The sequence below is a fragment of the Ranitomeya variabilis genome, chromosome 4 (genome assembly GCF_051348905.1).
Source record: "Ranitomeya variabilis isolate aRanVar5 chromosome 4, aRanVar5.hap1, whole genome shotgun sequence".
NCBI lineage: Eukaryota > Metazoa > Chordata > Amphibia > Anura > Dendrobatidae > Ranitomeya > Ranitomeya variabilis.
Genome location: NC_135235.1, coordinates 415,796,075 through 415,868,163, shown reverse-complemented (window position 1 = coordinate 415,868,163; position 72,089 = coordinate 415,796,075). Strand labels below are relative to the sequence as shown.

At 46.1% G+C, this 72,089-nt stretch overlaps 1 protein-coding gene across 4 annotated transcripts; it reads right to left on the bottom strand.

Moving 5' to 3' along the window:
* Positions 1-34,961: 34,961 nt before the first annotated feature.
* Positions 34,962-68,117, bottom strand: LOC143765048 (ethanolamine-phosphate cytidylyltransferase-like). Of its 4 annotated transcripts, XM_077251312.1 has the most exons (21): positions 67,960-68,117; positions 67,746-67,883; positions 65,411-65,515; positions 60,987-61,057; positions 60,832-60,904; positions 60,532-60,630; positions 57,931-58,167; positions 54,034-54,114; positions 52,863-52,969; positions 46,959-47,047; positions 45,503-45,664; positions 44,075-44,141; positions 43,917-44,007; positions 43,780-43,824; positions 42,490-42,628; positions 39,955-40,037; positions 39,802-39,879; positions 39,638-39,703; positions 36,524-36,589; positions 36,140-36,228; positions 34,962-35,736 (listed from the first exon to the last, which is right to left on the bottom strand). In XM_077251312.1, the coding sequence occupies exons 1-21, from the start codon at positions 68,035-68,037 to the stop codon at positions 35,634-35,636; spliced, it is 2,067 nt and encodes a 688-aa protein (XP_077107427.1). In that variant the 5' UTR covers positions 68,038-68,117; the 3' UTR covers positions 34,962-35,633. The 4 variants fall into 4 exon arrangements, with proteins under 4 accessions (XP_077107427.1, XP_077107428.1, XP_077107429.1 ...); XM_077251313.1 differs by lacking the exons at positions 52,863-52,969; positions 54,034-54,114; positions 57,931-58,167; ... (4 more) ...; positions 67,746-67,883; positions 67,960-68,117 and adding an exon at positions 48,981-49,137; XM_077251314.1 differs by lacking the exons at positions 52,863-52,969; positions 54,034-54,114; positions 57,931-58,167; ... (4 more) ...; positions 67,746-67,883; positions 67,960-68,117 and adding an exon at positions 48,528-48,854.
* Positions 68,118-72,089: the final 3,972 nt, after the last annotated feature.

Below are 72,089 nucleotides of genomic sequence, written 5' to 3'. Positions count from 1 at the left end.
TCTTCAGAATCTGCCTATGGTGTGCTCTCTTATACTACGGGGTCTACCTATGGGGTGCTGTCTTATACTACAGAGTCTGCCTATGGGGGTGCTGTCTTGTGCTATAGTCTGCCTATGGGTGCTGCCTTGTGCTATAGAGTAGGCCTATGGGGAGTGGATTATACTATATGGAGTCCTATGGTGAGTGCATTATACTATATGGAGGCTTATGGGGAGTGCATTATGCAATATGGAGACCTATGGGGAGTGCATTATACTATATTTAGGATGATCTGGTGCATTATACTATATGGAGGTCATCTACTGGGCCATCATACAGTGTTGAGATTACAGTGAAGGGGCCATCATACAATGTTGGAGCCATCAAAAAGTTTGGGGGCTACTAAGGGGTCAGTATACTGTGTGGATGGTACTATACAGTGAGGTGGCATTATACTGTGTATAGTGTAGCTGTACAGGGGGTAGACTCGGGACATTATTAAATGTAAAGTGGGCACTTCTTGCTATAGGGGATCTCAGGTTACTGTGACTATCATAGGGGCACACATGGCAATATTACTTTCTAGGGAGCAAAATGTGGGCACTGTTTTCTAGGGCACTTGCACCCGGCATCACTATATTATAGAGGGGTGCTTTAGAATTTAGAAGGCACAGAGAACCGCACAGCAGGGGCAGTAATAGGGACACATACGGCAGCATTGGCTCAGTATTGGGGTATCAGGAGCAGTAATAGGGGCACATACGGCAGCAGCGGCTCAGTATTGGGGTATCAGGGGCAGTAATATACACATACGGCAGCAGTGGCTCAGTATTGGGGTATCAGGGGCAGTAATAGGGACACATATGGCAGCAGCGGCTCAGTATTGGGGTATCAGCAGGGTGAGGAGTTTGTGCAGGTTGGGAATAGATGGTGATGGGGCTGGAATATGAGAAGTGAAATATGTCATGTCGGTCTGTGCCAGATGGAAAAGACGGGAAAAGTGAACGATTCCATCAGAAAGAACGTCAGCAGTAAGACATTATCTGTAACTGTGCTGTGATCTCTTATATGTTCTGTAAGACTGGTATCTACCACTGACCATATGGCGGTAATATCCATGTTGGTCGTTATATAGAGATTATCTTCAGTAATAGCGCGGTCATCTGCTGAGGTTCTCCTCCACTATTAGGGCGCGTCACCGAATTGTAATGAATAGTGATGAGCGAACGTGCTCGCCACTACTCGCCCGAGTATCGCTATGCTCGGTGTACTCGGCGAGCAGCGAGCATTTCCGGGATTATTCAGCGGTAACTGCAGTCTCCACCCTGCGTTTTTGGTGGACTTTAGAGACAGGGATTGTCTGCCAGGTCATGAAACGCCGCAGCCATCTTTGTTGTGGTCGTGCAGTGATTGGCTGGGCCGTACAGCATCATCCCGAGTATAAGAGACCAGGCGCCGCCCTGCTCGCCGCATTCTGTTCCTGTTTCAGTGAGAGTAAGGAGAGCTGCTGCCGAGATAGGGTCAGAATCGTGGTTTTAGAGGTAGTGCAGGTTTGCAACTCTTACATCCACAACTCCTCAGAAACCAAAAGCTTTTAGGGCTAATTCGTGGGTCCTGATATTGCAGCGCTAAGTAGGCAGGGCACAGCATATCCACATCCGTGCAAGGCACATCAGTGCAAGGCCTCCAGGTACTGTATGTGCGTCCATTGGTCCCTTCCCAAAGCTCCATAACTGCCTGCTGCTGCAGCTTATTTACTGTCTATATAACTTTTTTTCCCAAAAATACCCCCCCCCCAAAAAAAAAAAAAAAATACAGTCTGTTCTGTCAGACTGAGGCCTGTTGGAAAATTATAGTTTGTCAGGCATACGTAGCATAGTTGTGTGTGCTACCCTTGTGCCCCTTTATTTTATTTTTTTTTGGTGTTTTAAATTCACCACAAAAGGCCTCATATATCTGCGTGCTCCAAGTTTGGCAGACGCGGTACTGTATAAGGTGCGCGTCTCTGACTGGGGAGCACCTAGATAGAGCAGCACGGAAAGGTTGTCAGTGCCATTTCCCCCCTAGCATCACTCCCCCTTAGTGATGCACTAATTAGGAGACCCCCAGCCGGCCAGTGGTCACTGGAGGGGAGGGGTCCTACGGCCACTCCTACAGGGGTTAAATCCAGGTGTCCGGCAGGGAACTTTCTCTTTTCCTCCTGGCAGACACCTGGAAGCTTTTGTCCCCCTGCATCTCCGTAGTTATGTCGGACCCCCTGGTCGAGGCCCTGCTGAAAGGAGTGGAACAGAGAGGTGAGCACTGGCTTCAGGCCATTCTTACCGGCGTCAGGGCTCACCTCCCTGGGCCCTCTCCCGACCTGTCCTTCCTCACCCCTTCACCCCCGGGTCCCCCTGATCTGTTCTCACTCACCCCCCCGCCCACGGGTCCCCTTGGTCCGGCCTCCCTCGCCCCTTCGCCCCCGGGTCCCCTAGGTCCGGACTCCCTCTCCCCTTCGCCCCTGGGTCCCCTCAGGTCTAGCTCACCTTCGCTGCCTTCCGTAACGCCAGCACCCGGGGGACCGGAGGTTGGAGCGGCCCAGAGCTGTGTGCAGAGGCCCCTCTCTGCGCAGCTGCAGGCACCGGGGCTCTCAGCTGCGGAGGGCCCGGGGACCTCACGAAGGAGGCGGGGCAGGGCCGGGCGTCGCACCCGTCGGAGGGTGGGCTGCATCTTATCGATGGCGGCGTCCGTGCAGGCTCCTGCAGGGGCGGGGGTGGCGGTGTGCGGCCGGCGCTGGGGGCTCCGTCCCGGGCTGGTGGGGCTAAGCCTGGCAGCGCCAGGCGTTGCGTGACATCCCCCCTTTCCCCGGCCGTTCCGGAGACGCTGACGGCGGCGCCTGTTATGACCCCAATGGCGAGGGTCTCAGAGGAACAAGTAAGTCTGCGAAGTACAAAAATCCAGCTCATAGGGCAGTGGTAACTGGGTTGACCATATATCTACTCCTAACGCCAACACTAGAAGTAGCCGGGGAACATGCCTACGTTGGTCGCTAGATGTCTCGCGCCAGCCGGAGGACTAACTACCCCTAGAAGAGGAAAACAAAGACCTCTCTTGCCTCCAGAGAATAGACCCCAAAAGTTGGATACAAGCCCCCCACAAATAATAACGGTGAGGTAAGAGGAAATGACAAACACAGAGATGAACTAGGTTTAGCAAAGAGAGGCCCACTTACTAATAGCAGAATGTAATAAGATAACTTATATGGTCAACAAAAACCCTATCAAAAATCCACACTGGAAATTCAAGAACCCCCGAACCGTCTAACGGCCCGGGGGGAGAACTCCAGCCTCCCTAGAGCTTCCAGCAAGGTAAGGATACAGATTATGTACAAGCTGGACAAAAATGCAAACAAAAACAAATAGCAAAAAGCAAGAAAGCAGACTTAGCTTAATCTAGCAGGAACCAGGATCAGTAGACAAGAGCACAACAGATTAGCTCTGATTACAACGTTGCCAGGCATTGAACTGAAGGTCCAGGGAGCTTATATAGCAACACCCCTGACCTAACGACCCAGGTGAGCATACAAGGGATGGCAGACATTCCCAGAGTCAAATCACTAGTAACCACTAGAGGGAGCCAAAAAGGTAAATTCACAACAGTACCCCCCCCTTAGTGAGGGGTCACCGAACCCTCACCAAGACCACCAGGGCGATCAGGATGAGCGGTGTGAAAGGCACGAACCAAATCGGCCGCATGCACATCAGAGGCGACCACCCAGGAATTATCCTCCTGACCATAGCCCTTCCACTTGACCAGGTACTGAAGCCTCCGCCTGGAGAGACGAGAATCTAAGATCTTCTCCACCACGTACTCCAACTCGCCCTCAACCAACACCGGAGCAGGAGGCTCAGCAGAAGGGACCACAGGCACAACGTACCGCCGCAACAAGGACCTATGAAATACGTTGTGAATGGCCAACGACACCGGAAGATCCAGGCGAAAGGATACAGGATTAAGGATTTCCAATATCTTGTAAGGACCAATGAAGCGAGGCTTAAATTTGGGAGAGGAGACCTTCATAGGAACAAATCGAGAAGACAGCCATACCAAATCCCCAACGCGAAGTCGGGGACCCACACCGCGGCGGCGGTTGGCAAAACGCTGAGCCTTCTCCTGTGACAACTTCAAGTTGTCCACCACATGACTCCAGATCCACTGCAACCTATCCACCACAGAATCCACCCCAGGACAGTCAGAAGGCTCCACATGTCCCGAGGAAAAACGAGGATGGAAACCAGAGTTGCAGAAAAATGGCGAAACCAAGGTGGCGGAACTAGCCCGATTATTAAGGGCAAATTCAGCCAACGGCAAGAAGGTCACCCAATCATCCTGATCAGAAGAGACAAAACACCTCAAATAAGCCTCCAGAGTCTGATTAGTTCGCTCCGTTTGTCCGTTAGTCTGGGGATGAAAAGCGGACGAAAACGACAAATCAATGCCCATCCTACCACAAAAGGATCGCCAGAACCTGGAAACAAACTGGGATCCTCTGTCCGACACAATATTCTCAGGAATGCCGTGCAAACGAACCACGTTCTGGAAGAACACAGGAACCAGATCAGAAGAGGAGGGCAGCTTAGGCAAAGGAACCAAATGGACCATCTTGGAGAAACGATCACATATCACCCAGATGACAGACATGCCCTGAGACACCGGAAGATCAGAAATGAAATCCATAGAGATGTGTGTCCAAGGTCTCTTCGGGACAGGCAAGGGCAAGAGCAACCCGCTGGCACGAGAACAGCAAGGCTTAGCTCGAGCACAAGTTCCACAGGACTGCACAAATGACCGCACATCCCTTGACAAGGAAGGCCACCAAAAGGACCTGGCCACCAGATCTCTGGTGCCAAAAATTCCCGGGTGCCCTGCCAACACTGAGGAATGAACCTCGGAAATGACTCTGCTGGTCCATTTAGCAGGCACAAACAATCTGTCAGATGGACAAGAGTCAGGCCTACCAGCCTGAAATCTCTGCAACACACGCCGCAGATCAGGAGAAATAGCTGACAAGATAACTCCTTCCTTAAGAATACCCACAGGTTCAGCGACTCCAGGAGCATCAGGCACAAAGCTCCTAGACAGAGCATCGGCCTTCACATTCTTAGAACCTGGTAAATACGAGACCACAAAGTCAAAACGGGAGAAAAACAATGACCAGCGGGCCTGTCTAGGATTCAGGCGTTTAGCAGACTCGAGATACATCAGATTTTTGTGATCAGTCAAGACCACCACACGATGCTTAGCACCCTCGAGCCAATGACGCCACTCCTCAAATGCCCACTTCATGGCCAACAACTCCCGATTGCCCACATCATAATTTCGCTCTGCCGGCGAAAACTTCCTGGAGAAAAAGGCACAAGGTCTCATAGTAGAGCAACCAGGGCCTCTCTGCGACAAAACGGCCCCTGCCCCAATCTCCGAAGCATCCACCTCCACCTGAAAGGGAAGTGAGGTGTCAGGTTGGCACAAAACAGGCGCCGAAGTAAACCGGCGTTTCAACTCCTGGAAAGCCTCCACGGCAGCAGGAGCCCAGTTAGCTACATCAGAGCCTTTCTTGGTCATATCCGTCAATGGTTTAACAACGCTAGAAAAATTTGCGATAAAACGACGGTAGAAGTTAGCAAAACCCAAGAACTTCTGAAGACTCTTAACTGACGAGGGTTGAGTCCAATCATGAATAGCTCGGACCTTGACTGGGTCCATCTCCACAGCAGAAGGGGAAAAAATGAACCCCAAAAAGGGAACCCTCTGTACACCAAAGAGACACTTTGAGCCTTTAACAAACAAAGAATTTGCACGCAAAATCTTAAAAACCATCCTGACCTGCTCCACATGCGAGTCCCAATCATCAGAAAAAACCAGAATATCATCCAGATAAACAATCAAAAATTTATCCAGATACTTCCGGAAAATGTCATGCATGAAGGACTGAAAAACTGAAGGTGCATTAGAGAGCCCAAATGGCATCACCAAGTACTCAAAATGACCTTCGGGCGTATTGAATGCGGTTTTCCATTCATCGCCTTGCTTAATGCGCACAAGGTTGTACGCACCACGAAGGTCTATCTTGGTGAACCACTTGGCACCTTTAATCCGGGCAAACAAGTCTGACAACAGCGGCAAAGGATACTGAAATTTGACAGTGATCTTGTTTAAAAGCCGATAGTCAATACAAGGCCTCAAAGATCCGTCCTTTTTGGCCACAAAAAAGAATCCCGCACCAAGAGGGGAAGAAGAAGGACGGATATGCCCCTTCTCAAGAGACTCCTTGATATATGAACGCATCGCGGTATGTTCAGGTACCGACAAATTAAACAGTCTCACCTTAGGAAACTTACTGCCAGGAATCAAATCTATTGCACAGTCACATTCCCTATGAGGAGGCAGTGCACTGGACTTAGACTCGCTGAAGACATCCTGATAATCAGACAAATACGCCGGAACTTCCGAGGGCGTAGAAGAAGCAATAGACAAGGGCAGGGAATCTCCATGAATTCCATGGCAGCCCCAACTTGACACCGACATTGCCTTCCAGTCCAAGACTGGATTATGGGTCTGTAACCATGGCAAACCCAAAACAACCAAATCATGCATCTTATGCAGAACAAGAAAACGTATCACCTCCCGATGTTCGGGAGTCATGCACATGGTAACCTGTGTCCAAAACTGCGGTTTATTTTTTGCCAAAGGCGTAGCATCAATACCCCTAAGAGGGATAGGATTTTCTAATGGCTCCAGAACAAAACCGCAGCGCTTGGCAAATGACAGATCCATCAGACTCAGGGCAGCACCTGAGTCTACAAACGCCATGACAGGATACGATGACAGTGAGCAAATCAAAGTTACAGATAGAATAAATTTAGGTTGCAAATTACCAATGGCGACAGGACTAACAACCCTAGTAAGACGTTTAGAGCATGCTGAGATAACATGTGTAGAATCACCACAGTAGTAACACAAGCCATTCTGGCGTCTATGAATTTTCCGCTCATTTCTAGTCAGGATTCTATCACATTGCATTAAATCAGGTGCCTGTTCAGACAACACCATGAGGGAATTTGCGGTTTTGCGCTCCCGCAACCGCCGGTCGATTTGAATTGCCAGGGCCATGGAATCATTCAGACCTGTGGGAATGGGAAAACCCACCATCACATTCTTAATGGCTTCAGAAAGGCCATTTCTGAAATTTGCAGCCAATGCACACTCGTTCCACTGGGTCAGCACGGACCATTTCCGAAATTTTTGGCAATACACTTCAGCCTCGTCCTGGCCCTGAGACATAGCCAGCAAGGCTTTTTCTGCCTGAATCTCAAGATTGGGTTCCTCATAAAGCAAACCGAGCGCCAGAAAAAACGCATCAATATCAGCCAATGCCGGATCTCCTGGCGCCAGTGAGAAGGCCCAATCCTGAGGGTCGCCCCGTAAAAAAGAAATAACAATTTTCACTTGCTGAGCGGAGTCTCCAGATGAACAGGGTCTCAGGGACAAAAACAATTTACAATTATTCCTGAAATTTCTAAATTTAAATCGGTCTCCGGAAAACAGTTGAGGAATCGGTATCTTAGGTTCTGACATAGGATTTCTGATAACATAATCTTGTATGCCCTGCACACGAGCAGTAAGCTGGTCCACACCTGTAATCAAGGTCTGGACATTCATGTCTGCAGCAAACACAAGCCACTCAGAGGTAAAGGGGAAAAGAAAAAAAAATGAGAAAGAGAAAAAAAAAACTCAGAATTTTCTTTCTTATAATCCCGCTTCTGCAATGCATTTAACATTTAATACTGGCCTGGCAAACTGTTATGACCCCAATGGCGAGGGTCTCAGAGGAACAAGTAAGTCTGCGAAGTACAAAAATCCAGCTCATAGGGCAGTGGTAACTGGGTTGACCATATATCTACTCCTAACGCCAACACTAGAAGTAGCCGGGGAACATGCCTACGTTGGTCGCTAGATGTCTCGCGCCAGCCGGAGGACTAACTACCCCTAGAAGAGGAAAACAAAGACCTCTCTTGCCTCCAGAGAATAGACCCCAAAAGTTGGATACAAGCCCCCCACAAATAATAACGGTGAGGTAAGAGGAAATGACAAACACAGAGATGAACTAGGTTTAGCAAAGAGAGGCCCACTTACTAATAGCAGAATGTAGTAAGATAACTTATATGGTCAACAAAAACCCTATCAAAAATCCACACTGGAAATTCAAGAACCCCCGAACCGTCTAACGGCCCGGGGGGAGAACTCCAGCCTCCCTAGAGCTTCCAGCAAGGTAAGGATACAGATTATGTACAAGCTGGACAAAAATGCAAACAAAAACAAATAGCAAAAAGCAAGAAAGCAGACTTAGCTTAATCTAGCAGGAACCAGGATCAGTAGACAAGAGCACAACAGATTAGCTCTGATTACAACGTTGCCAGGCATTGAACTGAAGGTCCAGGGAGCTTATATAGCAACACCCCTGACCTAACGACCCAGGTGAGCATACAAGGGATGGCAGACATTCCCAGAGTCAAATCACTAGTAACCACTAGAGGGAGCCAAAAAGGTAAATTCACAACAGGCGCCGGGGGGAAGGCGATCCGCCCGCTTACCCCGCGCCCCGGAGCGTCTCCAGGTAGGGGAGGGGGCGTCCTCGCCGCCTCGCTGCAGCCGGCGGCTTCCTGCTCCCTCGGTGTCGGCCCGGGGCTCTGCAAAGGCTCCGGCCGGGCACTTCCGGTCCCCGCCCCCGACTTCCGGTCACCGCAATTCCCCAGCGCTGGCAGCGCTGGCCGGTCCTCCATTTCCTTCCCTGCGGGCACATATACGCCGCCCACGGGGGGTATTCGGGAGGCTGGCATTAATGCCACGCAGCCCCCTGATTGCTCTGATCGAATCTGACCGATCAGCGCGCAGATCTCCCACCAGGTCCGACTTCCAGCGTACCCCCGGCAGACGCAGCACTGTTGCCTGCACGGGGGTATCAGGGGTCGGGCAGTACAGGTTACAGGGCAGCTGAGGAGCGCATTGTTCGGTCCGCAAGTACCGATCAAGGCGCTCAACAGCTGCGCAACAAAAATTACTGTGAAGTTTCATTAACGGCACCAATCACGGACACATTTGCACCGCCCCACTCCGCCCATATGCCCAATAAAAATTATCCGATAGCCGCTGCCCTGTTAAATCCCAGTAATGGGGCCGAATACGGTGGCCTCCTAACGCCCCCCCTCCTAAGTAGCACTACAGGACCGTCTACGGCCAATTATCCCCTTTGGGCTACTGATAGAATCCCTCCCATAACACCGCATAGTAATGGCGGACGAAGGCGTAGACGCCGCACGTCCTCCCAATCTTCCTCCGATAACTCCCGTCGCGATTCGCGCTACCCCTGTAAACGCCCCTCCCGTCACCGACGCAGACGCAGCTCCCATAGGAGCCGCCGCAGATCGCGGACCTCAGGATGGCTGTCATCAGCATCATCCGAGGGGTCCGATGTATCGCAGAGCCCGGATAGGAGTCATCGGGCACGCGACAAAACTTCAAAATCACGCGCACCCTCTAGGGCTTTCAGCCGGGGAGAACAATCCCCCGCGGCTTCCAGCCACAACAACTACCGTGCAGTCGCCGAAGACAGAGCCAGTAATCCGCCACTATGTGGTTGTAATCGGGCTCCAACGCACGATACTCAGCACATCGACCAGTCACACGCTGTAGCGGGAGCCAGAGTTTCCCCGTCCTGCGACATCACCTCGTCAACATCTGCGGGGGTTCCTCCAGGATCGGTGTACACTCGTCCAGAGTCACACAGCGGTGAGTGTTCCAAGAGTAGCGAGGAAATGTTACGCTACGGGATTAACTTAAAAGAAATGGAGCTAACCTCAGTGGTAAAGGAATTAATCCTACAGCTATCACATTCGAGCGGAAAAGTGGTGAACAATACTACACCACAATCCGCTAATCTACACAAAGACGCCTTCTTCTGCGGGATCAGCCCGCTGGGCACTCATATAGATCAGGAAACTAGACTGAAAATCTGGAGCAACGATTATATTGACATATGGTCGCTGTTATCAGCGGACCAACAAACGGTGGACAAACCTAACGAGAGGGGTTTCGATAGGGGGAGATCGAGAATTGCATTAACCATGAATAATTGGCTCCAGGCCTTCGCAGTATTGGGCTGTATTATGGGCCAGAAACATCCGGAACGCTGCTCCGAATTATTTATATATCAGGACACGATATAGAGCTAGCGGGATAGATTCCAATGAAAATTATTAGATATGTATAGCAATTGGACTAAAATTTAACTTTTAATATACAGAATTAAAAAAGACTAACTGTGATATCTTCACCACGTGATATGACACATACAAGGGACATAAAAAAGAGGGGTTGGCGTACCCTCTTGGGACACAAAAGGTACGTAGGAAAAAAAAACCCAAATATATATGTGCTGATCCGTTCACACAAAAGATCCAGCAACATACATTGGTTCCTATTCAACAGGAATAGCAATGCTAGAGAGTCGGACAGGCACGGGTACACACGTAGGATAGTGATATGTGCAATGTCTACACAAAGTCACCACAGGGCATTGTACCCCCAATTATCCTCGTACATGCACAGTACCCCCAACTTGAGTGCTCATTCAGTCCTTAAACTAATCAACCTAGCTATATGCCAAAGCCAAATGTAAACATACACTCACCGGCCACTTTATTAGGTACACCATGCTAGTAACGGGTTGGACCCCCTTTTGCCTTCAGAACTGCCTCAATTCTTCGTGGCATAGATTCAACAAGGTGCTGGAAGCATTCCTCAGAGATTTTGGTCCATATTGACATGATGGCATCACACAGTTGCCGCAGATTTGTCGGCTGCACATCCCAAAGATGCTCCATACAAGGCAGGATGGATCCATGCTTTCATGTTGTTTACGCCAAATTCTGACCCTACCATCCGAATGTCGCAGCAGAAATCGAGACTCATCAGACCAAGCAACGTTTTTCCAATCTTCTACTGTTCAATTTCGATGAGCTTGTACAAATTGTAGCCTCAGTTTCCTGTTCTTAGCTGAAAGGAGTGGTACCCGGTGTGGTCTTCTGCTGCTGTAGCCCATCTGCCTCAAAGTTCGACGCACTGTGCGTTCAGAGATGCTCTTAGGCCTACCTTGGTTGTAACGGGTGGCGATTTGAGTCACTGTTGCCTTTCTATCAGCTCGAACCAGTCTGCCCATTCTCCTCTGACCTCTGGCATCAACAAGGCATTTCCGCCCACAGAACTGCCGCTCACTGGATTTTTTTTCTTTTTCAGACCATTCTCTGTAAACCCTAGAGATGGTTGTGCGTGAAAATCCCAGTAGATCAGCAGTTTCTGAAATACTCAGACCAGCCCTTCTGGCACCAACAACCATGCCACGTTCAAAGGCACTCAAATCACCTTTCTTCCCCATACTGATGCTCGGTTTGAACTGCAGGAGATTGTCTTGACCATGTCTACATGCCTAAATGCACTGAGTTGCCGCCATGTGATTGGCTGATTAGAAATTAAGTGTTAACAAGAAGTTGGACAGGTGTACCTAATAAAGTGGCCGGTGAGTGTATATAAAGCAGCAGAAAAACACATCCCTGACTGGAATAATCAAAAATATACATGCGTTTTGTGGAATAATTGCATACCCATACCAAGGGTTTCCACCTATATCGCAACTGTGTAATACTTCAGTCAGTCAAAATGTAATGTGAATTCAACCATAGCGCCTATATCACAGGCAGCTTGGAGTGATCTCACCCATTTGATGTATTATGGAGAGAGAGTTTGTAGGTGGCAGATAGCGTCTCCCGACGCGTTTCGTCCTATCCAGGACTCATCAGGGGAATGACAGGGAACCTGCGGGGCTGCGTTACCTGACGTCCGCTTGTGCCTCCCTTATAAGCAGTGTAATCGGACCGCGATGTATCGCACGCTGTTCTCGGCGTGCGCGACACTTCCGGTCCTCGTGACCTCACTTCCGGTTTCATCAGTATTCGGTTTGCGCATGCGCTGGTTTGGAACGCATAGGCTCCACGCAATGAACCGCAAACATTATGTTCAATAGTTATCATCCTTCAAGGTACCCCGGAACATCTTTTGATGAGGACATAATACTTAAAGGTAAACTTCTCCAGAACTGTAATTGCGGAGGAGTTTTACCCGTAAAGTTGTTCCTGGAATATGCATTACCAATTTTGAAACAACCATACTTGTTGGAACCAACTTGTTTTTAAAATTATACACAGTTGTTCCATTTATCCATGGGTATGGTCCGGGTTTTACCCCGGTGTCAGACAACCCCAACATCATTAAAAAATGGGGGGGGGAGGCCAGAATTAGAGGAAATAAAGAAAAAACCGAATGACAAATTGAAAAAACTAAAAATATAACAATGTAAAAAAATTATTTTTTGAAGAATTTTTTGAAAAAAGGCTGCAACTATTCGGGCTAGCATTAATTCGTGATCGGGGACACCACGGACCATGAATAAAGCCTATATACCCTATAAGGCCAGCTATTCTGCTGTGCCCTACCTGACGCGGAGGTTGGCACCCTTAGAGAACCTGCGCAAATGGCGCCCCCACTCAACGAAGGCTGTCCCTATCTACTCATCCCTACATGACCCTGATCATAAGGGGGACAGGGGGGTATGTGTATACAAAAGATGAGTGTGGGGAGCGAGTAGGGGTGACCACCAAGTTAGTAGAAAGTTGGTATTAACAGGATATATATAATACTGGGATCTGTAGGGAAAGTACTGTAAACGTCTGCGCTGTGGACCTAATTGCTGATACCCTACCTATAGCAGGGGTTGGCACCCTAAGGAGTCTACGCATTGTGGCGCCCCCACTCCACGACGGCTGTCCCTATATTATCCCTATTTACACCTACAATTCCAAAGATGGAGAAAGAAAGGGGTGAAGGGCCATAGGGATATGAATAGAGGGAGAAGGGGGGGGGACATTTGCTGATTTCTATAGAGTAGAATATATACAAAGTTTACAAAAAACAACCATATGACAATTGTTCATTTAGGCCCCATGGTTGTGTAGTTTTCAAGTTGAAGATCCATCTGCATTCTTTTTGCAGAATTTGTTTATCCCAGTCGCCCCCCCTGGGTGAAGGTACAATTTTGTCGATCCCGACAAATTTAATTTTCTTGGGGTCACCATTATGATGTATATTCATGTGATTCGCCACCGGGGTATCCCTTTTATTCAGGATATCCCGGACGTGTTCACGAATCCTTTTGCGGAATTCCCTTTTGGTTTTTCCCACGTACTCCATCCCGCACACACAGGTGGCCTTATAGACCACCCCCTTGGTGCGACAGTTGATGAAGTGTCGGATGGAGTACGAGGTACCGCTAACATTACCGCAGAAGGACTTGCTAGGAAGAATAGAGTCGCAAGCTCTACACCTCCCGCATCTAAAGCAGCCTGTAGTTTGGTTTCTCAAAAAATTCTTAGTTCCCTGGTTGGATTGAAAGTGACTGTGGACAAGACGGTCACCTAGGGATCTCCCCCTTCTATACGTAATCTGCGGTATTTCTGAGAGAAACTCCTTAATGTCATTATCCATTGCTAAAACCGACCAGTGTCGTTGCAAGATGGTTCTGATGTCATTGGCCCCATTTGAATACTTTGTAATGAAGCGAACCTTAGTGTCGGATTCATCTCTCATTCTGGGGACCAATAGATCCCTCCTGTCTCTTGCTACAGATTCTTTATAAGCTCTTTTCAAAATACCTTGTGGATATCACCTTTCCAAGAACCTCATTTGCAAGTCGTTGGCTTGTTCTTGAAAAGTTTCCAGTTGTGAACAGTTTCTGCGCATACGCAGGTATTGTCCTTTCGGTATTCCTCTCTTGAGAGGGACGGGATGGTTACTCTCCCATCTCAAGAGGGAATTCGTTGAAGTACTCTTCCTGTGTGTTCTCGTCGCTATAGCTCCGCTAGAGTTTTTTTCAATGCAGATGTCTAAAAAGGACAATTTTGTGGGGTTCACTTCGTACGTGAAACTGAGGCCTATATTGTTTGTATTAAGGCCGTCAACAAATGAGCCAAACTCCAGAGAATTCCCTCTCCAAATGACCAGAATGTCATCGATGTATCGAAGCCATAATATGACTTTATCATCGAGACATAATGTAGAATCACCGAAGACCATTGTTTCCTCCCACCAGCCCAGGAGCAAATTTGCATACGATGGCGCACAAGGGCTGCCCATCGCAGTGCCCCTGAGCTGGTGGTAGAGTTTCTGGTCAAAGAGAAAAATATTTTTAGTGAGGCAAAACTCCAAACTTTTCAATATGAATTTATGGTGTTTGTCAAATTGTGTGCCCCTGGTGTTCAAAAAATATCTAGCAGCTGCTAGGCCCTTGTCGTGCGGAATGGAGGAATATAGAGCTTCGACATCTATGCTTCCTATTACCATATCGGGGTCAAGAAAAACACCATCCAATTTGCTTAGGAGGTCCGTGGTGTCCCGTACATACGAATTTAATGAGCTGACAAAAGGTTTAAGTACCTTATCGATGTACACCCCCAATTTTTCGGTCAAACTATTGTTCCCCGACACAATGGGTCTCCCCTTCAATGGATTTGTACCCTTGTGAATTTTGGGGAGACAATAGAAGGTAGGTAAAACTGGATATTTGGGAAGTATGAAATCTCTCTCCTCTTTCCCAAGAATACCATCTACAAAGCCCTGTTCAACAATCATCTTCAATTCCCCAAGGAACCTAGTCAAAGGATTAGTTCTAAGGAGTTGATACTCATCAGCTTTTTCTAAAAGGCCAAGGCACAATAGTCTATAGTCTGTTGAATTCATAACGACCACATTGCCCCCTTTATCAGAGGGCTTTATAACGATGTTAGAGTCGTTTTCAAGATTGTGGAGGCAAGTGATCTCATTTTTTGTGAGATTATAGGTGTTTCTACCTCTTGACCCTGATAATTTGACTATGTCCTCTGTAACCAAATTTAAGAAAATATCCAAGGAGCCAATATCCCCCATTGGTGGGGGCATTTTTGAACTTTTGTTCTTTAATTTGGTGAATGGTCCTATACCTTCCTGATTGGGGTCCATGTCAGCGAGATGAAACAAAAAACGTACATCACCCAATAGGTCATCAGGTATACCCAAACTCTCACATTGTTTTCAATCCTCCCTCACAAAGAATTTCTTCCATTTAAGTTGTCTAATGAAGAGGTTTAAATCTTTGATGACCTCAAAGGTGTCCATATACAATATACACGATATATAGTTCATACAAGTCGCACGGCGGTTCAGCCTGGTGGCGGTATGATGAGGAGTTCCGCAGGCGTCTGGCCCTACAGCCCGATCTAGGCTGGGGAGTCAAAGCAACAGACGTGTGGTTGCATTTGATGCTGTCCCAAAAGCAGCCCCCCTTTTTGGCCACGACCACTAATTACTCCACAGCCGCAGGTCAAAACTCAGTGGTCGTATGAAAACCCGGGGCCTGCTGGTTGTTCAACAAAGGAAACTGCCGTTTCCACGCATTATGCAAATTCAGACATGATTGTTCCGCTTGCGGGGGGGGGACACCCAGCGTCAAGGTGCACTCGTCAGCCTTACAAAGCACCTACAAGGCAGAACCCCAGTGAGCGTAACCGCGATGGCCCCCTGGCTAAAGCTCTACCCCAATAAGAAAGCAGCTCAGCAGCTGCAAGCAGGATTCTCCGACGGGTTTTTTATCCCCTTTAGGCTAACAAGAACGCCAACCCTATCCGATAACCTAAAAATTCCCCGAAATACTTAGACAAAAAATTGAAAAGGAGGTAGAGTTGGGTAGAATAGCTGGCCCCTTTAAGTCACTCCCCTTGAAAAACATGAAAATATCACCGCTAGGCATTATACCAAAAAAGGAACCCGGTAAATACCGCCTAATCCATCATTTATCTCACCCAAAGGGCGATTCGGTTAACGACGCAATTTCCCCAGAAGAAGCCTCTGTCTCATATGAACAAAGTGGGGGCCAGACCCGGCCCTATGGGAATTGTTTGCGGTAGTAGCAGCGTTGGAGATATGGGGCGTTCAGTTGAGAAACACGAACATTCGTTTCCAAACAAAAAATGCAAAAACGGCGAAGAGTCTAAATCACATGTCTTCTTCATCCCTGCCCATACTCGCTCTCTTGCGCCGGCTAGCGCTGATATGCCTAGAAAACAATATTTGGTGTAAAGCCACCGTGGTGGCGGAAGTAGATGATAATATCATTAACCCATTGTTATTTTCCAATTGGCAGGCTTTCAGAATCCAGCAGCCCAACGCGCAACCCCGGGGTATTCTGTGTCCACTGTCCCTGTGGGACACAGTGGCCAATCATTGATGCCCTTAATCCAGGCCTCCGTTTCGCCAGCTACCTGGCAGGTGTATGGTAAGGCTTGGGAGAAATGGTGCTCACTAATTCAGGGCAGGCCAGTCGACGAAAGCGACGGAGCGCGAAGCGCAGTGACAACTGATTTCCTAATACGGATGAGGGAAGGCGGGGCTTCGGGCACCTCGGCACAATGGAAATTATCGGGGCTAGCATTTTTCTTTCAATTATTGGGATGGGTAGATGTAACTAAATCCTTCTGCATAAGACAAGCCATAAAAGGTTGGAAAAGGCTTCAGCCAAGCCAAGAATGTCGCCGCCCCATTTCACTGAGACTATTGCAGGACCTGATTGCGATATCCCCGTCAATCTGCTCATCGCGATACGAGGTAGCCCTCATATCGGCAGCTTTCGCGACCGTCTTTTTCGGAGCACTGCGTATTAGTGAATTACTACCGCGGTCAAAAAACGCGTTGGAAGGAGGCCTAATTAACGAGGACATAGTAATATGCAGCGACGCCCTGCGCATCAGGGTTAGAAAATCCAAATGCAATCCCACCGGGAGGGGCACATGGGTCCTGGTTAACTCTACAGATGGCCCAGCTTGCCTGCTAAAAATGGTTAAAAGATATGCCGTTATAAGACACGCTGGTAGATTTTTCTTCACTCATACAGACGGGTCCCCTCTGACCAAGTACCAATTCCAGGCAATGTTCAAGCTATGCTTGGAAAAAAACGGCGCAAATCCAAAGGAATACGGAACACATTCGTTCCGGATAGGGGCGGCCACAGAGGCAGCTAAGGCAGGAGTGTCAGAGGCCGAAGTGCAGAGAATGGGTCGTTGGAAGTCCGCATGCTTCGCCAGATACATAAGACCCGACTTGCTTAATTAACATATGTTGTCTCTTACAGGGGTTGAAGTTTGAGTGGTAGGAGATTCCTACGTATACTGGGCCGAAAAGAGGGCCAAACTGCGGCCAGGAGGTACAAATCTTTACATCCCGGGAATAAAAGTTAACTGGAGGGGTGTCAGAGGCCTCCAGTGGAAACAGGTGTTCAAGGAGATGGTGGGCATAGCAAGGATGGCGGAACGCCCGGTGATAATGGTGTTACATGCGGGTGGCAATGACCTGGGCAAACAAAAGGTGGCCGAGTTGTACAAATGGGTGACAATGGATACGGAACGGTTCAGCAGTCTGTTCAGGAACATGATACTGGTGTGGTCAGAGATAACACCGCGTGCCGTTTGGCGCGGTGCAAGAGATAAAAAAGCCATAGAGCGGACAAGGGTGAAATTCAATGCTCGGATCGGAAAATATGTGAGAGGAAGAGGCGGTATCGTGATTCGTCACCAATACCTACAAGGGGATAACACGCCACAATTAAGACCGGACGGAGTTCACCTAACGGACATTGGCCTCGATATTTTTCTGTCTGGTTTACAGGACGGGGTTGAACAGGCCCTAACATTGTTGGGTGGGGTCGGAGTCCCACGTAGGTAATACACGGGATCCTCCGTGGCGGAAGAAGCGGAGGAGGGCAAAGGTCGTAGCCGCTCGTTGGGCCAATTCCCCTGTCGATCACGGACAGGAGCTCGGCGCGAGCGCCCGTTACGATATGTAATTGCCCTTTCTCTGCTTATTTAATTAATAAACTGTGACCGACCTGTTCAACCCACCTAGGACTGTGTGTGTTTCATTACGGGATGGATGGGAGGGGGGAAGGCACTGGTTACGACACCCAGGTCTCCACAGTCTGGCAGACGCGGTACTGTATAAGGTGCGCGTCTCTGACTGGGGAGCACCTAGATAGAGCAGCACGGAAAGGTTGTCAGTGCCATTTCCCCCCTAGCATCACTCCCCCTTAGTGATGCACTAATTAGAAGACCCCCAGCCGGCCAGTGGTCACTGGAGGGGAGGGGTCCTACGGCCACTCCTACAGGGGTTAAATCCAGGTGTTTGGCCGGGAACTTTCTCTTTTCCTCCTGGCGGACACCTGGAAGCTTTTGTCCCACCCTCCCTCCCTTTTTAAAGGCTAAAAATGGTACTAACCTGCGGGATGATGTAAATTTGTAAATGCTATTGTAATATTTTACATAAAAAAAAAAAAAAAAATGTGTATATACGTATGTGATAGAACTAGCCCTAGTAACCTTTATTAAGTCACAGCGGAAGAAGCGGAGGAGGGCAAAGGTCGTAGCCGCTCATTGGGCCAATTCCCCTGTCGATCATGGACAGGAGCTCGGCGCGAGCGCCCGTTACGGTATGTAATTGCCCTTTCTCTGCTTATTTAATTAATAAACTGTGACCGACGTGTTCAACCCACCTAGGACTGTGTGTGTTTCATTACGGGATGGATGGGAGGGGGGAAGGCACTGGTTACGACACCCAGGTCTCCACAGTCTTGTCATTGGAGGCCAGTGTACTTATTCTTGGGCTGTGTTAAACTCAAATTCTATACAGCGCTATTCAGCCTAAAAAAAATTGGAAAGGCCACAGAGTTGCCAGTGTGGTATTTCCATTACAGCCGTCATATATCTCTGTGCTCTAAGTTTGGTCATTGGAGGCCGGTGTACTTATTTTTTGACTGTGTGATACTCAAAATCTATACAGCGCTATTCAGCCTAAAAAAAATTGGAAAAGCCACAGATTTGCCAGCGTGGTATTTCCGTTACAGCCGTCATATATCTCTGCTCCACGTTTTGGCATTGGAGGCCGGTGTACTTATTTTTTGGCTGTGTGATACTCAAATTCTATACAGCGCTATTCAGCCTAAAAAAAATTGGAAAGGCCACAGATTTGCCAGTGTGGTATTTCTGTTACAGCCGTCATATATCTCTCCTCCAAGTTTTGGTATTGGAGGCCGGTGTACTTATTTTTGGGCTGTGTGATACTCAAATTCTATACAGCGCTATTCAGCCTAAAAAATGTTTTAAAGGCCACAGATTTGCCAGCTTGGTATTTCTGTTACAGCCATCATATATCTCTGCTCCTAGTTTTGCCATTGGAGGCCGGTGTACTTATTTTTTGGCTGTGAGATACTCAAATCCTATACAGTGCTATTTCGCATAAATTAACTTTAAAAAAATAAAAATTGAATACAGACTGTTAGGTCAGGCTGAGGCCTGCCTTGTGTTTTGTACTGTTATAGGCCAGTGAAGTTTGGTCAAGGGGGGCTGTGATGGCACTAGTCTATTTTTATAAAAGGTACCCCTCATTGGTGAAACCACATCCTTGTTGGAAAACACTTCAGAATCATAACATTTCTGTACCTTAAAGAGCTCACTTGAAAAGCTCCTTTTTGTGTTGCCTGGTTGCTAACATTGGACACAATACACTTCATATACATTTGATAAAGCAATGCTGTTACTTTGCCTCAGTAGTTCATTAAAAATATAGCTTTGTCCACTATATTAGTTTCTCTCCTTGCGAGCCTTAACTTTGTCTGCCTCAAATGTACAAATGGAAAATATACAAATGGCGATTTGTAAACAAGATTGAAATACTGTACACCGCATTCAATCACATAGCTGCATTTCTTGTAAAACATTTAGAGATGTGACAAACAATGCTCATAGTGACAGAATCTTGATAAATGTTTGTTTATTCACTTCACAAACAGTTCTAAGCCGCTATATGTTTGCTGTTTGTCATTGTAAAACATTAAGGTTTACTGAAACTATGCCGGTGGTGGTTTGATCTAAATCCTTGTGGCTTTTATTTTCTAGGGGTTTATGGCCCCTCGTCTGATGACTCCATGATATCTCAGTTTCATCCAACCTTGAAAAGTGGCCACTTGAAGGTGTGGGTGAAACTAGAGTTACTACATAGTGTTATTCACTATATAAAACCAGAGAAACATGACTAAGACAGATGCCAAAACTGGGCTACCTATACATGTACAGTGTGCTGATACCTGCATAATTGGGGACGCCCATGCAGTGTAGGTAATCTCCCAGGGGTTCTCTGTCTTGGTGTTGCTTCTCTGATATTCCAGTCGGATGATGTTTAAAAGCCTCTTGGTGATGATCTAACTATACTGTATGTAGTTAATCTTCATATATACGTAATCACTATATTTATTTAATCATTATATGTACTTATTAACCTGTGTATGTTAACACATACAAAAGTGTACGCACTCACACTATTCAATCATACGATTCCTTGAATTTTGTAGTGTGCAATAAAATTGCCTTGTATTGCAAGTATTTGCCTTTTTTAAAGCCATATCTGAACCTTAGTGTTAAAAACATGTCAAATAAAATTGCAAAATTCTCCTGTAAATAATTGTGCAAAGAGGGAACCATCATACCCTTAAAAAATACGAGGGAATTTTTCTGGGCCCATCCAGTATGTGGGTTCCAAGGCCTAATGGGGTGCATATGACTGACTATGCAGCAGGGCTGGCCTTGCCGCCAATGTATAACACAAAGGAGTATGGAGCACAAAATACATATTGTGAAGTGGATTTTCATGGGCCCATCCAGTATGTGGTTTAAAAGGCTTATTGGGGCGCATATGAATTGGTAGCAGGGCAGGCCTTGAATTAAATGCAACACTTTTTCAGGAGTCCCCCCTGACCATCTTATGACAGGGGTATTGTGGTGCGTCGTAATTATTGGCAGCCCATCCACTCACAGCATGGGCTACAACAGCTTAGGAGACCCACTGTTTCACAATGGCCCTTTAAGAATTATTATTATTATTATTTATTATTATAGCACCATTTATTCCATGGCGCTTTACATGTGAGGAGGGGTATACATAATAAAAACAAGTACAATAATCTTGAACAATATAAGTCACAATTGGTACAGGAGGAGATAGGACCCTGCCCACGATAGCTCAGAATCTACAAGGGATGGGTGAGGATACAGTAGGTGAGGATAGAGCTGGTCGTGCAGCGGTTTGGTCAATCGGTAGTTACTGCAGGTTGTAGGCTTGTCGGAAGAGGTGGGTCTTCAGGTTCTTTTTGAAGGTTTCGATGGTAGGCGAGAGTCTGATGTGTTGTGGTAGAGAGTTCCAGAGTAGGGGTGATGCGCGAGAGAAATCTTGTATGCGATTGTGGGAAGAGGAGATAAGAGGGGAGTAGAGAAGGAGATCTTGTGAGGATCGGAGGTTGCGTGCAGGAAAGTACCGGGAGACGAGGTCACAGATGTATGGAGGAGACAGGTTGTGGATGGCTTTGTATGTCATGGTTGGGCTTTTGTACTGGAGTCTGTGGGTAATGGGGAGCCAGCGAAGGGATTGACAGACAGGAGAGGCTGGGGAATAGCGGGGAGACAGGTGGATTAGTGGAGCAGCAGAGTTTAGAATAGATTGGAGGGGTGCGAGAGTGTTAGAGGGGAGGCCACAGAGCAGGAGGTTACAGTAGTTGAGGTAGGAGATGATGATAAGAACATACCTCCCAACTTTTGAAGACGGGAAAGAGGGACAAAGTTTGCGGCGCGCTTTGCGCGCCGCGGCAAATTTTAGGCCACGCCTCTGACCACACCCATTCATAATTAGTCACACCCATATCCACGTCCCAACCACACCCATTTAGCACTGCTGATCACACTGTTTCATATACAATAATTATAAACAAAAAAATATGGCCACACAGTGCTCCATACTGTATAATGACCACACATGATGCTCCATACTGTATAATGGCCACACATGACGCTCCATACTGTATAATGACCGCATGCATACTGTATAATGGCCGCACATGATGCTCCATACTGTATAATGACCGCACATGATGCTCCATACTGTATAATGACCGCACATGAGGCTGCATACTGTATAATGACCGCACATGAGGCTGCATACTGTATAATGACCGCACATGATGCTCCATACTGTATAATGGCCCCACATGATTCTCCATACTGTATAATGACCACACATGATTCTCCATACTGTATAATGACCGCACATGATGCTCCATACTGTCTAATGACCGCACATGATGCTCAATGCTGTATAATGACCGCACATGATGCTCCATACTGTATAATGACCGCACATGATACTCCATACTGTATAATGACCACACATGATGCTCCATACTGTAATGACTGCACATGATTCTCCATACTGTATAATGACAGCACATGATGCTCAATACTGTATAATGACCGCACATGATGCTCCATACTGTATAATGGCCGCACATGATGCTGCATACTGTATAATGACCGCACATGATGCTCCATACTGTATAATGGCCGCACATGATGATCCATACTGTATAATGGCCGCACATGATTCTCCATACTGTCTAATGACCGCACATGATGCTCCGTACTGTATAATGACTGCACATGATGCTCCATACTGTATAATGACCGCACATGATGCTCCATACTGTATAATGACTGAACATGATGCTCCATACTGTATAATGGCCACAGTTCTCCATACTGTATAATGACATACAGGCACGCAGCTCACACACACGCTCAGGCTACTTTCACACTAGCGTCGGGAACAACCCGTCGCTGCGCGTCGGGCCGACGTTCCCGACGCTAGTGTGGTCTCCGCCGCACAACGGGGGCAGCGGATGCATATTTCCCACGCATCCGCTGCCCCATTGTGATGTGCGGGGAAGTGCGGGGAGGTGGGGGCGGAGTTCCGACTGCGCATGCGCGGTCGGAAAAAGCGGACCGTCGGGAGCAAAAAACGTTACATGTAACGTTTTTTTCTCCCGACGGACCGCTACCATACGCCCAAACGCCGCCAAACGCATTCACCGTTTGGAAATGCGTCGCAAATGCGTCGCAAATGCGTCGCTAATGTTACTCTATGACGAAACAACGTATCCAGCAAAAACTTTTGCTGGATGCGGCGTTTCGCAAAAACGACGCATTTGCGACGTATTGCAGTTAACGCTAGTGTGAAAGTAGCCTCACACACACAGCTCACACACACGGCTCACACACACGCAGCACACACACAGCTCACACACGCACGCACGCAGCTCACACACATGCAGCACCACACACACACACGCAGCATCACACACACACACGCAGTATCACACACACACGCAGTATCACACATACACACGCAGCATCACAAATGCAGCTCACAAACACATGCAGCTTTGACACAAATGCATCACACACGCAGCCATCACACACACACGCAGCCATCACACACACACACGCAGCCATCACACACACACGCAGCCATCACACACACACACGCAGCCATCACACACCCATCACACACATGCAGCCATCACATACACACCAGATACCTCATACACACATGACACACACACACATGCAGCATCAGACACACACACACACACATGCCTCAGACACACACACATGCAGCATCAGACACACACACACATGCAGCATCAGACACACACATGCAGCATCAGACACACACACAAACACACATGCAGCATCTCACACACACACACATGCAGCATCTCCCACACACACATGCAGCATCAGACACACACATGCAGCATCAGACACACACACATGCAGCATCAGACACACACACATGCAGCATCTCACACACACACATGCAGCATCTCACACACACACACACACGCAGCATCTCACACACACACACACACATGCAGCATCAGACACACACACACATGCAGCATCAGACACACACACACACACACATGCAGCATCAGACACACACACACATGCAGCATCAGACACACACACACACACACATGCAGCATCTCACACACACACACACACACACACACACACACATGCAGCATCACACACACACACACACACACACAATCTCCTGTGTTGCAGGGGCGGCTGATGTCCATGTGCAGCTCTTCAGTTTCTCCGGCTGCTCACAGCTCTGCACTGTCCCTGCACCTCCCCCTTCTCTCCTTCTCTGCCGGGATAGCAGATAAGAGCAGGAGAAGCCGGAGCTCCGTGCACACACAGGAGGTAGTGAGTCGCAGACCTCTCATCTTGATCGCTGCTGGCTCTCAGCCTCTCTCCCTCAGCGTGGCAGGCAGCGCAGCGCCGCACAGGGGGCGGGGTCGGTGGGGAGGTGACCCAGCCTTTATAAAAAAAAAAAAAAAACAGCCACAAACCTAAGTTACTCAGGTGCCGCCCCCTGCATTGTCCCCGCCCTAGGCACGTAGTGCGGGACAACCAATGTCCCGCTCGGGATCCCGGGGCTGACTTTCAAAATCAGGACAGTCCCGCGGGATCCGGGACGGTTGGGAGGTATGGATAAGAAGATTAATGCCAGTAAAAATAGGCCCTGTGACTTTAAGAGTCCCTCCTTCGTAAATGAAACAAGATGGGTCTGCTTATGTGTCACACACCACATGGCCAGCTAGGGGTGTTAAATGTTACAATGACATTTCCCAGTGAATGCATTTGTTTTGGTTGAAAGCAATGTTAAATTTGAAAAACGCTTCAAAAACGCAGCGTCTGAACTAAGCCTATGTGGGAGAGGAAATTTTCGGTCTGGAGTGTAATATTTGGCCTTACAGGCAAGTCATTAACCTGCAAAGGATGTACCTTGACATACTTCCAAGCAAAACCTGTTTTGGTTTCGTTTTCATGTGTTTTTTTGTGGCACCAGGAAAAATGGCATGAATCTCAGAAAAAAATGATTAAAGCTGTGAACTAGGAGTCAGGAATGCTTCCAGGGGCGATTCCCATAAACTCCCTATGTCATTTGAGCAGTGTTTCCATCATTTTCAGACGTTTTTAGATCTTAAAAGGACCCCCGGGGGGGAACCTTTTTTGATACTTTTGTGTTGGTCATATGATTACCCAAATACTGTTAATATCATGATGCAAACTATGAATAGGGGAACATGCACTGGAATAATTACGTGTATGTGTGACACTGTATATTTGATAAGTAACATACGAATATTAGGGTTACATTGATTTAATGCTGGTATACCATATAATTGCCTGCATAAGATTCCTTTTATATGTTTATTTGTAATTTGACCTAAGCTTGAATACTTGCTCCTTATACACTGAATGCATGCACTGGGGTCTTTATGGCACACCATTTACTTAAGTGCCCATGCCAAGGGGGTAATAATCGGGGGTAGATTTCCTACAGATGAGTCTGATTAGACAGTTGGCTCTATAACCCTACCCCTCTTTCCCTCCCTCTGGAAATACTAAGGAGTGAGTTGGGGCTCTTCGTCTTTTTGGTACGTTTCATACCAGCATTGTATGTTTGTGTCCATTGTCTTTGAACTTTAAGTGGTTGCACTATTTATATTTTTTCAAATTGCTTTAGACTTATTTGATAAAAAGTTATTTTTTAACCCCTTAACGACCAGGGGTGTTTTTGGTTTTGCATTTTCATTTTTTGATCCCCTTCTTCCCAGAGCCATAACTTTTTTACGACACCATTGGTTTTACCATGTCGTGCAACACAAAACGGGAAAAAAATTCCAAGTGCGGTGAAATTGCAATAAAAGTGCAATCCCACACTTGTCTTTTGTTTGTCTTTTTTGCTAGGTTCACCACATGCTAAAACTGACCTGCCATTACGATTCTCCAGGTCATTACGAGTTCATTGACCCCAAACATGTCTAGGTTCTTTTTTATCTAAGTGGTGAAAAAAAATTCCAAAGTTTGTAAAAATAAAAAAAAAGTTGCCATTTTCCGATACCCGTAGCATCTTCATTTTTCGGGATCTGGGGTTGGGTGAGGGCTTATTTTTTGCGCGCCGATCTAACATTTTTATTGGTACCATTTTAGTGTAGATATGATCTTTTGATCGCCCGTTATTGCAATGTTGCAGTGACCAAAAACCGAAATTCTGGAGTTTCGATTTTTTTTCTCGCTGCGCCATTTACCGATTGGATTCTTTTTTTTATGATAGATCGTGCGATTCTGAACGCGGCGATAGCAAATATGTGTATATTAGATTTTTTTGAGAACCACAGGGGTCTCCTGCTGACCCCGGGTTGTCATGGCAACCCTTCGGCGACTCGCGGTCATGTGACATGGGCGCTGATGGGAGGTGGTAATTATGCGATTCCTGTGCGTGCATGTTAAATGCCGCTGTCAGTGTTTGACAGCGCCTTTTAACATGTTAACAGCCACGGGTGAATCTTGATTCCACCCGCGGCTGTTCTGGGCACATGTCAGCTGAAGTTGGACTCCATGAAAATGGTAGTATGAGAGCCTGACGTTCACAAGTGGATGTTGTGCTTACAGCCCAACACCGTGCAGGGAGACTGGCATTTGCCACAGAACACCAGATTGGCAGATTCGACATTGGCGCAATGTGCTCTTCATGGATGAGAGCAGGTTCACACTGAGCCCATGTGACAGACATGACAGAGTCTGGAGACGCCGTAGAGAACGTTCTGTTGCCTGCAACATCCTTCAGCATGACCGCTTTGGCAGTGGGTCAGTAATGGTGTAGGGAAGCATTTATTTGGAGGGTCACACAGCCCTCCATGTGCTCACCAGAGGTACCAGGATGAGATCCTCAAACCCATTGTCAAACCATTGTATACAGGCACACTGAGCCCTGGGTTCCTTCTGATACATGACAATGCTAGTCCTCGTGTGGCTCAAGTTTGTCAGCAGTTCCTGCATGATGAAGGCATTGATGCTATGGACTGGCCTGCCCGTTCCCTAGTCCGGAGTCCAATCGAACAAATCTGGGACATCATGTCTCTTTCCAACCACCAACACCACATTGCACCACAGACTCTCCATTTGACTGATGCTTTAATCCAGGTCTGGTAGGAGATCCCTCAGGGGAACATCCGCCGTCTCATCAGGACCATGCCCAGGCATTGTAGGGAGGTCATACAGGCATGTGGAGGCCACACACACTACTGAGCATCATTTCCTTGTCTTGAGGCATTTCAACTGAAGTTGAACCAGCCTGTAATTTAATTTTCCACTTTGATTTTGAGCATCACTCCAAATCCAGATCGCCATGGGATATTTTGATTTACATTGATCATTTTTATGTTTTATTGTTCTCAACACATTCCACTATGTAATAAAGATTTGCAACTGAAATATTTCATACAGTGATATCTAGGATATACACAGTCAGAAAGCATATTTTTTATATAGTCACACCTCAAAGTTGCGAAGAGGGAGGCTAAAGTAGCCAGGGACACTCTCAACGACATAATACCAAAAAAGAAGAAAAAGAGCACAAAACGTCCCAAAGATAAAAGTTATACAGATTTTATTCAAAAAAACACATGTATCACAAAAACAACATACAGCCCCCCGAAGAAGCCCACACGGAACACACGTTGGGGCTGCCGCATATGATCCCCAGATGGCAAGAAATATGGGTAAGGACAGTCATTGACTTGTAGTGCATACTCATATTCCCTTAAAGGGGTATATACCCAGTTTATGTTGCGGGCTTTACGTGACCTGTTGTTGATTAATTGTAGTACTTGATGTATGTTTTATTGCTCTATATGAGCTGAATGAGATTTAAAGATTTTTAAGGAATAATAAGTGATTTTCACTTCTGTTTCCACTTAGTGCTATATTTTCATCTGATTGCGATTTTTAAGGGAACAACCCCATGAGTCGCACTTGCACTTTTCTATTTAGATAGTTGTCATATTCTGCCCCACCCTCCACTAGTATTTGGAATCCTTATGCTCTTACACCTGTTATACATTAAATTGATTTGTCTATTATTGTATTACTATGTATGTTGTTTTTATGATGCATGTGGTTTTTTTAATAAAATCCGAATAACTTATCTTTGGGACGTGTTGTGCTCTTTTTCTTCTTTTTTTGGTATTTACAGTGATATCTAGGATGCGGTATTTTAGTGTTCCCTTTATTTTTTTGAGCAGTGTAAATGGATGTGAAATTTTAATGGATGTGAGATTTTAATTAGTGCTTCTTCTCCTCAGCTGCCCACTTTCCTGTCCTATCACCTGTGTTAATGAGCATGGCAGAGAAGGTCTCAGGATCACCAACGTTTCTTCTACCTCAAGCTCATTATAAACAGGGGTGGGACTGCTGACCAGTAATTGCAGCTATTTTAAATGTTGATTAATGCAAAACCTTCAGACACCAAAGATTAGAACTAGAGGGAAGTAACTTTCTGCACAAGAAGTGTCAGCTGCAAATACCAATACAAACAGTATCAGCTCAGTAAGGGTAAAAGATTGGGAAGTCATCAGACTGGAAGTAAGTGTGGAAAACAAGTATTTAAAAAAAAAAAAAAAGTAAAATTTTTTTGTAGATGCCACGGCCGAGACTAGATCTCAGCACTAGTGATGAGTGAATGTGCTCAGACAACGTGTTATCCTAGCATGCTCGGGTGCTATCTCAATGACTTTGACGTGCTCAAATAATATGTTCAATCCCTGCGGCTGTTTGACAGCCACCACACATGGCTGTTTGTTAGGCCTGTTTCACACGTCAGTGGCTCCGGTACGTGTGGTGACAGTTTTCTCACGTACCGGAGACACCGACTCACGTAGACACATTAAAATCAATGTGTCTCTCCACATGTCAGCGTGTTTTCATGGACCGTGTGTCCGTTTGAAAAACACGGAGACATGTCAGTGTTCGTGGGAGCGCACATATCACACGGACCCATTAAAGTCAATGGGTCCGTGTAAAACACGTACCGCACACGGATGCTGTCCGAGTGCTGTGCAGCAGACAGCGCTACAGTAAGCGCTGTCCCCTGCATCTGGTGCTGAAGCCGCCATTCATTTCTTCTTCCCAGCAGCGTTCGCTGGAGAGTAGGAATGAAAAATCATTGTTTTTTTTAATTTTTTTTGTGGTTAACATAAAGATCCTTGTCACCACCCCCTCTCCCTCCCCCTGTGCGCCCGCCCGCTGGAAATAAAATACTCACCCAGCTCCCTCGATGCTTCCTCTCAACGCCGCAGCTTGTCCTGTATGAGCGGTCACGTGGTGCCGCTCATTACAGTGATGAATATGCGGCTCCACCTCCCATAGGGGTGAGACTTCGCCTCAATAGCTTGGATCAGAGTAAAGAATGGCAGCTAGGGTATGGAGACCCACGGGAGGGTCAGATGCTACTGTAACATCTCAACACAGATCTTTTTTCCTGTGTCAATAATGAATGCTAGATCTGTAATAAGGGAGCAGAATGTGACTCAAAAAGTGTGATAATCGCAGATCCTAATTAATCAACGCTTTTGTGCCAAAAAAAACCCAACGTAAAACACTTTGAAAAGTGGCAACATTTTTGTGTGACACGAGGTAGTGAAAACTTTTTGCAACTTTTGGCGTTTCACCCAGCTCTGCCAAAATAAGCGGCGCTGGAGAAGTACGACCACAGCTCGTCTAATTCATAACCTTACGTTAAAAATATTCACATGCAAAATATCGTTGCAAATGCACTGGAGGGTATATCCGTGCACTTGCAGCCTATCACTTCTCACCCCGGCCTCCACTTCTTGATTGACAGTGGAGAGCAGAGGTGATGTTATGCAGCAGAGCCTATGTCTCTTCTGTCAACCAAGCAGCGGAGCCAGATGGAAGAAGTGGAGAAGAGTCAAGGACTGCAAGCGCGCCGATAAGCACACCTGTGCACTTGAACAGTTCATTTGCATATGAATATCAGAGGCAAGGGGGCACCAGATAGCGGCAAAACAGGTATCCCTGGAAATGTTTTTCACTGCCCTATATTCTGCAGTATCTCGGTTTCCTCAGTTTTATGTCAATTGTGAACACTAGAATAACCAACAAACGGAAGTATACTAGTGTAGGGTTACTCAAATGAGGATATAAATGCAAACTCAGCGGGCGAGCAGGGGTAAAGAATAAATTATTTATTTTATGACACTCAGGCTATGTTCACAAGTTACATTTTTGCTGCGTTTATTATTCAAATTTTAGCTGTTTTGTACAGTACCAGCAAAAGCTGTGACATGTCAGAAATCTCATGCACTCACATTGTTTTGTTTTTTTTAATATCCTGACTGATTTCGAAAACTGCAGCGTTTTTGCAAAGTGCAGCATGTCACTTCGTTCAGTGTTTTGGCAGCGTTTTTTTCACCCATAGAAAGTTAATGGATGAGTGCAAAAATACAGTAAAAACAGCTATCAGGATTTGCTGCGTTTTTGGTGCAAAAACCTTAAGGAAGTTGCATCATGATTTTGAGGGTAATTAAACTTTATCAGCATGTACAAGAGACAAAAAAACATCAAAAAAAAAAAAAACACAGCAAAACCTGCTTTTTGTAAGCAGTTTTTTTTAAAGCCAAAAGAATAGGTTTTTCCTGCGGAAAAAAACGCAGCAAAAACATGTGTGAACATAGCCTTGAAGATCTAATAAGACACTCATTTGTGTTCTCATTTAAATATGGTTCAACAACAAAACAACTATTTCAATAATTGGTATATATTGTAAAGTTATTATTCATTGAGATTCTCTTCTCAAACTCGCAAGCCCCACTCCACAAACTTGCACAGCATTGCAGAAATCCCAAATACCTCGCCCTACACTGACCTTGTCTCTTACAGACATAAGTTCCTTACACAATGCAGATATTGCCGCTGCTTTATAACACAACAGTTGCAGCTCTTGAATCAGTCGCCCCCCCACACATATTAAGGGTATGTGCACACGTTGCGGATTTGCTGTGCATCCGCAGCGTTTTTTGAGGTGCAGAAACGCTGCAGATCCGCAATTGATTTACAGTACTATGTAAATCAATGAGAAAAAAAAAATGCTGTGCACACTTTGCGGAAAATCCGCTGGGGAAACGCAGCGGTTTAAAAGAAGTAGCATGTCACTTCTTTTTTGTGAATCTGCGTTTTTGTACCCACTCCATTATAGAAAACCGCAGGGGTAAAAACCGCAGCAAATCCGCAAGAAAACCGCAGCAAAAACGCATAAAAAACCGCGACAAATCCGCAGGTGCGTTTTCTGCCAGGAGAGGCAGAATCCGCACCAGAAATTCCTAAGCCTAATCCGCAACGTGTGCACATAACCTCAAGCTCACATAATCAACAGGCAACCCTGGCACACTAGCCTGACAGAGGAACTGAGGCAAGCTTCCAGGGTCGCTGAGCAAAGATGGAAAAGGCCCCATTCCAGTGAGCACTTAATCGCAAACAGTCCCTCACTACTTTGAAGTCCATGCTCACTGCAGAAAAACAAACATACTTATCATCTCTCATATCCTCCCTGTCTCACAACCCTAAACAGCTATTGAACACTTTCAATTATCTCCTCCATCCCCCAGCATTTCCTCCCTCTCCTCTCCGCTGAAGACTTTGCTTCATTCTTCAAGCAGAAGATAGACAACATCAGACAAAGCTTTTGCCTAAAATTCTCACAGCTCCTCTTCTTCCAAAACCAGCTTATCCGCCATTACGGAAGATCAACTTTACTCTCCAAATCACATCTCACCACCTGTGAACCTGACCCACCTCATCCCAAACCTCACCAGTCTTCATCCCAACTCTAACCTATCTCTTCAACCTGTCAATAACAACTGATGTCCTCCCCTCATGCTTCGAACTTGCCTCTCACACACCCATCCTTTGTGTCGTTATCGTCCCACATCAATTCTCCCTTATGCCTCAAAACTAATGGAACATGTTCATTTTGAACAGTCCTCCCCACCTCTCCTCCTGCTCCCTCTTTGACTGCTTACAATCTGGCTTCTGACAACACCATTCCACTGAAACTGCTTTGACTAAAGTCACCAATGACCTACTAACTGCCAAAGCCAAGTGACACTACTCTGTCCTCCTCCTCCTGAACCTGTCACCTGACTTCGACACAGTGGACCATTCCCTCTTACTACAGATTCTCTCATCTCTTGGCATCACAGACTTGGCCCTATCCTGTATCTCTTAATACCCAACAGACCGGACATTCAGCGTCTCCCACTCACATACCACCTCCTCATCTCGCCCCATATCTGTTGGTGTCCCCCAAGGTTCAGTTCTAGGACGACTGCTCTGCTCCATCTACTCCTTCAGCCTAAGACAGCTCAGAGTCCCATGTCTTTCAGTATCACTTTGACGCTGATTACACACAGATATACCTCTCAGGACCAGATAGCACCTCCCTGCTAACAAGAATCCCACAATTTCTGTCCGCTATTACATGTCTATTATCTGCTAGATTTCTAAAACTTAACATGGATAAAACAGAATTCATCATATTTCCACCATCTCACTCAACCCCCAAACAAAGTCCATCAAAGTCAATGGCTGCCCACTCTCCCCAGTCCTGCAAGCTCGCTGCCTCAAGGTAATCCTTGACTCTGATCTTTCCTTCAAATAACACATCCAAGCCATTTTCATGTTCTGATGACAGCAACTCAAAAATATCTCCTGGATCCGCACATTCCTCAACCAAGATTCTGCAAAAACACAAGTGCATGCCATAACCATCTCTCGCCTCGACTATTACAACCTTCTGCTTTGTCGCCTCCCCTATAACACTCTTGCACCCCTCCAATCTATCATAAACTCTGCTGCCCGACTGACCCACCTGTCCACCCCGCTATTCCTCAGCCTGTCAATCCTTTCACTGGCTTCCCATTGCTCAGACTCCAGTTTAAAACCCAACCTTATCATACAAAGCCATAAAAAACCTGTCTCCTCCATACATTTGTGACCTCGTCTCCTTGTACTTCCCTGCACGCAACCTCCATTCCTCACAAGATCTCCTTCCCTACTACCTTCTTATCTCCTCTTCTCACAATTGCATACAAGACTTTTCCAGTGAATTATTTTTATTATTATTTATTTATATAGCACTATTAATTCCATGGTGGTGTACATGAGAATGAGTTACATGAAAATACAAATATCACTTACAGTAAACAAACTAAACAAACCAAGGACAGAGGCACGGTCGGGCAGTCAGGACAGAGGCACGGTCGGGCAGTCAGGACAGAGGCACGGTCGGGCAGTCAGGACAGAGGCATGGTCGGGTAGTCAGGCTGGCAGGACAGAGGCATGGTCGGGCTGTCAGGCTGGCTGGAAAGCGGCACGGTCGGGCAGCCAGGCTGGCTGGAAAGCGGCACAGTCGGGCAGTCAGGCTGGCTGAACAGCGGCACGGTTTTGAAGACAGAAGATTAGAAGAACCCTTAAAATCCAATCAGTTTGGTCTTCTTCATCTGAAGGGAGGTGGCGATCTGTCAGATCCTACAGACAATAGATCTGGCAAGACCCTCATCGATATCATGGCACTACCATCCAATGAAAACATTCACAAAGTTTAATAAGTAAAATCGTTTAATTTAAAACACTCAGACAAATCTCTAAACAAACACTGTCACAACTGGAAGTGCAAGTGTAGACAAGACTTTGGGGGGGGAGAGGCTATTTAGTGTTTAAGGCGTAAAGGCAAATCATGTTATAAGAGGAAGCTGTTGTATATGGGGTGGGGGAGAGCGTGTATACAGATTCATGATAGAGAACCACATATGGAGCTGTGATCAGTCTTCAGCCTGCTCTTCTATAAATCTTGCCAATAACATATAATTAGCAAGAATACTGGGGTGCTCTGGAGGTCCGTGGCAATGGATGAAAAGCTGCAGGTTACTGTGCTCGGATCCTGAACTACTGTAACTTAAGGCTCTCCAGCTATTTTATAACTACAAGCCCCAGCATGCCATGATGATCGACAGCTTTCATAGCCTCCTGGAAGCAGTAAATCTGAAATGGCTAGACCGACATAGGTTGCTAAACCCTGTGCTAGGAAAGGAATCTGAAGGACACAGACAGAAGTGGTAGGGCCTCAGAGTAACAAGAGATGTTACGGTACAATAGGAAGATTTAAGAACTATTTAAAAGAAATGTTTTCAGTGAGAATATTAAAAGGGTAGCTGAACATGGAGATGGTGTTCCTTCATTTGAACCATATGTACAAAAGGGAAAGAGTCCCTATAGATTATGTATGGTATGTACACCCAATGGAATCCTGTAAAGCCGCGGTTCTCTGTAAAGCTGCCAATAGACATTAGATGAAGAAGTGCTGTCTAGAGATTAGCATGATAAGTGCTCGTTACTCAAGTTTGCCGAGAGTGCTTATGTATGTACTGAGTATCGCGGGTGCTCGAGCGACATGTGGCCGCGGGTGCTCGAGCGACATGTGGCCGCGGGTGCTCGAGCGACATGTGGCCGCGGGTGCTCGAGCGACATGTGGCCGCGGGTGCTCGAGCGACATGTGGCCGCGGGTGCTCGAGCGACATGTGGCCGCGGGTGCTCAAACATTTTCATGGCTTCAGACAGCCACAAAACATGCAGGGATTACTTGTGTTTGTCAGGCAATACCGGCATGTTTTGTGGCTGTCTAACAGGAGCGAAAATGCAGATACGGGGACTCAAACATCTCAGCGCATACTCGAGCACCCTAGGAAAACTCAAGTAACGAACACTTGCGCTCATCACTAGTGCTGCCATGTGTGACTGTTGCAGAAGGTCATATTATGCCATCAACATCCAAGGAGGAAGAAAAGCGACAAATACCACTCCTGTTATATGCGGACATTGTGTGGCTGAGCCCTGGTAAAGATATCAAATTGGGGTCTGGTAGGTGTCAGCAACGTCTCAGAGCAAATGTCGTTTGTTATGGATAAGAATGACCTAATGTATATATGGATAAGAATGACCTAATGTATATGGTCAGTTTTAGGGACACCAGAGACAATGGTGATGCCGTCCCTCTCCCTAATACAGGAATCATGGGGACGGCGATATACAAAGATTCAATAAAATTTGACTCAACCTAACAGCATAAACTAAAACCATTTTGGGGAAACAATAGTCAACCGTTAAAAAGCACTTTTTTTTTTTGCATATTTTGACTTTTCAGGGGACTTGTCACACTGAATTAGCAATGCATATAGAAGCAGAGTGGTGCCCTTAAAGATGAAATTGTTATCTATTCTCCCTTTTGGCGACCGTCCTAGTGTCATGCCAGTGGCATTGCTCGCTTATCATAAGATAAGACACTGGTGCTTTTAGTTAAAAGAAGGCTGGTCCCTGCCACGGCAGCTTTAGATAACGGAAACTTTCTGATGGCTGAATAAATTACCTAGAGAAATTGGGTTTTAAGACATCAATGTGATTAGAAGTGGCAGCGCCAGGCCCAATATATTCTGTTCAGGGGGAACATGACAGATCCTAATAGCCTATTCTACTGTCCTTATGGATTGCACGCCATCTACTGGACATACAGTGTATAATGCACATGACGGGACCCCTGGTATATGGTGGATGAGAGCACTTTGTATCACTGAACTGGGACAGAGAATAGTATTAGGAGTACGGGGAGAGGAGTCTCAGTTCTCTTGTCCTTCTACGATTCGCTCTCGTCTCTGCTGTGCTTCCATGACTGCCAGCTCCTTTGCTTCCTTTTTCTGATTTCGAGCTTCATACTCCAACCTATAGGGCGGTTTATACAGGAGTTTATTACAAGCATATATAAGAATGTCATTATTGATGAAGGTACCGCTGTACAAGACTTATATCCAAGCCCAGCACTGGAAATGTTACACATTGTGCCCAATTTGGCTTCAGAACTTTGGATGAGATCTGCCCATCAGGGGACTGCACAATATGGCTACTACCAGTCTCCAATTTAGCCGACCTGGGCTACACGCAAGGTACGGCAACATGGAGACAGTGTAATAGTGTGTAGTCCCCACCCTGTGACTGTGTCACATCAACCTCCCATCATTGACTATAGTAGTTGCTCATGGCTGTAATATGGCCGCCCTGGTCTCATCAGTGCCCCGCTGATGGGCAGGCTCATGGTGTCAGGCTGGTATAGAGGTTTAATACTGACCTGTTTTTTATAATTCTCTGCACAATATCATCTGTCGTGAGGTTGTTCCCGCTGTCTACAGTCCGGAATATACCTCTGCGTTTTGGCTCCTGTAATACAGAGAAATGACAGGAGTAGTAAAGCAATTGGCGTCTCAGAAGTGACAGCAATTAAGAATGCTACAAACAAACAAACAAGAAGAAGAAGAAGTGCCCCAGGGAAGCAAACAATAAAGTGATGCTTTATAAACTGATAAAAGAATAAAAAGAATCATGAAATCTAAATTGCTCCAAAAGCCTCTGGGCGACAATTGTAGGAAGAGCGAAGAGAGGGGGCACCAGAGGAGAAAAGAATGAGGGGCTACTGAGCAAAAGAAATACGCAGAACGTCAGCAGGGATACTCACCGCATAGGGGTCCGATCCATCCTTATCTGGCAGAACTTCTGTCTTGCCATGACACACCAGGTCAACCTGAGATGAGAAATACATTAATACATGATACAGCCTGGTGTTCAGAGACCACTACATTCACTCTTTACACCAGATCTGTTCCTGGTAACATGGATCCATCATTTCTTGGTCATCTCAATGCCATGTGTTCTGGAGATGAGCGGATCGGATCCACTATCCGCCATGTTGGATTCATTGGTGGGAATATCTGAAGGAGGCAACGTGGAGGCCAATGCTACAGAGCACTCAGTGGGACACTGTATGGTGCAGTCTTACACCATTAGGATACAGTTAAAATTTGCCATACAATAAAAGAGGATCCAACAGAAAAAACTCTGTTACTTTGTATGAAATCGGAAGCTTTGGGTGATACACAAATGCTGTATGGGGGATGTATTATAGCTCCGTACAACTAAAAAGGTGTAAAAAGTCAATGTAGTGTCGTGTCCATGAGGACTTCAGCTGGACAAAAACATGAGTACTGTTAACAATCAGGAAAGTTTGTGATTAATAATCTAAGGAACTAAAAGTGACTGATGGGGACTGAAGATCTGCTCCGCGGGATGAAACACTCACCATTCAAGCTTAAGGCTATGTGCACACGTTGCGGATTAGGCTTAGGAATTTCTGGTGCGGATTCTGTCTCTCCTGGCAGAAAACGCACCTGCGGATTTGTCACGGTTTTTGGGCGGTTCCGAAGCGTTTTTTGTGCGGTTTTCTTGCGGATTTGCTGCGGTTTTTACCCCTGCGGTTTTCTATAATGGAGTGGGTACAAAAACGCTGCAGATTCACAAAAAATAATTGACATGCTATTTCTTTAAAACCGCAGCGTTTCCGCAGCAGATTTTCCGCAAAGTGTGCACAGCATTTTTTTTTTTTCATTGATTTACATTGTACTGTAAATCAATTGCGGATCTGCAGCATTTCTGCACCTCAAAAAACGCTGCGGATCCGCAGCAAATCCGCAATGTGTGCACATACCCTAAAATGACCAATGTTGTCCAGTGAATACAAGTTATCCCCTACCTGCAGGAAAGGTGAGGCTATGTGCACATGTCCAGTAATCATCCATTAGAACGGATCCAGCAGCAATCAGTTGGTCAAAACATCGTGCAAACACAATATCTTAATCCATTTTTTTTAAAAAACTGTTCTTTGCTGGATCCGTTTTTTTAACAATGAAGTCTATGGAAAATGGATCCGTTAATCAAAGAAAAATAGATGGCTAATTAACAGATCCATTTTCTATAGACTTCAAAGTTTAAAAAAAATAAAAATGGATCCAGCAGAAATCAGTTTTCTAAAAAAAAGGACTAAAAAGTTCTGTCTGCACAAAGTTTTTGCCAAGGGATTGCAGCTGGATCCGTTCTATTGGATGATTACTGGACGTGTGAACAGAGCCGAAGGCACTTTTATCCCTGCTAGATTAAAGCGGCAGTGTACATGCCTGACCTCTGCTCCATCCATTCTCCATGGATCTGCTGCGCCGAGTTCATTTTTTTCCGGCAGTTTCACAGAGAATGAATGGAGAGGGGGTTGAGCATCCGACCTGCTGCTCCATTTTGTCATGGGGAAAAAAGTTCCCCGTCGAGGGTAAATAAGTTTCCCGGTCTGCTGATCAGTACGGGTCCCAGCAGATGGACTCCCATCAATCTGACAGTTTTCACCTATCATGCGGTTGGATGCTAAAAGGGTTGTCTGTAATAAAAAAAAAAAGAAAAAAAAGGAAGAGAACCATTTTAAGGCCATGTGCACACGCTGCGGATTCCATTGCGGAATTTTCCGCAGCGGCTTTGATAAATCTGCAGTGCAAAACCGCTGCGTTTTTTCCTAAGGATTTATCGCGGTTTCTATTGCGGTTTCCGCTGCGGGTTTTCACCTGCAGTTTTCTATTGGAACAGGTGTAAACCGCAGCGGAATCCGCACAAAAAATTGACATGCTGCGGAATGTAAACAGCTGCGCTTCTGCACGTTTTTTTCCGCAGCATGTGCACTGCGGATTTCGTTTCCCATAGGTTTACATTGTACTGTAAACGCATGGGAAACCGCTGCGGACCCACAGCTGCAGAAACGCTGCGATTCCGCAGCAAAATCCGCAGCGTGTGCACATAGCCTTAAGCTTTGATGGTAAGGGTTTGATACAAAGGAGCGGATCGTCAATCTTTCTGATCGTCAATCAAATTTAACCGATTTCACTTTCATAGATTTAAATAAGCAAACTCTACGATCCACCAAGATAACTACACAAGCCAATGCAATTATGCCACCAATGTTTTTGATGGGATTCCCAACAATGCTCCTGACTGGGAACTGTTTTGGCAAATTGAACACCGTCCTTACGCAAGGTAATGGGGCTGTGTTCTAATTTCTTGACCGTAATGAGATTTGCACAATGTAAAAATAACGCTGATAGGAGAAGTCTTCTCTGCAATCATTGCTGAGAACACGATAGGTTTGACCCCCAACTGATGAGACATTGATGGTCCAACCACTTGCTGTTTATTATGTAGGTTCCACTTTGTGCTGCCAAAACAACTCAGATCCAGCAAGATCTCTGAAGGAAGCTTGTTGTGGTATCTGATGCCAAAACAGCAGCAGATCCTTAAAAGTGAAGCCATCGCATTATACGTGCAAAGCAGAAGCTGAGCAGAACGATATAGAGGTTTGTATGGATAGGAGTCCAGTGGGCGGCCCTACTAGTGATTGACAACTATCTCTCCTTCATTGATCAGACTTGTTTTTTCCAGGACATCTCAGTTCTCAATAAGAAAGAGTTCAGGGAAATATGGAGGCCAAATCAACACCTTCAACTCTTTATGTAAACCATTTCTGAACAATTTTTGCAGTGTTGCAAGAGGCCACTGCCATAACTGCCATAAGGGAATAACATTCACCCATTTTTTGTTTTACCATAATCTTAGAAGAATGTTAGGGCTGATCAATTATACAACTTTTTTCTTCCATACTCTGATTAGTACTGAAAAATGTGAGTGTAGGGTAGGTGGGTATACTATGCCATATGTAGGTGGCCAGAATACACCTTTACACTTCTGGCTGATCATAACTTACCTTGAAATGATCCAAAAGATCCGAGGTGACTGAATATGGTGCACCAATAACAACTTCTGAAACATACTGCAAGGGAAGGCATAAGGATTTGCTTAGTGTCCCAGAAGCTGCCCACTTTAAGAAATTCGCCAGTTTTTTTTAACAAGATCTAGGGTTATTCTCACCCTGCAGGCCAAAACGCTGAGAGTCCTCTCATGGATGTTCATAATGGGGTAGTTCTTTCTCTTGTAGTGATTGACTTCCTAAAAGAACAGACAGTGAGCAGAAAGCACAGAAACCCGACTAGTATCAGGAATATATTGTGTGATCCAAGTCACCTGGTCAAAATGCAATCCCACAATGACGTATGGCTTTGTGGCCAAACTGTGGACCTTCTCCAGGAAATCTATATGGCCAATGTCTGTGGGAAGCCATAAAGGATCCAAAACCATTAACAGCGTGGACACAGGGTAAAAGACAGATTAAGACACAGGATGAGATTTGCCACAACCCTGCCCTCAATTGCAAAAACTCACTTTAGCCCCACATACATGTACAGGTCCTTCTCAAAAAATTAGCATATAGTGTTAAATTTCATTATTTACCATAATGTAATGATTACAATTAAACTTTCATATATTATAGATTCATTATCCACCAACTGAAATTTGTCAGGTCTTTTATTGTTTTAATACTGATGATTTTGGCATACAACTCCTGATAACCCAAAAAACCTGTCTCAATAAATTAGCATATTTCACCCGACCAATCAAATAAAAGTGTTTTTTAATACCAAACAAAAAAAACCATCAAATAATAATGTTCAGTAATGCACTCAATACTTGGTCGGGAATCCTTTGGCAGAAATGACTGCTTCAATGCGGCGTGGCATGGAGGCAATCAGCCTGTGACACTGCTGAGATGTTATGGAGGCCCAGGATGCTTCAGTAGCGGCCTTAAGCTCATCCAGAGTGTTGGGTCTTGCGTCTCTCAACTTTCTCTTCACAATATCCCACAGATTCTCTATGGGGTTCAGGTCAGGAGAGTTGGCAGGCCAATTGAGCACAGTAATACCATGGTCAGTAAACCATTTACCAGTGGTTTTGGCACTGTGAGCAGGTGCCAGGTCGTGCTGAAAAATGAAATCTTCATCTCCATAAAGCATTTCAGCCGATGGAAGCATGAAGTGCTCCAAAATCTCCTGATAGCTAGCTGCATTGACCCTGCCCTTGATGAAACACAGTGGACCAACACCAGCAGCTGACATGGCACCCCACACCATCACTGACTGTGGGTACTTGACACTGGACTTCAGGCATTTTGGCATTTCCTTCTCCCCAGTCTTCCTCCAGACTCTGGCACCTTGATTTCCGAATGACATGCAAAATTTGCTTTCATCAGAAAAAAGTACTTGGGACCACTTAGCAACAGTCCAGTGCTGCTTCTCTGTAGCCCAGGTCAGGCGCTTCTGCCGCTGTTTATGGTTCAAAAGTGGCTTTACCTGGGGAATGCGGCACCTGTAGCCCATTTCCTGCACACGCCTGTGCACGGTGGCTCTGGATGTTTCCACACCAGACTCAGTCCACTGCTTCCTCAGGTTCCCCAAGGTCTGGAATCGGTCATTCTCCACAACCTTCCTCAGGGTCCGGTCACCTCTTCTCGTTGTACAGCGTTTTCTGCCACATTGTTTCCTTCCAACAGACTTACCATTGAGGTGCCTTGATACAGCACTCTGGGAACAGCCTATTTGTTGAGAAATTTCTTTCTGGGTCTTACCCTCTTGCTTGAGGGTGTCAATGATGGCCTTCTTGACATCTGTCAGGTCGCTAGTCTTACCCATGATGGGGGTTTTGAGTAATGAACCAGGCAGGGAGTTTTTAAAAGCCTCAGGTATCTTTTGCATGTGTTTAGAGTTAATTAGTTGATTCAGAAGATTAGGGTAATAGGTCATTTAGAGAACCTTTTCTTGATATGCTAATTTATTGAGACAGGTTTTTTGGGTTATCAGGAGTTGTAGGCCAAAATCATCAGTATTAAAACAATAAAAGACCTGACAAATTTCAGTTGGTGGATAATGAATCTATAATATATGAAAGTTTAATTGTAATCATTACATTATGGTAAATAATGAAATTTAACACTATATGCTAATTTTTTGAGAAGGACCTGTATTTAAGTTGAAAATTGTCACCAGAGGTGGACACCACCTTTAACCATTTCTGAACTGCCCATGGACGATAAATTTCCAGGTAGTCGTGTCCTTCTCTGTGGTGAAGTTCTAAAACGTCACTAAGCACAGCTGAACTCCCCATAGAAAAGGCAGAAATGGCTTCTTACCATCTCTGCCTTCCCAATCGCTGTAGACCTGATGCTAAACAGGCGCTGTTTATATAGTAATGGGTAGCGCCAACATCAGAACCTAGTGATCATGTGATTGCTGGGTATAGGGAGCGCCATTCAGCTCTGCTTTGCAACCACAAGGAAGAATTGTCCCTGTAACTGGACCCTATATATCATCCCCAGTTACAGGGGAAATCAGATAAAGTTGAAATGCCCCAAAGGTCTTTTATGACTTTATAGGATACACGGTGTACACAATAAATAAAAAAAACACACAAAAAGCAGGAATGTATTTATTTTTTTAAAAACGCTGACTCCAGGCCCAACTTATGTTACTTGCCCCACCTCTAAAAAAAAAAAAAAAAAAAAAAAAAGTGTCCAATATATAAAAATAATGGCTATGGAAAAGGTAACTGGTTAAAGAGGGAGAAATGGATTAACTGTCACATGTCTGAAAAAGTCAACGCCTATGTAACATGGTTGACGAAGAGCCAAAATATAAAGAATCCAGTTTGTGAGAAATGAAAGGATACGGAATAGATCAAAAGCTCCAGCGACATATATAATGCTGTCTCCTGGTTCGGGCTCCTTCCCCGAGGCGAACTGCATGATTTTTTGTGACGTTTGAAGGAACTGAGAAACTCCTGTCCATGGACTGTGACCCCTGGCATCCTGCATGACAATCACAGGTATAAAATAAAATAAAAAAAAAAAAAAAAAAAAAAAAGATTAAAATGGTTGCAGGTTTTCAGCATCAGAAAAGCAACACCACAGCAACCAATCACAGAGCAGCTGGCATTTTAAAACCATCCTCCGAGAGATGTAAGCAGCAATATGATTGGTTGCTATAGGCAATTAGGCTGGTACTGATAATCCAGCTGTTTACAGTGCTGGTAAGAAAAGTTCAAGAAAATGGAGATTGGGTATAACAGGTAGCGGCAGAACTAGGGACTATGAGGCAACTGCTTGTAAGGTTAGGGATTATCCGCATATAAATAAGTGTTAATATCACGTCCGGCTGCCTTATACAGGCGGCTATTGAGAGAAAAAGAAACGATATCCTCCCTGTGGCCGCTCACTTACTGTCACTGGGGTGATGCAGAGTGGTCACCGCTCACTATCCAAGCGTGGCTGTAATCTCTCCCTGGCACCCAGACTGACAGCGGGGAGTGACTGTGTAGTGAACAGCGGCTACAGGGAGAATGTAAGTTCATTTTCTCCCAGGTGAAACTACTGAAATATTAATCCTAACTATACCACAGAGATCCCAAGCTGTGGCTCAGGAGCTACCCATGGCTCGCCACTGTCTGCCGGCTTGGTGCATCAGCACCTGGTGTAGCAAGCAGTTGTGAAGAGAAAGACTTCAGAAGATGACTTTTTTTGATTATCCATGCAGAGAAGAGCAGATCTGTACTTCATATACTTGAGGGGGGTGATGACAGCTTCTAAAAGAGGAAACCGTCAGAGGACCTGATTCATTGAGACCATCAAGCCTGGTGTAGCTCGAGTGTGCTCCATGATGGTCTCCACACGCTACATTTTTTTGTACTCTTTCACCCAGTTGCTTTCCCTGGATTTCAAAGCATTATATGCTAAAATGTAATGGTGTGAATAAATATCACAACTCATCAAGAAAAAAAACAACAAAAAACAAAACAAAACACCCTCACGTGGCTATGTTATGTTGACATAAATATAAAAATGTTGGCTCTTGGAAAAAGGGTGGTGAAGAATTGAAGAATGAAAGTGCAAAAACGAACATTTGCCAAGGCTAAAGAAGATAGCTGAGTGATCAGTGCCTAGAACGACAGAGCATTACCCACCTTCCCAAAGTTGTCCTGGTGGCGCTTGTAATCTTGAGTGGCTTCCTGGAGGAGGAGAGGTACACCGCTTATAAAACTGAACATGGACCCGCAGTAGACAAGTCACCTCACATCCATTCTGCACGCTATAGCCTTACATTGCTCACTACACTGTGATGGGCCTTCGTCATGAGTAGCATACGGCCCACCAGGTCGGTCGTGGACACCCCCTGCGTGCGCTGGCATTCCCTGAAACGAGACCCCATGGTAATACATGCACCAGTCATTATTCCTTCCACCCTTCACCTCTACTGACCGGTATCTTCCAGCATTCTTCACCTCCTCGTACGTATCCTTTCCATCTACCGTCAGGGTGATGTCATCTGCAGAGGGGAAGGTTGTGCATTGTGGGTCAGACGTAAGAATCTCATCCTGTGGTGATCGGATACCGAGGGGGCTGGCAGTAAGCGGTGGAACTGAGAAAACATAATGGACCAAGAACCTCCTGCCACGCATTTACAGCAAGCAGCTCTGGGACTGAAATGGGTTGTCCACCTTTGGGGGCCTGTTTTTAGTGGGACGAATTGTAGTTGTGAACGACACCATTCATTTTATCATATGACGTAGTGGGGAAAAAGGAAATAAAATTGTAGTGGGATGAAATGGGGCAAAAAATAAATTGTAAATGCCGCCATTATATTGGGCTATTGTTTTTTTACAGTATTCAATGTGTTAAAAAATAACTGGATCATTATTCTCCAGGTCAGTATGATTACAGCAATACTCAAATTATAAGGGTCTTTTTCTATTATATATATATATATATATTTATTTGATACCATTTAGGGGTACAGCATTTTAATTTTGTATGCTTTTTCAAGCTTTCATCTAGGTTTCTATATAGGAAACATTTAACAAATGCTAAAAGGACAACCCTCTCTTCATTCCATATGGGAAATCTGTCAGCAGGTTTTTGCTATGTACTCTGAGAGCAGCATGGTGTAGGTACAGACAACTGCTTGTTGCAGGCTCAATGGAATCTAAATAAAATCAGTGTTTTATCAGCAAGAGATTATCATTAGAGGACTAGTTGTCTGGTGCCAGGTAGTCCTCCTGCTCTGAGTAACCCCACCCCCACCACTAATTTGCCACTTTCTGCCTATGCACGGTGTGCACAGAAAGCTGCCAATCAGTGGTGAGGGCGGGGTTATACAGAGATCAGCATTGAGAGAACTGATAGATCTAAAGCAGAAAAAAGTGATTTTATCAAAACTGCAGCAAGCAGCCCAGTAAGTGATACATTGCTGGAAACATTGTTCCTGTCCTTACGTCATGCTTTTCTCAGATTCCCTTTTCAGTCCTCCGGATAAAATAAAAACCAACATATACTTACCTCCTGGACCAGCCCTGTGATTGTCAGCGGTAATGTGGCATTGTTATGTCATGTGACAGCTGCAGCCAATCAGTACTGGTGGCTGATTAGCTGAAGTCTTTACTTTTCCTAGTGAAGGCTGCAGTCATGTGAAACCCTTTGCAGTAAGGGCGCCAGTCCTGAGGCTTCTTTAATTATACTATTTTTATGTCGTGGACCTAAGAAATTGGCAGTGTCTTATTATATTACTTATGATCTATCACCCCTTTGAAATTCCTCAATACAGCCGCATTGCAAAGACTGCATGCTCTGTCCGTGGACTAGGGGTACAGGATCAGTGCGATAATCTCGCCACTAGGAATATCCACTCACTTCCATGGACGCAGAAGTCACAGTTATACTTGTCCAGGGTTTCCAAGGTGGTCACATAGGGAGCTGCGGGTACAATCTCATCCACCCACTTAATGGCTCGCACCATCTTGTAGCGTTCCTCTTGTGTGAAGACTGGCGGACCCTTGTGGCGGGATATTTCCTCTAAATGGAAAAACAAAACAAGTTAGTCAGCCAAAGTGGGCACATTTTATTTAATTAAACCAAATTGCAAAAATGTCTTTTTAGTACAAAGTCCATGTATTTAGGTCTAAATGCTAAAAATATCCCCATAGCTGGACAACCCCAGGGCTCCATACTCTGCCGGAAGTCCCAGAGTAGAGACTATCCTTGCTGGATCACTGGCTAGTGGTGTCCGGTGCAAGCTACAAGACATTCCTACAGAGAATGGAAAATGTGCAAAAAAATAAATAAATTGGATTGCGGTAACATGTGTGCGCAATAGTGTACATGTTTATAAGAAAAAAAGTCAAAACACAGTTGAATAGGGTATTCATATGTACTAACGTTCCCAGACAAGTGACTAGGATATACCACAACATTATGATTAGTTGGGGACGGCCTTGGGACATCTCAGATAAGAAGGAACAGATTAAGCAGATTCCCTACAGAGCAGCGCTCCCTGTAACAAGCCAATGTGGCGGGGAACGTCCCAGCAAGAGGATGCTACCAAGGAGCAGCAGTACTCTACAAGGGTTCATTCTGAGGATCGGAGGGAATCCCGGCAGGCAGATGCCCACTCTCGGTAACTGCGTACCCTAGCAAAGTGAGACAACACATATCTATCCAACCCCACCGACCTCTGACCTACGAGAGACACCGAGGGTCATGAGGTTCATACACATTAGTTTTATGCTAACAATCACATGCTATGCTAATAAATGGCCTTGATGGGAAGGAAGGTAGGTAGGTTATGGGACACAAGGAATATATCACCGTGTAGGATCACAAGATTTTAAGGCATAAATTGATTTTTTTTTTTTACTTTATGTTTTCTCTTAAAAAGGATTTCCTGGCTTCATGTACATTTCTACAGTCACTCTATATGACTGAACATTGCCAAATCCTTACAGTGTGCAACATGCACACCGTCAGGATTCCACTCTGCTCACCAGCTTGAGTGTTGGCACATGACCGTTCACATGTGATTTGCATAATGGCGGCAAAGTGCTCACTAGGTTCTCTCAATATATCACGGGAAGAAGCTGGTAAGGTTGTGAGACAGAACGTGACGGCCAGCATGCAAATCATATATGGGAAGTCATGTGACAACCGCCCAAGCAGGCAATCTGAACAGAACCTTAATGATGTGCATGTTGCACACTGTCAGGAATTGGCAATGTGCAGTTGGGGGGGGACTGTGGAAATGTACACTTGGTGAAGCCTGGAAAATCCATGGAATCCCCCACAAATGAGAGGTGTGTCATCGCTTACTTACCATCTGTGTGCACTCCGGCAATCAGGTAATCCCCCATAGCCCGTGCCTGGCGCAGCTGGTTGGAATGTCCATAATGTACCATGTCATAGCTGGGCAACAAAACAGAGAATCTCATTCATTTACCTTCCAAAAAACTCCAGCTAATCTAGGAATAGAAGTAAAAAGCACTGGAAGCAGATTCAGAAGAGGAGAGCCACAGACTGAAAAGCACAAGTGCACAATAGTTTACTCATCTCCCCCTCCAAGACCACAAAGGAACCCACCCCCATAGAAATAAATAGGGTTAGAATGCAGCACACAGTAGGACCAGGCAGTGTTCAGCAGGACTCGCTGACGCCCCCAGTTGTATGGGCAGATGCCAACCTGCTCCACCACCCTCCAAACACTGAAGTCACTTTTCACAAATGTGCGGTATAAAATCATATTTATAGACCCCAACCTTCAGCCATAATTATAGGGCAGGGAGCTGTGCGCAGAGTACGCCCCATAGACACATTCTACCAATCTATGATTATCTGCACAGCTCTCTGCTCATATTTTGGCTCTATTATTACTAGATTTTTATAGCATATAAAGGTTCCGTGGGTCTTCTTGGACCTGTGACCCCTTCTATCGGGAGCAATGCAGGTACACCCGAAGCCCGGCCCAGGATGCACCAAGGCCAGAGAGAGAACCTGCTCACAGTGGATGATTTCTCTAATTGGCAGATCACATACCAATATATAGAGGGAGGCCGATCATTAGACGGTCAGCAGAGTACCAAGAAGAATACATAGGGTCACGCCTAGGGATTAAGACCGTCCATGGGGTCTTATTAATCACCCCTTAATGTCATCTGCCTGATCCTATACACCATGGCAGCAAACCCCTGGAAATGCTAGATTGCTTCAGATCATCATGTCCATTACTTTTATATTACAGCACCATTCTAAATGACACGTGCAATGTAACGCCCCCCCTGGGGAATGTTCTGCATTCCTGTACAGGTGGGGTGATCACGTCATACTACCCCCTGGCACTGATCAGGTGACAGCGCCCAGATCACTGCACACCAGCCCACTACGGAGAGGTTCTGTAACACGTGGTCAGGGTCAGGTTAGGTTACAGCAGGTCGGCCGTATCCAGAACACTAGGAAATCTGCTGCGGACAGGATGGCAAGGTCATAGAGCGAGAGCGGGCACCAAGACAAAACACTGCCCTGTCTCATCAGAAACGTCCATCACTGTGCAATAAAGGGCTCGGCAATATCCACTCCAAGACCTCTGCTTGTCTATGAAGCGGACAGGTTGCAGATGCCAACACAAAGAATGCAGATGGTCGAGGACCCACGAAGGAGAAGCTTCCAGAAAGTGTTCTAGATCTGGACACCCAGGCTGTGACAAGCCCCTGCTTATCTCTACAGATAGTGCAGGGAGAGGCACAAAGGTCAGTATGACAGGACAGGTACCGCACTGTCACCGGGATCACGAGATCACCGCTAATGAGCCGTCATCAGGTGCAATGTAACCCAACCAAGGGCAAAGTCCCGCACAGACCACTCCAGGGTGCCAGCAGCTATGGGGTCTCACCAGAAGCTACTGCTCATACAAAGCCCGTCGTCTAGGAGCTCCGCTTGCGGTCAGGGACGTGGATGCGTTGTTGAAGCCCCCCGCAGACCTCCTCAGGGTGGGTTCACACGGGGTGAGACAATGAATGAGATGTGCAGTGTGCCGCGCGCTGAGGGACACCGTGATGGAATGACGCTTCATTGCGGTATTTCGGGTACAGATCACACTTCTGACAGCAGAGGGTTCGCTACACTGTATCCGGTGTGGCCACAGGGCAGCCTATAACGGGGGATGGGGTGAGGCTGACCCGCTGTAGCCTGTGTACACACACCGGATGGCTGCCATTCCCTGACAACAAGCGGACACACTCATTAGGAGGTTGTCAGACACTGCTACAGGATCCTCCCAGCCCATGCCCAGCACCAGGGTGTACAATGGCAGACCGCCGGCACTGGGCGCACACTACCCGCTCACCAGCCATCGCACCACACCCGCCCGCTCCTCCGGGACACAGTCTGCTCCGGGGCGGGGTCGCCGTGTCCGTTCCGAATCATCCTGGGACTCACTGTCAAGCGACCGGAAACGCCCCACAAGCCGCAGCCACCTCCCCCGGAAGTGACGCCACAGAGGGACCGATCCCATAGCAACGACAAGCTTCGAGGCGGCGGCCATTTTTGTTCAGGGCAGCTTCCCATTGTGGCTGCACATTATAGACCACACACAAGAGATCATTCTGCTAAAAAGTTTTTTTTTATTATTTTTTATTAAAACACGGAAATTACAAAAAGAACAAATGTGCAAATATTTCCTGCATACAGCAGTCAGGGCATTAACACTTAGATTTCCTCCTTCCCTTGGTGCATCCTTTACCAAACCAGCCACCACTAAGCGCCTCTGATGGCGGCTGGTGTGACCGCGCGTCTGGCGTCTCCGCTGCCTTTATGAGTTTACGAGTATGGCTAGCCTCTTCTCCTGGGCGCAGGGGTACAGCCATGGAGAAGATTGGGTCCGTGGATCTAGAGGAGAGGGTGTAGTTAGTAACCCACCATAGGGATGGGCGACACACATCGGACAAGGACACCAGGTCGGAGCTGGGCCTAACACAACGTCCATCATGCTACACATTACACTGTGCCATCCCTCGGCTATCCCTCCTGGGAATGGATGAGTACATGGACGCCGGGGTGCTACCGTATCACAGCACCAAATGCTCCAGATGTGCTGCTTTTTGGGAAATTAAAGTATTTGCTAAAACCTACATAATAAGATCTGAAAGGGGTTGTCCCCTTTCAGAAAACCTTGGTCTATAAATTACGAGTGTATAAAAAAAAAAAAAAAAACGGACTGAGTATTATGAACATACAATGAATGCAGCACCAGCTCTCCGCCGCCGCTGCAGCCAATCAGCTTAGCTGACTGCAGGACTGTTAAAATGACATCAGCGCTGCAGACAAACAACTAAGACCAGAGCAGTGGGGGAGAGCCGGAGCTGCATAGTAGTGTATGTAATAGTCTGGAGTCACAACTTCTAGCCCAAGCGTTCCTGAATGGGGACAATCCCTATAAACGTCTAAGCCTAATGTCAGCAGTGTTTCTCATGGGACTCCGAACATTGCACGGTAAATCTGACCAGGTTTAGGTCAGGAAATAGGTGTAAGGGACCCCCGCCACACAGGTACCTGGGGTAAAGCTGGCTGGACCCATTTTAGAGGGACCATGTAGGGTATCCTAATTAATAGTGATAGGGCAAGGGGAGCAAGATCAGGCAGTGTACATTTATATGCTAACTCCTTGTGTTCCCCCTAGAGATAAGCCGGAATCTGAGGAATTTGTCCTGGCTAGCTCCCCTCTTCCTAACCAGAACACTTCATCAGACACACTGGAGAGCGACTGGCTGAAGGGGCTGTCCAGCACTTGGAAAACTCCTTATCAATTACAATATTCTCCCACATAAAATAAAAACGTCTTCTATTCAGCATCGGCTCTGGTTCACAAGTGACATTATATCACGTGACCTCTGCAGCCAATTAGATGCCGCTTCCCTCACTTCCTTTGCATGAAACCGACAACTGGAAGAAGTGAGAGCTGTTCTGTTGCTGCTCTCTGACTACCTCCGGATGTCTGTTACATCTGAAGAAAGAGTGAAGCAGCGTCTGATTGTTTGCAGGGCTCACGTGACAACAATGTGCTAATGACTCTAAAATGGCGTTGGCACCAGAGGAGAGTATAAGGCAGTGGTGGCAAACCTACTGCACGAGTGCCAGAGGGGGCACATAGAGCCCTCCCTCTGAGCACGAGCACCATCTCCTCAAAACTAGGGCTGCCAGAGTCCTCAGCCCACTCGTAATCTCCCTCGTCACTCATCACTAGTGCCGGCGCCATGGCCACTCTCCTCCGCTCCTAACTCTCCCATCAGGCCGCACGCCATTCCATGAGTCTGCGCATGTGCGGGCTGAAGAGAGTGGCAGCAGCACGATTGCAGAGATGACGCGCGTGCCCACAGGTAGGGCTGATATATGAAGAGACCAGATCAGCGTTGGAACAGGCAGAGGCAAGTAGTTTTTTTTTGTTTTGTTTTAATGTGAGGCCATTTGTCAGGACTCTGAACATTTTTTTACCTTTTGTGCATTACTGCCCTTTTCCGAGATGGCGTCTTTGGTCTCATGTGCACTGTGTCTTCCTGCTATAAAACTCCACCCCAGCCTTCAGTCTGTGCTAGAGTATTCTGCCTTGCATCCAGCTCCTGACCTCTGATTACTCCCTGGCTATATACCTGCTCCTGTGAACCTGTGGGGTTATCCTGCTACTCTGCTCTGAGTTCCTGCTGCATACATCAGTTTCCAGTAATCCTCCATCTGCTGCTCGTGTTTACTTCCATCTGCATTTGCTGGACATGTAAGCTGTTGCTGCTCTGCAAGAACCTGAGACTATTACCCAGGCCTCCCTGGTTGAGCTAAGATATGATTTGAACTGCCTAATAAGCATATCTATCTGTGTCTGGACTAAGACAAGGATTTATTCGTGTCAAGTATCCACAAGAATAACTGTGCTTCATAGACTTTCTGCGTGATTGCATTTTCCTCTGAAGTTTCCTATAGACTGCTAAGCTGCGTTTATTATTTGCACCAAGTGTTGTGGACTTGAGTTTCTCTCTGCACCTGTTTGAATCACCGTGTGATAATATAGACTTTACCACTTATAAAACTGTGTCCTGTAGTTGTCCTGTTCCACGCAAAGAGTCTCCTGAGTTATCCCCTATAATTATTACACCATTAGAGTATGGAGCATCACGTGGGGTCATTATACTGTATGCAGCATCCCATGGGGCCATTATACTGTATGCAACATCACGTGGGGCCATTATACTGTACGCAACATCACGTGGGGCCATTATACTGTACGCAGCATCACGTGGGGCCATTATACTGTACGCAGCATCACGTGGGGCCATTATACTGTACGCAGCATCACGTGGGGCCATTATACTGTACGCAGCATCACGTGGGGCCATTATACTGTACGCAGCATCACGTGGGGCCATTATACTGTACGCAGCATCACGTGGGGCCATTATACTGTACGCAGCATCACGTGGGGCCATTATACTGTACGCAGCATCACGTGGGGCCATTATACAGTATGGAGCATCATGTGGGCCATTATACAGTATTGAGTATCATGTGGGGCCATTATACAGTATGGAGCGCTATGTGGGGCCATTATACAGAATGGAGCGCTATGTGGGGTATTATACAGAATGGAGCATCATGTGGGGCCATAGTACTGTATGGAAAGCAATGCAGGACCCTATTATACTGTATAGAGCACTATGTGGAGCCCATTACACTTTATGGAACACTACACTGTATGGAGGACTATGTGGAACCATTGTACTGTATGGAGGACATTTTGTGCACATTATACTGTATGGAAAGTTGTGTGGGGATTACCTTTGGAAAATCACACTGTGATGGGGTCATCATTCTTTGTTAAGCTATAGTATAGACGCTATAGGGCGCTAATGTAGGAGCTGTTTTTCTAATCTAACACTTCAGTATTCCGGTTAAATTGCCGTGTTGGCACTTTGCGATAATTAAGTGGGTTTCAGATTGCAGTTTGGGCACTCGATCTCTAAAAAGTTCGCCATCGCTGGAATAAGGTGTCTGTATTCGACGTGGGGGAAGCCATCTGATGTATTATGGCCATCATAAAAGTCAAAGTGGGACGAAATTGCACACCAAAGGTCTTGTGTGTAATACATAGCACGGATCCTTTGGGCCAATCATTGTTGGGGGCCTCAGCTCACAGGCCCTCATTATATACACACACGGTATATATTAATTTAAAAAGAATCACCTGTTATATTCTGGAATGTCCAACTTCAGCTCATCCATCAGACGTCTCATGACCTCATCACATTTTCCATGGATTTTCTGGGTGGCTAGTGCATCTTTAGGTGTCCACTGAGGAAATATACAGTGCCGATGGGTGACAATCGCACTCCTGATCCTGTCTACACTTCACATTATCACCTTTTACACAGGCAACGATTTATCCAAGGAAAGTTACTTCTGAACAGGCTGTTAGGGATTCCAGCACGACAACACCTCAGTGCTCCAGGGTGCAGAGTGTGACACTTTCTAAAAAAAAATACTGCTATGCTGACAACTAGAAATAAAAAGAATTGACTCCAGAAAACGGTTCTACGTGACATGCAATCCATTCTAACAGATCTATGATCATTTATGACCTCTACGATCAGAAATGGCATCATTCTCGTCTCCAAATAGATGTGACAGTAACTAGCAGATTGGGCATACTTAGTTACATAGTTATTAAGGTTGAAGGAAGACTGTAAGTCCATCTAGTTCAACCCATAGCCTAACCTAACATGCCCTAACATGTTGATCCAGGGGAAGGCAAAAAAAACCCATGTGGCAAAGAGTAACTCCACCATGGGGAAAAAAATTCCTTCCCGACTCCACATACGGCAATCAGACTAGTTCCCTGGATCAACGCCTTATCAAGGAATCTAGTGTATATACCCTGTAACATTATACTTTTCCAGAAAGGCATCCAGTCCCCTCTTAAATTTAATTAATGAATCACTCATTACAACATCATACGGCAGAGAGTTCCATAGTCTCACTGCTCTTACAGTAAAGAATCCGCGTCTGTTATTATGCTTAAACCTTCTTTCCTCCAGACGTAGAGGATGCCCCCTTGTCCCTGTCTCAGGTCTATGATTAAAAAGATCATCAGAAAGGTCTTTGTACTGTCCCCTCATATATTTATACATTATAGTTACAAATATACATACTGTTTATGTGACAACCATGTAGCACCCGAATCCGTCCTCTTTGTATAGGAGAAATGCAAGAAGAGGCTTCTTCTGTTGCCCGATTGTCACAGCACCAATATTGTCTGATTTGTTTGCTGCAACTTCTGCAGTAAACTTTCATTTTCAGGTCAAAGACGAGAACTCCAGCAAGACCGACTTAAGACAAGAATTTCCATTGGCTCTTACCTGCAAATTTACAATGTAAAGCTTGGGCCGCCGTGTGCTAGGTCTATTCATCCCCCATAGACAGTGGTATTTCTTCAAGATCTGAGGAGGAGATCATGATCAGTCACAAGTAATAGAGCAGGACAGAGCAGTGAGGCGTAAGGGTGAAACATCTCACATGCCTGGAAACTAGAGCCTCTGTATGACACCACAGCAGCCATTTACATTCTGACCCAGGTAAGACGTGGTTAGCTGCAGAAGATCATACATAACACACGAGATTGTCACCTATGGCTTTCAAGCCGTCAACAAATCACAAGTCCAATAATGCAGTGACATCCTGTCGCTTTCATGCTGGCATTTGTGGTTGCACAACAACTGGAAAGTGACAGGTTGCTGATCAATACTTTAATATTGCTCCTTTCAGGATAATCTTTCAGTGTAAAGAGGCTGCCGATCACCCGAGGAAAGAGCAAAACGCTCTTTCATATACATGGCAAAAGATCATCGTTCTCAGCAGTGCATTGTCCAGTGTAAACAGGACCCGTGCTGCTGAGAACAATGGCTCTTTTGCAGAGACTTCATTATGCGCCTTGCACAGCGTCTGCCTGTCCAAACAGATAATTATCATGAAAGCCTTTGGTCGGTCCATGTAATTGTTTTTAAAGGCCCCGTCACACACAGCGACGCTGCAGCGATACAGACAACGATGCTGATCGCTGCAGCGTCGCTGTTTTGTCGCTGTGTGGTCGCTGGGGAGCTGTCACACAGACAACTCTCTCCAGCGACCAACGATCAGGGGAACGACTTCGGCATCGTTGAAACTGTCTTCAACGATGCCGAAGTCCCCCTGCAGCACCCGGGTAACCAGGGTAAACATCGGGTTACTAAGCGCAGGGCCGCGCTTAGTAACCCGATGTTTACCCTGGTTACCAAAAAAACCAAACAGTACATGCTCGCCTTTCGGTGTCCGTCAGGTCCCTTGCCGTCTGCTTCCTGCTCTGACTGAGCCGCCGTACAGTGAGAGCAGACGTCACTGCTGTGCTCTCACTTCTCACTGTACGGCGGCACTCAGTCAGAGCAGGAAGCGGACGGCAAGGGACCTGACGGACATCAGATGGTGAGTATGTACTGTTTGGTTTTTTTTACATTTACGCTGGTAACCAGGGTAAACATCGGGTTACTAAGCGCGGCCCTGCGCTTAGTAACCTGATGTTTACCCTGGTTACCAGTGAAGACATCGCTGGATCGGTGTCACACACACCGATTCAGCGATGTCAGCGGGACCTCAACAATCAAAAAACGGTCCAGGCCATTCCGACACGACCAGCGATCTCGCAGCAGGGGCCTGGTCGCTGCTACGTGTCAAACATAGCGAGATCGCTACTGAGGTTGCTGTTGCGTCACAAAACTAGTGACTCAGCAGCGATCTCGCTAGCGATCTCGCTATGCGTGACGGGGCCTTTAGACTTCGGCTACATTCACATATCAGTTTCCATTTTTACATCCTTGTAAAACAGACGGTTGTGTCACCTGTATCTCCCCCATTTTCACCTCTTTTTCTTTTTTTTCTTTTTTAAACATTGAAGCCAATAAACTGTCTGCACTTTATGTATTGACTCTTAATAGTTGGATCAGTTAAAAACTAATGAAATGTTAAAGTAAAAGTCTGCCTTCAGGTTGTCATCTTTACTGATCTCAGTGAACTTTAATAGACGATTCTAAATTGCACAAAGGATGAGAATAAGACTTGCGCCGAGTCCCATGGACCAGAATCCTTTTTAAACCGGATGTGTATATGGATCAATGAAACTACGGGTATGAGCACAGCAGTGTAAAGTATGTACAGCACCCAGATGAGGACAAATGAATGTGTGAATATAGCCTTTAAGGCGGCCAAACTCCCCAAGGTGTTGTGTGTATAATGGAGTCAGGAGACACAGGCTATTGGCTCAATGGACGACAACTATCTCATGTGTATGGACACTAACTTAAATTAATACAAAGAGATTATTTTATGTTTGTTAAAGTAAAGTCCCATTAAGACGAGCGGACAATCAGGAACAAGGGTTTCTTAAGCCCCCGTCACACTAAGCGAGGTCGCTAGCGAGATCGCTGCTGAGTCACAAGTTTTGTGATGCAACAGCGACCTCAGTAGCGATCTCGCTATGTTTGACACGTAGCAGCGACCAGGCCCCTGCTGTGAGATCGATGGTCGTGTCGGAATGGCCTGGACCTTTTTTTGGTCGTTGAGGTCCCGCTGACATCGCTGAATCGGTGTGTGTGACACGGATTCAGCGATGTCTTCACTGGTAACCAGGGCAAACATCGGGTTACTAAGCGCAGGGCCGCGCTTAGTAACCCGATGTTTACCCTGGTTACCATCGTAAATGTAAAAAAAAACAAACACTACATACTCACATTCCGGTGTCCGTCAGGTCCCTTGCTGTCTGCTTCCCGCACTGACTGACTGCCGGCCGTAAAGTGAAAGCACAGCACAGCGGTGACGTCACCGCTCTGCTGTTAGGGCCGGCGCTCAGTCAGTGCAGGAAGCGGACGCCGGGGGACGCGAAGGTGAGTATGTACTGTTTGTTTTTTTACATTTTACACTGGTAACCAGGGTAAACATCGGGTTACTAAGCGCAGGGCCGCACTTAGTAACCCGATGTTTACCCTGGTTACCATCGTAAATGTAAAAAAAAAAAAAAACTACATACTCACATTCCGGTGTCCTTCAGGTCCCTTGCTGTCTGCTTCCCGCACTGACTGACTGCCGGCCGTAAAGTGAAAGCACAGCGGTGACGTCACCGCTCTGCTGTTAGGGCCGGCGCTCAGTCAGTGCAGGAAGCGGACGCCGGGGGACGCGAAGGTGAGTATGTACTGTTTGTTTTTTTACATTTTACACTGGTAACCAGGGTAAACATCGGGTTACTAAGCGCGGCCCTGCGCTTAGCAACCCGATGTTTACCCTGGTTACCCGGGGACCTCGGCATCGTTGGTCGCTGGAGAGCTGTCTGTGTGACAGCTCCCCAGCGACCACACAGCGACTAAACAGCGACGCTGCAGCGATCGGCATCGTTGTCTGTATCTCTGCAGCGTCGCTAAGGCTACTTTAACACTAGCGTCGGGCTCGGCCCGTCGCGGTGCGTCGGGCCGAGGTCCCCGACGCTAGCGCTGTCTCCGCCGCACAACGGGGGCAGCGGATGCATTTTTCCAGCGCATCCGCTGCCCCATTGTGAGGTGCGGGGCGGAGTTCCGGCCGCGCATGCGCGGTCGGAAAAAGCGGACCGTCGAGAGCAAAAAACGTTACATGTAACGTTTTTTGCTCCCGACGGTCCGCCACAGCACGGCGCAACCGTCGCACGACGGTTGCGACGTGTGGCAATGCGTCGCAAATGCGTCGCTAATGTTAGTCAATGCTCAAAAAACGCATCCTGCAAGAACTTTTGCAGGATGCGTTTTTTCGGCAAAACAACGCATTTGCGACGTATTGCAGTTAACGCTAGTGTGAAAGTAGCCTCAGTGTGACGGGGCCTTTAGAACATTTGTTCACAGATAATGGCTTGTGTAAATAGGCTGGCAATCATCTGACAAGCAAAATCCTCATTCATTGGGCGACAGCATTGCTCAATCATTAAAATCTTTGCTATCGCCAGGAAATCATCCTGTGTACACAGACATATTGTATGCGCACACACCATAGGCAGACACTGCAAATGCACTTTAAGGGCTCATGCAGACGAGTGTATAAATCAGATATGTTCATGTACATTTTTTAATGTAGATGTATGAAAACTGACTGCAAGGAACATAACACGGATGTAAAAAACAGACATAAGAATGAAAATAGTCCGTGTTTTCTGGACTATTTTAATAATCTGCACCTGGTCTGTGTCACATTTTTTGTGCTTCATGTACCTTCAGGCTGGAGCCGAGGCAGAGAATGACATCGGCCTTTTCTGCAGCTTTCACGGCCCCCACCCAGTTGAGCGGCTGCGACAACTTCCCTCGCTCTCCAAAGTGAACAATAGAGTCTCTCAGCTCTCCCCCACACTTGTGGCAGGAACGTCCAGTGTTGTGCTTGTGAAGGGCTGTCCTCTCCGTCACATCAAAAAGTCGCACATACTCTCGGGGAGGTGAACATGATGTGCACACCTACAGGAGAAAGGACACCACTTGATGGCACCACCAAACAAGGGAACAAATTCTTCTAAAACGCCACATGCTATTTTATCCTTACACAAATGAGGTGTTGTCTGATGGAGCATGTTTCCTGGAGGCAACACTTTTTTGTGTACCCTTTTAGGACACACAAATATGATAAGGTTGGGTCTTTGACTCTGGATCCCCCAATAAGAGTCATTAACAAAAAGCATCTCTGTGCAGACGCAACCCCTCCATGTCCTGCACGTCATACTATCATGGCTGGCAATACTACATGATAGGCATGGCCAAATGGAGGACTTCTCTGACTGGTGTGCACCAATGTGTCTGCACTAATTAACTATTCACGCCTCCAACTTCAAGCCCAATTGCTTAATCTTCCAAAAACGTATGCATAAGAAGGCAGAATCCCTGGACACACTGATGACTGCAAGTCAATTAGACCTTCATGTAATAAAACTGAAAGTGAAGGCTGCAGTTAAAGACATTGTCCACTACTTCATGTCTGAACAATCGGGACCTGACACCCGACACCCAGGCCGATCAGCTGTCATTGGTCGGAAATACCTGCAGAGCTGGCCGTCTTCTAGTATTGGCTGTGGCTTGGTACTACACATCCTCCTCCTATTCAAATCAATAGTAGGCGGATGTCCAGTACACTGCGGCGACCACTATCAGTGGCGCCAATACCAACTGCAGCTGATCGGTGATGGTGCCGGGTGTCTGACCCTGAACAAACAGACACTGATGGTCTATCCTAAAGGTACCTTCACACGAAACGACTTTGTAACGATATCGCTAGCGATCCGTGACGTTGCAGCGTCCTCGCTAGCGATATCGTTTAGTTTGACAGGCAGCAGCGATCAGGATCCCGCTGTGATGTCGCTGGTCGCTGAATAAAGTCCAGAACTTTATTTGGTCGTCCGATCGCCGTGTATCGTTGTGTTTGAAAGCAAAAGCAACGATACCAGCGATGTTTTACACTGGTAACCAGGGTAAACATCGGGTTACCAAGCGCAGGGCCGCGCTTAGTAACCCGATGTTAACCCTGGTTACCAGCGTAAAAGTAAAAAAAACAAACAGTACATACTCACCTGCGCGTCCCCCAGCGTCTGCTTCCTGACACTTACTGAGCGCCGGCCCTAAAGTGAAAGTGAAAGTACAGCGGTGACGTCACCGCTGTGCTGTTAGGGCCGGAGCTCAGTCAGTGTCAGGAAGCAGACGCTGGGGGACGCGCAGGTGAGTATGTACTGTTTGTTTTTTTTACTTTTACGCTGGTAACCAGGGTAAACATCGGGTTACTAAGCGCGGCCCTGCACTTAGTAACCCGATGTTTACCCTGGTTACCCGGGGACCTCGGCATCGTTGGTCGCTGGAGAGCGGTCTGTGTCACAGCTCCCCAGCGATCAAACAGCGACGCTGCAGCGATCGGCATCGTTGTCGCTATCGCTGCAGCGTCGCTTCGTGTGAAGGTACCTTTAGGATAGGTCATCAGTGCTAAAGTAGTGGACAACCTCTAAACAAATGCTCACAGACACATAGGCCACGTGCACACGGCCAGTATTTGGTGAGTTTTTACCTCAGTATGTGTAAGCCAAAACCAAGAATGAAGCAATCAGAGGAAAAGTATAAGGCCACGTGCACACGGACAGTATTTGATCAATAGTTTACCTCAGTAAGTGTAAGCCAAAACCAGGAGCGGGTGATAAATGCAGAAGTAGTGACGTGTTTCTATTACACTTTTCCTCTGATTGTTCCTCTCCTGTGGGGGGCTCATTCTGTATATAGGGGAAGCAGAGTTAATTTCAGCTTATTAGTTCAGCCCTCCACAAGTGTCTCTCATGTAGCCTCTTGGAACAATTAATTGCCCAACCCTGGTCTAAAAGGTCCTGTTGCTATTGATGACACCCTCTAGAAGGTTAGACAGATATGATCATGATCCAGCAGCATCACCACACCGTACATACATGCCACTTGTCGCCAAGGGCTAAGAATCTATTCTACTATAAATCACCACATTAACAGCGCACACACAGAAAACATAGCATTTCACCAATAGGGCCTGATGAGGTGTGCAGCAGTCCGTTATTAATAAGGGAGCACTGCTGGCTGCTGTATACAGATGCAGATACAAAGGACCTGTTCAAAATGGACATGAAACTGAGTCTGCCATGTGCTTCTCTTAGCCGAACAGCACAATAAATTAATTCTGTGATCTTATGATTAATAGTAAAGGTGACCTATCACTGAAAATAGAGTAGCATATTCAGGCGACAGGTTCACTTTCACACAAAAGAACTCCCTTCAATAGCACGTTATTCAAAATGACAATCAATAAGCCGAGCCAGTCCTTACCTCTATATACATGTTTCCGTGGACTTCAGACGTTGCGTCTCGTGGTAAGCCACTACGAAGATGAAGCCCGTCACAATTCTGCGAGACTACATGCTGCACCTAGTAAGACCATATATTTTAATAAAAATGGTTGCAAGATCCAGAAGTCGTCATATCTGACTTAAGGGAATCTGTACAGCCATACGACAAGCTGTCACTGCAACCTATGGGCTAGCGAGGCACTGGGTAACGCACCAGTTTGGAGCTCACAAGGCATCACACAGTGGTCACCATAGGGGGAGGGAAGTCGCAGACACCTACCAGCCCAGCTCTGTGTAATCGAGCAATGCACATGTGTGTAAAGGTCGGCTCCGCTTCACTCAGATCACCAGTGCTGTGAAATAAAGAGCACGCACTTAATAAAAGTCCCCATTGGAAATGTCTGAAGAGACGTTTCACACATCAAATCCCCTCACCTCACACTCCTGCCCTTATTCAGAAGGGTCCACACACCACTTGGTCCACGATAGTCTGGAATGGCAGCTGCCTATTAAACAAAGCAGACATTGTTTATTATGTACGTGTTACCATGACTGGACTCAACCCATGGCTGACGTCACACAGGTGTATGAGGCCAAAAGCAAGAAACCTCGCTTCACAATGCAAGCGCCATACACTTTCAGAGCTGACTTGGAATGACGAGGCATCCATATATGGGGTTTTAGCACAGTGAAAAAAATGCTTCCTACTGAATACCTCTTGGAAAAATAATGCGCTTTTCAAATAAAACTCAATACCAGAAATGGCATAGTCATCGGCAGTGCTTACAACGGTCAGTGGCCTGCCCGGGTCTGTCAGCCTGCTATGAGACCTCCGCGGTCTGCCTGGGCCCATGTGCAGACTATCTGCAGTCACTAGCTGGATACTACAGACGACATGCACATGCTCGGCCACAGCAGGAGGTAGCTTGATGTACGACAAGGGGGCATAATTCTATTTGAAAAAGGCATTATTTTTCCGAGATTTTTTTTTTTTTTTAGATGGGATGCATTTTTTTTATTGTGGTAAAATTACTTCACCTGAATGGCAATGCCCAGATGACTTAAGACCACGTGCACACGATCAGTATTTATAATCCAGGATCAGGAGTGGGTGATAAATACAGAATTGGTGACGTGTTTCTATTATACTTTTCCTATGATTGTTCCACTCCTAGTTTTGGTTTAAAAATATTGAGGTAAAAAAGTCACCAAATAATGAACGCGTGCATGTGGCCTAAGGGGTAATTAGTAGAGTTAAAGAGGCTGTAGACTACTGGATAACCACTGCTTATGCTAATGAGGGCTTTGACTAGTCAATAGGGTATTAGTTTCCCATAGTCAGCCTCCCTTTCCATGTTATCACACCCCTGTGGGCATGATGACTAAAGATGAGTGAATGTGTTCGGGTCCCCGCTTATTCGGCAAGCTATAGCGCTTACCAAATAAGATGCAGAGGGAACCCGGATACCTGGCGTGTGTGCTGGCTGATCAGCTCAGCAGCTGCTATCTCGCGGCTGTGTGAGAGTCACAGAACATGCATGGAGAGCCCAACAAACAGGCTCTCCATGCATGTGTTGTGCCTGAAACACAGCCGCGACACGTGCAGCTGCGGGGCCGATCAGCCAGCACACACGCCAGGTATCCGGGTTCCCTCTGCATCTTATTTGGTAAGCGCTATAGCTTGCCGAATAAGCGGGGATCCGAACACATTCACTCAACTCTAATGATGACATAACATAATTTTCACAAACCGGCCTCATCGCCACTTATGCAAATCTAGCGTATGCGCGCCGCTCATTCCGGCAGCATCACTGCGTCTCTGAAGCCCAGGGGTATGCTTCCCAGCTGCAGAGACATGCACTGCACATGACCGGAAGCCATCTTCTAGTCTAAAACGTTTTAAACCAAAACAACTAGTCAAAGCCCTCATTAGCGCAGGGAAAGCGGAGGTTCTAAATGCTTTTGTGTTTATTTAGAATATAACTATAGGATTAGTAATGGATAGATGTCTTATAGACACCTCTCCATTACTAATCCGTGGGCTTGATGTCACCAGACAATACAAAAGTGACATCAACCCCATAAATATTACCCCACTTGCCATCTAATAGATGTGCATTTTCTGGGTGGCTGCGGGATGCTATTTTTAGGCTGGGGGAGGAGAGGTCAATATTCATGGCCCCTTAACGGCCTGGGAATACCAGCACCCAGCTATCTGCTTTAGCTAGGCTGGTTGTCAAAAATGGGGGGGGAGGGGGGGGGGACATCACGCAGTTTCTTTAAAATTATTTAAATAAATTTAAAAAAACAGCTAGGCACCAGCCTTGCTAACGCTGACACCTGAAGGTTGCAGCCCACCGCTGTCAGTTTTGTTTGGGTGGTTATCAAAAATACAGGGGAACTCACACCGTTTTTTTTTTATTTATTTATAACAGGCAACGGCTGATGAATATTCCCAGCTGCTGACTGCTCTCAACATTATTAGATGGCAGAAGGTCTAGGCTGATGAGAGTAATAGTCCCATCAGCCGCCGCCTGCTCTCGCTGTTATCAGTTAAATATTACTCTCAACATCCTCCCCTGCTCGCCGACAGAACAGGAGAGAATGAGGAGAGCAGTCTTCAGCAAATAGTGCTGGGGAATAGCGCTAACTGTACCGCTGCTTCCCATGCCATCCGTGTGCGGGACGTTTTGTGGCCCGTGCTGCTGTTAAAAAGGGGATATGTCAGCGTATTTTGCCCACAGACACACAGTCCGTGGAAACACACTGACATGTGCACAGACCCATTCACTTGAATGGATCTACGTGTGTAAGTGTCTCTGGTAAATATGAAAACTGTCATCACACATAGCGGTGACACTGACGTCTGAAAGAGGCCTAAGGGACCGACAGAAAATCCTCCAGACTAAAATGATGAGTGCAAATGTACGTTTTCTTTTTCCATTGGCCCTGCCTGGGATATCGTGACTGGAGGAAAAGGTGGGGAGAGTGGACAGTTTACAAATGAGGATGTAGGGAAAATCTTTGTATATTTATCATACACTTTTTTATGTAACAAATAATATAATTAAAATCTACCAGATGTAAAATCTAAAAATCGAGCAGAGTTTGTCCTGAGTCCAAAAGAAGATGTCCATGCTATGTTGACTACCGTACATCCAGTTGAAGTCTATTGAGACGCACAGACCAGTCGGGTCTGTGAGCGGTAAAATGGAGGCCAGTGGCTGACATCAACGTGCACATGACAGGGGAGGCAAATGGCAGTGAGGTCATGCGCTCTTGTCGCATACTGAAGTCGGTGGCCAACTTCAGAAGAAGATGCCGCACAGTGGGGGAGCGGAGGGAAAGGGAGCATTTTTTTTTTTTTTTAAATCAGTGGCCATACTGCTACATGGAGGACTATGGGCTGTGCATTATACTATATGGAGGACTATGGGATGCATTATACTATATGGAGGACTATGGGCTGTGCATTATACTATATGGAGGACTATGGGCTGTGCATTATAGTATATGGAGGACTATGGGCTGTGCATTATAGTATATGGAGGACTATGGGCTGTGCATTATACTATATTGGAGGACTATGGGCTGTGCATTATACTATATTGGAGGACTATGGGCTGTGCATTATACTATATTGGAGGACTATGGGCTGTGCATTATACTATATTGGAGGACTATGGGCTGTGCATTATACTATATGGAGGACTATGGGATGCATTATACTATATGGAGGACTATGGGCTGTGCATTATACTATATGGAGGACTATGGGCTGTGCATTATAGTATATGGAGGACTATGGGCTGTGCATTATAGTATATGGAGGACTATGGGCTGTGCATTATACTATATTGGAGGACTATGGGCTGTGCATTATACTATATTGGAGGACTATGGGCTGTGCATTATACTATATTGGAGGACTATGGGCTGTGCATTATACTATATTGGAGGACTATGGGCTGTGCATTATACTATATTGGAGGACTATGGGCTGTGCATTATACTATATTGGAGGAGTATGGGCTGTGCATTATACTATATTGGAGGAGTATGGGCTGTGCATTATACTATATTGGAGGAGTATGGGCTGTGCATTATACTATATTGGAGGAGTATGGGCTGTGCATTATACTATATTGGAGGAGTATGGGCTGTGCATTATACTATATTGGAGGAGTATGGGCTGTGCATTATACTATATTGGAGGAGTATGGGCTGTGCATTATACTATATTGGAGGAGTATGGGCTGTGCATTATACTATATTGGAGGAGTATGGGCTGTGCATTATACTATATTGGAGTAGTATGGGCTGTGCATTATACTATATTGGAGGAGTATGGGCTGTGCATTATACTATATTGGAGGAGTATGGGCTGTGCATTATACTATATTGGAGGAGTATGGGCTGTGCATTATACTATATGGAGGACTATGGGCTGTGCACTATACTATATGGAGGACTATGGGCTGTGCATTATACTATATGGAGGACTATGGGATGCATTATACTATAAGGAGGACTATGGGCTGTGCATTATACTGTAAGAAGGACTATGGGCTGTGCATTATACTATAAGGAGGACTATGGGCTGTGCATTATACTATAAGGAGGACTATGGGCTGTGCATTATACTATAAGGAGGACTACGGGCTGTGCATTATACTATATGAAGGAGTATGGGCTGTGCATTATACTATATGGAGTACTATGGGATGCTTTATACTATATGGAGGACTATGGGCTGTGCATTATACTATATATTTATTTATATTATATATATTATTCAGAATGGGGCCTAAATCTTGCACCAGGGACCATAAGACTCTAGTTACGCCACTGCTCCTTACCGTGCTGATCCCAGCTCCAGTGTAGATCACCATATCCTCTGCTCCGCGAACAGCATCTGCCAGCTCCAAAACCTTTTTCTGAAGGATTTCAGCTCCATCAACAACCTAAAAAAGGCACAAATATCAGTCACAATGTATATTCACTACATAATTAGCAACTTTTGTTCTGTGCTCTATGTTGCCACGTGAAACACCAACAATATCATCATCGGCATAACTAATGTATTCTCCAAGAGGACAGTGAAGGTTTTTTCTTGCATAATATCTAATAACTTACAACACTGATATAATGTAATGTATACATTACACAGGTGATACAGCTACTGCCGTGTATAATTGCAGTACCACCCATATAATGTATATACAGCAGTATCGCCCATATAACGTATATACAGCAGTATCGCCCATATAACGTATATACAGCAGTATCGCCCATATAACGTATATACAGCAGTATCGCCCATATAACGTATATACAGCAGTATCACCCATATAACGCATATACAGCAGCATCACCCATATAACGTATATACAGCATTATCACCCATATAATGTATATACAGCATTATCACCCATATAATGTATATACAGCATTATCACCCATATAATGTATATACAGCATTATCACCCATATAATGTATATACAGCATTATCACCCATATAATGTATATACAGCATTATCACCCATATAATGTATATACAGCATTATCACCCATATAATGTATATACAGCATCACCCCCCATATAATGTATATACAGCATCACCCATATAATGTATACACAGCATCACCCATATAATGTATATACAGCATTATCACCTATATAATGTATATATAGCAGTAGCAGTTTTTCCTGTATAATGTATATTGACTGCTGTAAATACAATTACTTCAGCTGAGGTGTATATCACCTATATAATGTAATGTATTCACGGCAGTAGCTGTATCGTAGCTGTATAGCAGACAATATACATTATACGGGTAAAACTGACTGCTGTATATACATAAAGAAGTTTCTATCTTAGGACTCGCCCAGATCACAGAGATGGGGGGAGGATGAAGCGTTGCGAGTGTCCAGCGTCAGTCCTGCAGAGGAGCGGATCCCTGGGACCGGTGGGCCAAAAAAAAATGTTCTGACGCTGGTACAGGGCAACGTCAGACAGAAAGAGCTCTGCGTGCGCCGCAAGTCGAAGTCACTAGTTCAGCACACCAGCATGCTCAGATAACACCTCATCCAGCCCACTGGCTCATTACTAGTGAGAACTAAAGGTACCTTCACACTGAACAACTTAACAACAATAACGATAGCGATCCGTGACGTTGCAGCGTCCTGGATAGCGATATCGTTGTGTTTGACACGCAGCAGCGATCTGGATCCTGCTGTGACATCATTGGTTGGAGCTAGAAGTCCAGCACCTTATGTCGTCGCTGAGTCGGCGTGTGTGACGCGGATTCAGCAATGTCTTCACTGGTAACCAGGGTAAACATCGGGTTACTAAGCGCAGGGCCGCGCTTAGTAACCCGATATTTACCCTGGTTACCATTGTAAATGTAAAAAAATCCAAACACTACATACTTACATTCCAGTGTCTGTCGGGTCCCTTGACGTCCGCTTCCCTGCACTGTGTCAGCGCCGGCTGGCCGTAAAGCAGAGCACAGCGGTGACGTCACCGCTGTGCTTTCCGGCCGGCGCTTACACAGTGCAGGGAAGCACAGCGCCGGGGGACAGACACCGGAATGTAAGTATGTACTGTTTGTTTTTTTTTTACATTTACACTGGTAACCAGGGTAAACATCGGGTTACTAAGCGCGGCCCTGCGCTTAGTAACCCGATGTTTACCCTGGTTACCCGGGGACTTCGGCATCGTTGGTCGCTGGAGAGCTGTCTGTGTGACAGCTCTCCAGCGACCACACAACGACGAAACAGCGACGCTGCAGCGATCGGCAACGTTGTCTGTATCGCTGCAGCGTCGCTTAATGTGACGGTACCTTTACTCATCAGTTGGCAGATCAGCAGGACAAAGCCATCCTCCCATATCAGTGGCTCCGTGGTCTGTGCACAGGATGCGGCCATGTTACTTATCCGCCAGAACACACAGCCTGTGATTGGCTGCAGAGGTCAAGTCACTTTAAGCAGTACAGCATTAACAATCATCCAATGACTCGCTGCTGCAGTCGCTCAGTCGCTGCAGCCAATCACAGGCCGCTGGTAAGGCACTACTCCATCCATGCTCTACGCATCCCATCCCCCGTGAATGCCTGGCATAACCCTTTCCTGTCCTGGGGGTGGCGCCCCCGCCTGGTTACCGCACGGTACTCCGTCCGCACACACCGACCTCCTGCTCCCGGTACCGCAGCCGCTCTCTCCGCTGCCGCTGCCTCTCCAGCTCCTGCACCAGCTCCGCACAGCCCTCCAGCAGCTGCCGCTCCCCGGGACTCCGCTCGGCCGGCCGCTTGTGCAAAATCCGGGAGATCTGCAGGAAAGCAGCGGGTCAGAGGGTGCAAGTCACTGGGTCCATCGGCCGTAGCCATGAGGCAGCGCCACCATACCTGTCTCCGCCGCTCCCGGTGCTGCTCGCGCTGCACAATTTGTTCTCGGGCTTCTGCTTTCCGCTCTGCACGGCCCATACCGGTAACTTGAAAACACCTTCCGCTTCCGCGAGCGGCTCCGAACCGGAAGAGACGTCATTCATTCTTCTTGCTGCACTGAGGAGCAGCCACGTGACCAGCAACAGAACGCGTAGATTCTGCCCTGAGAACGGCCCTCCTAGCAACCAGAGTCTAACTCTCACAACCAATCACATTCCAGCTCTCATTCGTACAAAGCAGAGTAGCAAATATAATCTGACACCTGATTGGTGGCTGGGCACAGTTATGGCATATACACGGGGGCATACACCTATGTCAGGAGCAGGGTCCCCTCACTAGCCACTGACACTCCATGGGTAACCGCACATATGTGTATGGAAGATATGGAGATTAAAGTAGAAAAAATACTCAAATATACACGATTATAAATATAAAAAATTGATCACTGGGATATCACCTGTAACCAACGTTGCTGTTCACAGAAACATAAAAATAGTTCTGGTTTCATCCATAATAAAAATAATCAATTTTTTATCTTAATTTTCATTCATACGTCTCTATTTTTAAATATTAATGGTTGTTAAAATGTACAAGAACAGTTTTCTATGTTAAAGAATTGCGTTATATATGTAAAAATCAGACGCTGTACAATTGATCTGGAAAAAAGATACAGGAAAAAACTCACCGCCACATAAACGTGTATCTGAAGAAAACAGACACGATCAATGCATAAATATAATAATGCTGACTGTAAGGGTCTCTAAAAACGTCATAAAAACCGTAAAACAAACGGTCCTCACTGGCCCATGCTTGATCCATTCATTCGAGGCCTTGGTCACATTTCCCAGCATGTTTCCCCTCAGGACTCAGCCATTCATCAACACCATGTGGGGTCCGGTTTACGGTATATACTGTGAGTGTGCGATGTCCAAGATGGGGGAAACCCCTTAAATGTTATTTTTGTGGCAAATTAGGGCATATTCGGAATAGGATATGCACCGATCTTAATGGAACGGACCCATTCATCCATCCTAAACCTGGATGTATGACTAGTTCTATTAAATTCTAGGGGTCTGTGTGCCGTCAGGTTTTCAAAGGGATAACTCAGAGACAATAAATCTCATGGTCCAGTCTTGGACTGGCCCCCGGGGAACAGGTAAATTCCCAGGTGGGCCCCTGTGGAGGAGGAAATCACTTGTTCCCAATATGAGCAGCAGTTGGCTCATTTGATTTGATTCCCTGTGAAAGAGGGTAATGTAATATTTGCATGAAGGTGAACAGTGGGCCCCCAGAGTCAATGTTACTGGGGCTCCTTGCCATCCCACTCTGAGACTGCTGTGGCAGGAGTATTCCCGACTGCGTCTGTGCACTTAGCTGAACATGTAGACCAGGAAAAGTTCCCAGAGTCCTTCACAATATATATCATTGATAGATCAGGCATTATTAATCCACAACTATCCTGACTAGTTCTAAACTTGAGGGAACAATAAAGTGTAGTAACCATATCAGAGATAGGCGAGAGCTAATACACAGTATGGGGACCGTGTCGTGGGAAAATGTGCCCTCCATCAGTGTGTCTCTACTCATCCAATATCTTCTGGCTGGTCTCACGCCTGCCCTGACTCGTATTTATTCCCAATGTGGGTATTGTGCCCGCCAATTTAAGTGGGGGTTCAGCAAGCACATTTTATGTTGGAAAAAAGCTTTTTTTTTACTGATCCATTCATAGTCTGCCTGCAAAAAATGACATCTGAACATGTCCATGGGCTACATAGTCTGTAATGGGTACATGTTATAGTCAGTGAGACACGCTTCTCCCTTCTTAAAGAAACGGTTATGTTGTGATTAGAACTTTACAGGCACCAATGTGCAGGGATAACATACTGTCATGTAATTGGGATAATATGTGCAATTTCAGAGTCTTATAAGTACTTCGTTATGTGGTTCTCTCTGTGTTTTTGGTGAATGTATAATGTATTTTATGTAAAACATTTAGGGAAAGTTTAGAGATAAGCTTATGATGGCATAAGGTTTAGTAGAGGATATAGCGTTAGTGTCAGATATAATTTAGGGAAAGTGCAGTAGTGGGCACAATAGATTCAGGAAGTAGAAAGTAAGTTGCACAGATTTAGGAACACTTAAAGGGGTTGTCACTACTAGGACAACCCCTTCTTGAACAAAATGTTTTGCCCCAATAAAATAAAAAAACCTATTCACACCTCCTGTGCTGGCGCCATTCTCACGGTGTCGGCACTCGCTCTCCCCGGGGCTCTTGTGCGGTTTTGTGACACGTGACCCCGACGCCCAATCAGCACTAGTGTCACTGTCCCCGCCTACGTACGGACAGTTTGGAGGGAACAAACTGTTATGGACTGTCAAGCAGCATGAGAACGTCCGCAACAAATTTCAGTAGATCTTCCTGGGTCGTCCGGTCCCTGAGGCCCAAATTAGTCACGGTGAAGCTTGCCTTAGTCTCTTTCCACAAGGGAAAGCTGGAAGGGGAATTTCTTATGAAAGTCAGGATAGGAGTTGTGGGAGCTGCAAGGCCAGATGGAGTTTCCCAGGGGCCAGAGAGGAAAGGCATAGCTCAGGCTGAAATGACCGTAACTACAACAACGTATTGTGCTGTAGCAACAATTAAACTTGGACTGCTCAGTAAAGTTAAACTGTTTGAAAAGGACAAAGTGTCTTCTGTTGACTGTGTCTGAACCTAGATCTTGAATAGTGGAGACAGTGTAGGTGGCACGGGTTTACCGCGACAGAGAGGAGCCAGAAGACCGCAGGGACTGATTTCTCCAACTCCTGCACGGATTAGAAGCACTTCTCTTTCATATTAAACAGTGTAAATTTCTTTTAGCAATGCAGGGGTTAATTTGCTCTGTTGAGAGCTCCTGGAAGCTTTCCTGCTCTCAGCTGTGCCCTGTTAGCCACTCCCATCTCCTATATAATCTGGCCCAGAGTAGCTTATGCTGCATGGCTGGAGGTTGTTGTTGTTTGTTGTTGGAGAAGGCGTTTGGTGCAACTGTTGCTAGGTTTTGAGTGTGTAATAATTCCCCTTCTCCTACATAGGTTTAACCCCATACTCCACTCCCCGGTGTTTACTTCTGTTGTTTATGTGAGTATATTTGTATGTTTTGTATTTTCTTTTATCCCTGTTCCTATTACCTTGTTAGTCTGGTTGGAGTATTACGGTACACTACTACTCCCCTCTTCCCTGGGTAGGGGAAGGATACAGACTGAGGGTGGATTCAGGAGCTAAGGCAAGGCACGTGGCCCCGGCGTCTTCACCATCAGAAGTAATCAGGAACAGGGCGAGCTAGGGCACCCATAGCGTTATTGACAGGGAAGGAGCCCCTGGTCCTTGACACCCGACAAAGAGTCGTGAAATTAGGCCTTTGGCCAAAATGTGAGTGTTATACCATTCACACAGAGTACAAGGCAAACGGGACACTGTTTACTTGTGGGGTGTTAGGGTGTGGGAACATAATAGCCACATGCCCATTACTACCACCCTGTGCACCTTACATTATATCTTTAAAAAAATGGCTAGAACACAAACAACTAAAAGAACCTTGGAACAAAGCCTGAGGTCCTGTTCACGCAGCGTTTAAGCATTTATTCCAGGTTCGGTCTGAATTCCTGGTAAATGGAGCTTGCTTTTTTCTAGAAGTGTCCCTCTATGTTGTTGCACACATCTGGAAAGTTGGACGCGATCAGAAAAAAAGTACAGAGAACATTTGAGCTCCGTTTCTGCCATTGTGATCTAACAATGTCACGGCAGACCAGGAATGAAAGACATTTTTCCATTTCATTTGAAAACATTACCTTATTTTGAAATTGTCGTCAGCAGCACGTATCATAAAAGTTGGGCCCGAGCCCTGAGTGGTATCAACTCTTCAATATAAAACAGTCTGTAAGCTTTTGGGAAGTGACAAAACCATTGCTGGAGTTTTGGGGAGGAATGTTGTCCCATTCTTGTCTTGATGTAGAATTTTAGCTGATCAACAGTCCTGGATCTTTGCTGGATTTTCTGTTCCATAACCCACTAAATGTTTTCTATGGGTGAAAGGTCTGGGCTGCAGGTGGCCGGT

Excerpts from the sequence above, each read along its gene's own strand:
- LOC143765048 (XM_077251312.1), bottom strand. The coding sequence starts at position 68,037 with ATGGGCCGTGCAGAGCGGAAAGCAGAAGCCCGAGAACAAATTGTGCAG. Across the intron at positions 52,970-54,033 it reads TTTACATTGTAAATTTGCAG|TGGACACCTAAAGATGCACT; the intron begins GTAAGAGCCAAT and ends ATATTTCCTCAG. Across the intron at positions 39,704-39,801 it reads TCAGCGTTTTGGCCTGCAGG|TATGTTTCAGAAGTTGTTAT; the intron begins GTGAGAATAACC and ends CTTCCCTTGCAG.